Here is a 72,089-nt window from a genome sequence, read left to right as displayed (position 1 = left end):
CAACAAGAACCCTGCCCTTCAGTTCTGCAGGAAGAAAGGAAAAAACAGGAGAGGCAGAGTTGGAGGAGAGTGTAAGAGCAACAAAAAAGACAACAAGAGAAGGAAAAAAACAAACAAAATATGACAAACACAAGTCCAATAAAAAATGGCTAATATAAATAATTCTTTGAAAGTAATAACACTGAATGTCAATGGATTAAACTCACCTATCAAAAGATTGAGACTGGGAGATTGGATAAGGAAATATGATCCATCTATATCCTGTCTACAAGAAACACATCTTAGACCTAGGGATTCATGGATATTGAAAGTGAATGGTTGGAAAATAATCTTACAAGCAAACAATAACCAAAAAAGGCAGGAGTAGCTATATTAATATCAGACAAAATGGACTTTAAATGCGAAACAATTGTGAGAGACAAAGAAGGATACTACATATTAGTGAAAGGGACAATCTCTCAAGAAGAATGAACAATCATTAATATTTATGCTCCTAACAAGGGCGCCTCCAAATATGTGAGGCAAACACTGGAAAAACTAAGTGAAAGAATAGATGCCTCTACAATTATAGTGGGAGATTTTAATACACCACTATCAACTCTGGTCAGAACATCTCAAAAGAGAATCACTAAAGAAATGAAAACTTTGAAGAGTATATTAGAGGAGCTGGATCTAATAGACATATACAGATTATTACACCTGAATACAGCAGGATATACATTTTTGTCAAGTGCACATGGATCATACTCCAAGACAGACCATATATGAGGCCAAAAAGAAAGGCATAATGAATTCAGAAAGATCGAAATCATACAAAATAATATCTCTGACCACAGTGGAGTGAAGCTGAAAACCTGCAAGGGCCAGAGGGCCAGATTTCACACCAAGTTATGTAAATTAAACAGCACACTCTTGGAAAAAGAGTGGGTCAAAGAGGAAATCTCAAAAGAAATTAATAACTACCTTGAAACTAATGATAATGATAACACAACATACCAAAACTTATGGGATGCAGCAAAAGCAGTACTGAAAGTGAAATTTATAGCCATAAATTCATACATCCAAAAAGAAGAAAGAGCAAAAATTGAAGAACTAACTGCACATTTGGAGGAATTAGTTAAAAAAACAACAAAGTAACCCCACGGGAAGAAGAAAGAAAGAAAGAACAAAGATAAGAGCAGAACCAAATGAAATAGAAAATAAAAAACCACTTGAAAAGATAAACAAAACCAAGAGCTGGCTCTTTGAGAAGATCAATAAAATTGACAAACTCTTAGCTAGACTAACAAAGAAAAAAAGAGAGATGCAAATACAGAAAATAAGAAATGAGAAGGAGATCTCACCACTGACACCACAGAAATAAAGACTGTCATAAGAGGATACTTTGAAAAACTATATTCCAACAAAAATGGCAATTCACAGGAAATGGACAAATTCCTAGAAACACATAAGCAGCCTATATTGATGAAAGAAGAAATTGATGATCTCAACAAACCAATCACAAATAAAGAGATAGAATCAGTCATTAAAAACCTTCCAACTAAGAAGAACCCAGGGCCAGATGGTTTCACAGGTGAATTCTACAAAACATTCCAGAAAGAACTAATACCAATCCTGCTGACACTCTTCCAAAAAAATTGGAAGAGAAGGAACATTGCCTAACTCATTCTATGATTCCAACATTACCCTAGTACCAAAGCCAAACAAAGACACCACAAGAAAGGAAAATTACAGACCAATTTCTTTAATGAACCTAGATGCAAAAATCCTCAACAAAATACTTGCTAACCATATTCAACAACACATTAAATGAATTAGACACCATGACCAAGTGGGATTCATTCCGGGTATGCAAGGATGGTTCCACATAAGATAATCAATCAATGTAATATACCATATAAACAAATTGAAGGAAAAAAATCACATGATTATATCTATAGATGCAGAAAAAGCACTTGACAAAATAGAGCATCCTTTCTTGATAAAAACACTGCAAAAGATTGGAATACAAGGAAATTTTCTGAATATGAAAAAAGTATATATGAAAAACCCACAGCCAACATAATTTACAATGGTGAAATCCTAAAATCATTCCCTCCAAGATCAGGAATAAGACAAAGATGCCCAGTCTAAACCCTTCTATTTAACATTGTCTTAGAAGTACTTGCTTGAGGACTGAGGCAAGAACCAGACATAAAAGGCATTCAATTGGAAAGGAAGAAGTCAAAATTTCATTATTTGCAGATGACATGATCCTATACATAGAAAACCCTGAGAGGTCTACAACAAAGCTTCTAGAACTCATAAATGAGTTTAGTAAAGTCACAGGTTATAAGATCAATGTGCAAAAACGATTAGCATTTCTGTACACTAATAATGAGCAAGCTCAGGAGGAAATCAAGAAACAAATATAATGTACAATCATCAATAAAAAATCAAATACCTAGGAATAAATTTAACTAAAGATGTAAAAAAAACTAATACACAGAGAACTACACAACACTGTTCAAGGACATCAAAGAAGACCTAAATAAATGGAAGAATATTTCCTGTTCATGGATAGGAAGACTAAACATTATTAAGATGTTTATCCTGCCAAAATTGATCTACACATTCAATGCAATCCCAATAAAAATCAACACAGCATTCTTTAAGGAACTAGAAAACTAACTATGAAATTTATTTGGAAAGGAAAGAGGCCCCCAATAGCCAAAGACATATTCAAAAAGAAAAATGAAATTGGAGGAATCACACTATCTGACTTTAAAACATACTACAAAGCTACAGTAGTGAAAACAGCATGGTATTGGCACAAGGAGAGACACACAGACCAATTGAACCGAATTGAGATTTCTGATATAGATCCTCATATATATAGCCATATAATATTCGATAAAGCCACCAAACCCTCTGAACTGGGAGAGAATGGCCTATTCAACAAATGGTGCCTGGAGAACTGGATATCCATATGTAAAAGAATGAAAGAGGATTACCATCTCACACCTTAAACAAAAATCAACTCAAGATGGATCAAAGACCTAAATATAAGAGCCAAGACCATAAAGACTTTGGAAAGCAGTGTAGGGAAGCATATACAAGACATTGTAATAGAAAATGGCTTCATGAACTTCACACCAAAAGCACGAGGAGCAAAACAACAAATAGATAAATGGGATCTCCTCAAAATTAAAGTATTCTTCACCTCAAAGGAGCTTGTCAAGAAAGTGAAAAGAGAGCCTACACAATGGGAGAAAATATTTGGAAACCATATATTGGATAGGAGACTTATAACCTGCATATATAAAAAACTCCTATATCTTGAAAATAAAAAGATAAACAATCCATTTAAAAAATAGGAAAAGATTTAAACAGACACTTCTCTAAAGAAGAAATACAAATGGCTAAAAAGCACAAGAAAAAATGCTCCAAATCTCCAAATCTCTAGCTATCAGGGAAATGCAAATCAAAACTACAGTGAGATACCATCTTACTCCCATAAGATTGGCAGCTATGAAGAAAAACAGAAGACTACAAATGCTGGAGAGGATGTGGAGGAATGGGAACACTCATTCACTGCTGGTGGGAATGCAGAAGGAGCTAACCATTCTGAAGGACAGTTTGGCGGTTTCTCAAAAAACTAACCATAGATTTGCCATATGACCCAGCAATTTCACTGCTGGGTATATACCCAGTAGAATTGAAAACAAGGATACAAACCGATATATGCACACGAATGTTCATCTCAGCATTGTTCACTATTGCCAAAAGTTGGAATCAACCCAAATGCCCATCAACAGATGAATGGATAAAGAAAATGTGGTATATACATATAATGGAATACTATTTGGCTTTAAGAACAAATACACTACAAGCACACGTGATAACATGGATGAATCTTGAGAACCTTATGTTGAGTGAAGCAACCCAGGCATTGAAGGACAAATACTATATGACCTCAATGATATGAAATAAGTAAACCAAGCTGCCTCAGAGAGCTAGAGACTGGATGATAGACTTACAGGAAATTGGGGGATAGAGGAAGGATGTAAGCTGATACCTACGTGGGTGAAATCTATGATAAGCTGGAGGTAAGTATATGTACAAGGAAGGGATAAAATGGGGGCATACGGTTACCTTTGGGTGGGGCTTTGTGGGCTTAAGGGGCCTAGGGATAGGAGGATGGGTAATATTGCCCAAGAAATTGGGGGGAGTGTGGGGCAACATATGAACACAGGAGATTGTCAGGTATTTGATTGAGAGTATAATGCTGAGAAAACCTTTCCAAAAATATAATAAGGAAAATTACCTCTTTAAGATGCTTAAAGGGATAATCTGATGCAGGACAGGCTCCTAGGGAATATGTGAATGCTCCTTTTGCCATAGTGGGTTATATCATTGGATAGAGACCCATATAATGAGAGTGAAGGTATACCCACATCCTGGGGAGGACTGATGCCATCAAATAGAGGGAACTGTATCTCTCCAGACAAATGGTGGCTCCCAGGGCATTAGGGCAGTTGAGCATGTCAAGCCCTCAACACTGTTGCAAGTATCTCTGAACATGGCCCTTCAAGCAATGAAGATTGACTGTCACTGTGGGACCTAAGGGGAGGGGAGAAGAGGTATTGAATAGATGGAACCAATGTAACTGTGTGGGCAATAGATGTATTTCACAAGAGTACCGAAGGATGGATATAAGACATGTAAAATTTCACCAAAAATATATAGGGGCTGATAGGCTAAAGTGTAAATCATAATAGTAAAACATAACTAAAAATTTAGAAAATTGTATAGTCTAAAATATAAACCACAATGTAAACATATATGTTACCTTGTTTGAAAGCTATTGTCTCAATATCTGTACATCAGTTTCAGTAAATATAGTAAGAATATGTAAAAAGATTATTGCTGTGGAAGGGAAAAGGTTTTATGTTGGATATGTGGGAGTACTGTATATTGTATATATGAAGTACTGTGATCTAAAACTCTTGTGAAGATAAGCTTAATAATTAGAAAAAAGAAAAGAAAAAGATAGGATGTAGAATTTCTCCAAATTAATATGTATTCTATATCTAACCTTTAAACTCATTGTTATATTCCATTTTACTATTAAGGGAACCTGGCAATATATTGGGCTTCACTTATCAGGAAGTTCTGGATCACAGAGAGGTTCAACAATGGCAGCGGAGGAATACTGGCGTGGGATGCACATGGTTGGCAGGGAGTTCTACAAGGCATATATCCAGGGTACATAAAAATGTTTGGATATTTTCATAGTGGAAACAATTAAAAACAACAACTGAGGGAGTGCTGAGTTCCTAGCCAGGGGAGCTCTATCACAGTCCCTAAAGGAACAGCAACAATCCCCCAAGTGCAACGGCAAAGACCAAAAAAGAATGAAAGTCCAACAATAAGCCTTTGATACTAATGGCTATGCTTGTGAGATTGTGCACCTGAAATAAGAACAAGGCCTAGAGCTGCAGTGTGCCTAAGAGTTACCTCCTGAGAGCCTCTGTGTTGCTCAAATGTGGCCAGTCTCAAAGCCAAACTCAGCAGGTAAATGCGTTGTCTTCCACCCAGAATGGGACATGACTCCTGGGGATGAGCCTCCCTGGCACCAAGGGATTACTACCAAGTACCAGCTGATGATGTAACTAGGAAAGGACCTTGAATAAAAGCGTCAACTTGGACCAGCAGAATATCTCAGTCTACATATAATAACAGGAGTTAAAAATGCTTTTTGACCTCAATCAAGGGGAAATGGAAAGGACACATGAGTTTATATGGCTATGACTCTCCAAAAAAGAACTGGGAGGTTATCAGAGGGGTCATCCTTATGCACACCTCAGCAGAGTCCCAGAGACAGATAAAGTAGATACAACCCCGGGTATTGGTTCTTCTGAGGGCTACAGCGACCCACAGGTTTTATGGTCATGGCAGATGGAGTTCACTGCCATGTCAGTTGGCCCTTCTTTGGAGTTTGTGATTCTGTGTGATGGAGCTGGACTCAGACATGACCTTTTATCACAAGCCTTTCCTGTTACTTTATCAGAATTGTAGTTGGTGCTGGGGTTTAATATATACCCAGGGGATCTGAATCTCTGGACTGACCATATGATAGCCAGGCCCTGAGCCTCAACAGACTTCAGCACCTACACTATAGTTTATTGAACTTGCCTCACTCAGCTAGCATTGAGTTGAAGAAGGTCAACCACCACACCATGGAGCCAAGAGTGCCTACAACTGAAGCAGGATTGCATCCACCATCCATGTGGAATCTAAGCCCCCTCTTGATATAGATGTGGAGTGGACACAACCAATCCAAGGTCCACAGGATGGAGGAATAGAATATGGATTAGAGTGGACTTACTGATATTCTATTCGTGAACTGTTGGGATTAGTAATTGAAGAAAATGTGGCATTGGTGTGGAGAAAGTGGCCATCGTGGCTGCTGGGTGTTGGGAATGGGAGGAAGAGATGAGATGTGGAGGCATTTTTGGGACTTGGAGTTGTCCTCGGTGGTGTGCAGGGAAATTAACGGACATTGTATGTCCTCCCATGGCCCTCTGGATGGAATGTCGGAGAGTGTGGGCTATGATGTGGACCATTGACTATGAGGTGCAACAATGCTCAGAGATATATTCACCAAGTGCAATGAATGTCTCATTATGATGGAGGAAAATGTTGCTATGGGGGGAGGAGTGGGGTGAGGGCGGTGGGGGGTATATGGGTCCTCATATTTTTTGAGAGTAATATTTAAAAAATGAAGAAAGACAAAACAAAACAAACAAACAAAAATCTCCCAACAGGGAAGCAGATGTGACTCAAGCAGTTGGGTGCCCGCCTACCACATAGGAGGTCCCACGTTCAGTTCCTGGTGCTTCCTATAGAAGACAGGCAAGACAGCGAGTTGACATGATGGGCTGGCATGGCGAGCTCTCACAAGACAATTCAAGGAAGAGGCACAATGAGTAAACATTTGAGAGACACAATAAGTGGGAGCAGAGGTGTCCCAAGTGATTGGGTGCCTCCCTCCCACATTCATGATCCAGGGTTCTGTTTCTGGTGCCTCTTAAAAAGAGACAAATGCACAACGAACAGACACAGAGAGCAGACAATGTTTGCAAACAATGAGGCAGGTGTCATACCCTACTCTGCACACCCTTGCTCACCACCCTTCCGTGGCTCCCAGTTCTCTCTCCTGCTTTTCATTCAGCCTTTGCATATACTCCTCCTTCATCCCGCCCCAGCACTATCCCTTGCTAACTTCACAATCATCAGGTGTCAGCTCAGAGGTTATTTCTTCTACAACTCCTTGGCCCTTCCTTGGGGCACCTGCCGTCCCCAGGCCAGGCCCAGCACCGTTTCCACCCCCAGCCAGGTGGTGACACCAGGGGTCCAGGCTCTGGTCCCACCACCAGCCCATGCCTGAGGCTTGGGGCTGTTCCCTCCTGGGTCAGGGGTCTGGAAGGATGGGGGACCTCAGGGATGAAAGACTAGCACCTCACACCCCCAGGAAGACTCTCTTTCCCTCCCACTCCGAGTCTAATCTTGGCAGGTGCTCTCCCCGGGGAGACACAGAGTCATCTGTTTCCATACAGATACCTGCTGTGAAACCATGGAGACAGGGAGAGCCTGGGGCACCCGTTTCTCTGGTTGCTGGTGGCAGGCTGTTCTCCCAGCCTCTGTCACCCCTGTCTCCCACAGGCACCGCCCCCTGGCTGTTGTGGACGCCACCCTTTGAACTTTCTTTCCCTGGGATATGTGCAGCCAGAGCCCAGGCAAGGTAGCAAGAGGCCACCTGGGGCAGGTATCATCCAGCTTTGGGGCTCGTCTACAGAATGGAGGTGTGGGTAGCACCTGCTCAGCTTCAGAGCATCAGCCCCTTCCCTGGGGGCCACCCCAGGCTTGGAGGGCTAGGAGGGGACGAGATGGCAAAGGGGCTACATTGGTGGTCACTGCAGGGTTTTGGGGACCTTTTATGTGAGTCCTTGTCAACCCACAGTCAAGCTCCACCCTGCCCACTGGGCTTCCTGGGAGCCCTGAGGACAGGCACCCAGTGCATCTGGAATTCACTGCTGCCCCAGGCCTTGCCTAGGAACCTGTCTGAGCAGCTACCCACCCCAGCCTGGGGCACCTGTACTTGGGGGTCCCAGGCCCCCCAGGCAGAAGAAATATCTGGAAGGAATGCAACCAATAGATGTTAAAGAGGCAGACCTGGCCCCCAGCTGGCTGGCCAGATTCCAGTTCTGGACCCTTCAGTGGGGCCCAGTCCTGCCTGCTAGAGAATTTCCCCATTGCTCCCAGAACCAACAGTCAAGACAGGGCTGAAGGAACCAGGCTCCTCTTCATCCCAGGGTGGTGGGCAGGGGTGGTAAGGGGCTACTTTCTCATGGGCCCCGTGGCCAGGGTTGTGCTGGTAGGTAGCTCTTAGAGTGTCATGGACCTGGCAGGGGAGGGCCAGAGCTGGGGCTCCTGCTGGGCTGACTTCAGGATCAGTCAACTCCAGGAGCCTCTGCAAAGCCCTTGGGGACCCTGCTGCCCCTCAATCTCTGGAGGATGCCCAGGGGAGGTGGGCCAGCAGAGCCAGGGCGGGAAAGGAGGGCCCATCCAAGGCCTGGTTTTCAAAGCAGAACCCCAAGAAAGCTCATGTCACAGCTGGAGAAGGCCGAGGAGTTAAAACCTGACAAAACCTCCAGCTTCCTGACTTTTCTTTATGGGTCTGGAATGGGAAGGGGAAGCATCAGCGGTAGGCACTGCCCAGCCGTGGGGGAGGTGGAGGGCTGGGGCTTTTTTTCGAGACACCCCCCGCGCCAGGAATGGGGCCCCCTCATGTATGCATGCCACCCTGAGCCCTCACCTCAAATCCCCTGAGTGGGAGGGCAGAGGGAGAGGGCATGAGTGTGGGCTGTGGCAGCTGAGAGCTGCCACCTGGGAGAATCGAAATGCAGGCTGGAGCTTGGAAAGAGCTATGGCCTTAGTCTGCTGATGGCAGTGACAGCACCTGTGGGCTGCCAAGGTGGGCGTGGGCCACGCAGGCATGTGCCCGCAGTGGGGTGTGAGTGTGGGGGGTCTCAACATCCCCGAGCAGGCCTCAGACACACAACCTACTGTCTTGGAGTCCTGGGAAGTCAAAGGTTCTCTGGGAACCACAGCCTTAGACCCGAGCCTCTGTTCCCAGGGGACATGGGGAAGTCTGCAGATGGTTCCTGACCCCACTTCTGTCATGGGCCCTGTTGCCCCTTGAAGACATGGTCCATGCTCACCGTGCATGTCTCCTTTCTGAGCTGGGCAGAGGGCACTGGCCTGGCCCAGCCCTGATCTGCCATTTTCTAGAACTTTTGGCATCTCTGCTGGGCCCTGGGGCAATCAACTAGTTCCCAGGGGTAGGTGAGGACTCAGTGCCACAAAGAATGCCACAGTGGACACGGCAGCAGGCCACGCAGATGGCCGGGTAGGTATTATTGTAGATCTCCCAGAACCGTGGGCTTCTTTCTAGCCCACCCAGCTGCCTGGCCTTTGGCTAGAGTGTGTCACAATCTGCAGGAAGGCACTGGGCAGAGTCCATGCCATCAACGCTGGCCATGGCCCACTCCCCGAACACCTGGAACTTTGCGCTGGTGGCTGAGGACCTGAGGGCCGGAGGTTCCCTGACCCATGCCAGCCGAAGCTGCCCAGGACAGAAGGGGCACAGGCACTGGCAGGTCACGGGTGGCCTCACAGCCTGACAGGCTGTTCCGTGTGGTCAGGCTCCTGGGCAGGTGGCTGCACAGCCTGCACCGTCTCCTCCAGGCTGCTGCTGGGGAACACCACGTAGCGCGCAGGTTCTCCTTGCTGTGCTGGATTTCATAGCCAAAATACACGGGGAGTCCTGCGACAGTGAGAGGGTCTGAGAGGCAGGTCCAGCCCACCTGGCCCTCTTCCCACCACCTGCTCAGCATCCCGACCTCCCATGTCCCCCCTCACCCCAACTCACCAATCAGCAGCCAGACGAAAAACCACAGCCAGGTCAGGTAGCTTAGCTTCAGCATGAGGCAGATGTTGAGGAGGATACTCAAAGTTGGCGTCAGGGGCACCAGGGGCATCTGAGGGGATAACAGCTGAGCTGTGGGGAAGATCTGCTACCCGAGGGCCTCCTTTTTCCAGGAGATTTAGGAGGCATGTGCTCACCCGCCCCCATGCAGAAAGAAAGGGTGGCCACATGCAGTGGCGTCCCCAGCCCTCCAAGTCCTCCTCGTTCATTCTGCAGTGGCAGAAGCTGGCCATGGAGCCAGATGGGCTACGAGCAAGGGGTGGAGAGTGTGGGTTGGGGCGGTACCTGGAAGGTATACTGTAGGCTCTCCTGCTGGTGGGCCGCCAGGACAGCGAGACTGAGCAGAACGGTGACCCCACTGAGCAGGACCAGCAGGATGTAGCCCCAGCGTGGGAGGTGCAGGGCCAAGTCCCCAAAGATGAACACACAGCTCAGGGTGATGGCAGAGGCCACCAGGAGGCCGAGTGCCCAAGCCACAGTGGTTCCATGGCCAGACTCACCCAGGAAGCCCAGGTAGGGCCTCAGGGCCGGCCTCAACTGCCTGGGCTCGGGACCTGACGCATGCTCATCCCCCACCAAATGGAGGTTCTCTGAGAAGGAGTTGTGCTCCTTGCCCTCAGGGTCGGGGCTGGCCACACCTGGGGAGCTGGGCTGAGAGGTCTTCTGGAAGCGCAGCACGATGATGCTGGCTGCCAAGAAGGTGTAGGCGAGCAGCGTCCCGAGGGACAGGAACTGCACCAGTGCATTGAGGTCGAGTACCAGCGATAGGAGTGGCATGAAGACCCCAAACACCAGGATGCCCACCACAGGGACATGGGTCCCGGGGTTCACGCTGGCAAACACCTGGAAGAAGAGCCCATCAGCTGCCATGGCATAGACGATGCGTGGCAGGGAGAAGAGGTTACTGAGCAGGACCGTGTTCATGGCTGCGGCAGAGGAGCAGGAGTGACGGGCCTGTCAGCAAGGGTGGACCTGGATGGGTGTGGGGTGCTCAGTTACCTCCAACCCAGTGTCAGTCACAGGCCTGTTGAAGAATTTGGGGAAGGTGGTGAGTGGGAGTGGAGGATTCTCTAATCATCAGAGCCCTCCTGGGGCAGTTACACAGCAGGGGTTAACCCGGGAAGCCCAGGACATGGGGCTGCCTCTCCCCCCACCACCCCACCCAGTTCCCACCCTGCAAGGCGCTGCTTCCTCACCGCAGATGGAGCCCACAGCCACGATGAAGCCGGCCCAGCTGTAGCCCCGCTGGTAGAAGGTGTCAGTGAATGCAGAGTCTGGGTCGAGGCTGTGCCAGGGAACCATGAGGGTAAGCACAGTGGAGACCAGGATGTAGGCCGTGGCCGCCAGGCCGAGAGAGATGGCGATGGCCATGGGCACGGCCTTCCGCGGGTTCCGGGCCTCCTCGCTGGAGGCAGCAATGACGTCGAAGCCCACGAAGGCGTAGAAGCAGGTGGCAGTGCCAGCCATGATGCCCGAGAAGCCGAAGGGTGCAAACCCGCCCTCCTCTGCGCTCCAGTTTTCCAGGCAGGCCAGCGAGAAGCCCAGGATGATGATAAAGAGGATGACGCAGAGGCTGATGGCCGAGAAGGTGCGGTTGAGCCAGGAGGAGATGTGGGCTCCACAGGAGACGAAGACAGAGGCCAGAAGTAGGATGCCAGTGGCCAGGAAGTCTGGGTAACGGGCCAGAAAGGGCACCTGCCAGCTGCTTATTGGGTCTAAGTAAAGTTGTAGATGTGGTGGCCAAACATGGCATACAGGTAGCCACTCCAGGTCTGACCCACGGCGGCACCACCGATGAGGTACTCGAGCAGCACATTCTAGCCAATGAGTAGGGCCCACAGCTCACCCACGGATATGTAGGTGAAGAGGTAGGCAGAACCCATACGGGGCACGCTACACAGGGCCGCCAGCAGGGAGGCCATGGCGGCCACAGCGAAGGACACGAGTACAGCCAGGCCAGCCATCTCCTTGACCACAGTGCCCGTGAGCACATAGAGGCCTGAGCCCACCATGCCACCCACTCCCAGAAGGGTCAGGTCCAGCGTGGACAGGCAGTGATTCAGGGATGTCTCCATGGTGGACTCCTCCAGTGGCTTCAGCAGATTCAGCTTCCTGCAGAAGTGTGCCAGGTTGGCAGCGTTGGGCAGTCACCAGGACATGGTGGGCAGCAGAGGAGTGCGGGCCCAGCCACCTGCCAGGGTCAGAAGGTAATGAAGGGCTGCCTGGTGGGGTCAGGCATCTTCAGTCCCTTCTGGATTGCCCACCCACAGCCCAGTCCCCATCCCTGACCTGGTGATGTGAACACATGCACCTGCTGGAGGGCTGAGATGGGGGAGGGCTCAGGGCTCGCTGCAAGGGGTGCAGGGGGTCACGGGGGTCACGGGGAAGCACGGGGGTCCTGCCTGCCCGCCTCCTCTCCCCAGCTAATCTGGTGCAGTCGGACCTGGGAGGTGAGCCGAGTGTCACTGAGGGCAAGGTGGGAACATTCCCAGGGAGCATGAGGTAGGAAACCCTCCTCATCTGGGATCTAAGAGCAAGATGGAAACCCGGAAGAGGAGCGGCTCTATCATCCGGGGCGTGGCCCACGCAGGCCACCTCGCCTCAGACAAAGTCGGTCAGTCCCCAGCCCCTGCGCCACGCTGGGGAATCAACGCACCGAGCCCCGGACCCCAAAGCTGACGCCCCGCGCACCTCTCCTCGCCACCAACTCTGCTTCGTCCCTGCCCCCAAGCACCGGAGCCTTCGACCCCTCACTCCCCCGCCGGGTCTCAGCCCTACCCGCACTACCTCCCGCGACCCACCTGCTGCTGCCGCCGCCGCTCTGCGCCCGCCCCGCCCCGCCTGTGCGCAGGGCCCGCCCCCTCCCTGGGGCCCGGATCCCGTTCGCCGCCTCCCTGCCCCCAGTACGGGGATGGACGCCGCACAACGTCCCAACGTTGGGGTCCTGCGGTCCCCACTCCCAGGTGCGGACCCCGCACAACGACCTCCCCGGGTCTGCAGACTTTCCCGCCCCGCAGTCACCCACGCACCCCACCCCCACGCACGCTCTAAGATTGTCCACCCTACCCTTCTTTACAAGATCAAGACCAGCGCTCGCCAGGTTCCCGGGAAGCTCCATGTTCACAGATAAGGAAGCCCAGGCCACCAGGTAAGTGCCTGGCGCTGAGTCTTGGTGTGGCCTGGGGGGCGGGGTTAAGGCCCACTCTGTAGCCACCCACTTCCTACCTCAGCAGGCACCTGCCGTGAATGCGTCCCAACGCGTGCATTAGAGGTCTGGAGGCCTCTGATGAGTTGAGCCTGGGAGTTTGGCAGGGATGGGGAGGGGAGTCCCTGCAACCAAAGGCTGAACAAATGCTGGATGTTCTGAGCTTTTAGCTACAAACACAGCCTTTGCGAGGAGGGCAAGTAGTCTCCTGGGACAAGCCGCAGCCGTCCAGCATGGGGCACCCCCTCAGAGATCCATTTCGGCGTGGTTAGGCGTGGAGGATTCTGGGGAACCCCAACCCAGCTCCCCCTCTAGTCGCTATCCCGTGTCTCTAGGCGGCCATCATGAACTCCCCGGGCTGGTTTATTTCCTGAGTCCAAGTGTCTTTCCACTTAGCTCTTCCTGTATGTCCGAAAGTGAGAAAGTTGGTGTGAAAGAATGCTGAGTTGTTTAGAGCCAAACGACCACCAAACCCAGCCACACTGAACCAAACCAGAACAGGAATCCTCCTTGCCCAGAACCTTCTGTGTGTTTTCTATGTGGCTGGTGCAATTGGGCCTCAGGGAGCTGCGGCCCACCTGGCTCACTGCTCAATGGGAAGGCGCACGTCTAGAGAAGACGGTGGCACTTGGAACCTGTGCCTTAGCCGGCCTCTGTGGCCCCTTCTGATATTTGTCTGAGGACCTTCTCAGGTGGGTTTCCGTCTCCTGCTGGGCTGACATCTCCTCCACTCCTCACCCCTAAAGTTGCCTAAACATAACTGGCATCCCTTGTCCCGAAATGCCTCCACAAAAAAATACAATGCAGTATCCTTTCTTTAAAAAAAAATTAGATCCTTTCTTTATTACACAAAAGGTAGCATAGATGCCTTTTAAAATGTCTCTTAATAATATGTCCTGGAAATCATTCCATCTGTTCACAGAAATCCTCCTCATTCTTTTCCCCTTTGGGTGATTATTCAGCTTATTTACCGTGCATGAGCCTTTGGGATTCTTCTAGTAATTTGCAATTATAGACAGCACTTGAATGGATAGACTTTTGCACCTGCGTTTTTGTACTGTTAGAGCTGTATCTTCAGGGTCAATTTCTGAAAGAAAGGAATGGCTCTCTGTAACAATTTCTATAAGAAGATAGGAAGGGGAGGGCTTTTCTGTAATGATAATATATTTTATTGTAATAAAATATTATCATATAACAAATATCATTTTAAGTGGAAAATCTTTGACATTAAGTACACTGACAATATTGTGTATTTTTACAATTTCCAGATTGTTTTCATCATCCAAAACTAAAATTCATACTCTTTATTTTTTTTTTAAGATTTATTTATTTATTTACCCCACTCTCACCCCAGTATCTGCTCTCTGTGTGTTCTTCTGTGACCGCTTCTGTCCTTATCAACAGCACCAGTAATCTTTTTGTTGTGTCATCTTGCTGCGTCAGCTCTCCGTGTGTGGGGCACCATTCCTGGGCAGGCTGCACTTTCTTTCGCGCTGGGTGGCTCTCCTTACGGGGCACACTCCTTGTGCGTGGGGCTCCCCTACGCGGGGGACACCCCTGTGTGGCACAGCACTCTTTGCGCACATCAGCACTGCACATGGGCCAGCTCCACACGGGTCAAGAGGCCCAGGGTTTGAATCATGGACCTCCCATGTGGTAGGCAGAAGCCCTAACCACTGGGCCAAGTCTGCTTCTCCAGACTCATTTTTAATAACTCCTTAATCCCCTCTTCCCCTAACCATGGTAACCACTATTCTGTCTTCTGCCTTGGTAATTTGCTTATTCTAAGTATTTCATAGAGGAGAACTCATGTAGTATTTTATCCATTTTTGCCTGGCTGATTTCAGTCAACATGATGTCTTTAAGGGGGTCTGAGGAGGAGGGCTGGGGCAAGGTCAATCTTTGGTAAGGCAGAAGATGCTATATGTATATATGTACACATGTAACTATGTGTATCACACACTTAATTCACTTAGCATAATGTTTTCAAAATTCTTCTATGAATGAGAACTTCCCTTCTTTTTATGGCTCAATAATATTCCATTGTTTGATTCTACTATGTTTTGTTTATCCATTCATCTGTGGATGTATGCTTCGGTTGCTTCCAGCTTTTGACTATTGTGAATAATGCTACAATGAACATTGGTGTACAAATATCTGTCTGGGTCAGTGCTTTTGATTCTTTTGTGTATATACCTAGGTGTGGGATTGCCAGGTCATGTGATTCTATGTTTAACTTTCTGAGAAACTGCCAAACTGTATTCCACAGTAGTAGCACTATTTTACATCCCCACCAAGTATGTACAAGGGTTCCTCTTTCTCCACATCATAACCAACACTTGTTATATTCAGTTTTTTATCAATAGTCGTAATAGCAGGTGTGAAGTTGTATTTCATTGTAGGTTTTTTTTAAAGGAGGGTCCAGAGATTGAACCCAGGACCTTGTACATGTGAAGCAGGTGCTCAACCACTGAGCAGCACCTGCTCCCCTCATTGTAATTTTTTAAAATCAATTTTATTGAAACATGTTTGTAAACTATAAAATCCATCTAAAGTTTACAATCATTGGCATTGGGTATAATTACAGAGTTGTGCATTCATTACTTCAATCATTAACAGAGAATTTTCATTAGTCCAAAAAAAAGAAAAGAACAACAACAAAAATCCCACCCCTTAGTAGTCACCTCTCAATCTCTCTATCCTTCCCCTGCCATACTTAACTTCTAATCTATTTCCATCTCTGTAATTTATTTGTATTTACATTTTTCATAGATGGAGTCAAATAACATGTAGTATTTTTTGTGTAGTTTCTTTCACATAGCATGCTTTGCTTTGTTTTTTACCATTGATGGAAGATTATTACTATATTACTATACACTACTGCCCATAGTTTGCTTTGGTTTTATTTTTGTCCAGATATTACTCTGGTATTAGCCCCTTGTAATATTAATGTACATTTGTTCTATTTCAGAGAAAAACATTCATATATATGAATTTTTAAAAATTAATTTTTTAAAAGAAACTTTATTTTACATAAATGTTACATAAAAAACATAGGGGATTCCCATATGTCCCACACCCTCCCCCTCCCACACTTTCCCACATTAACAACATCCTTCATGAGTGTGGCACATTTGTTGCAATTGATGAACATGTATTGAAGCATTGCCACTAACCATGGATTCTATTTTATATTACATTTTATACTCTGTCCTGCACAGTTTTATAAGTTATGATAAAATATATAATGGCCTGTATCCATCACTGCAACGTCATGCAGGACAATTCCAGGTGTCCCTATATGCATTATTAACAATACTCATTTTTCACAAGAAGGTTCGCTATGCTGTATAGTCTCATGTTTCCTTTTTTTGGCTTTCCTTCTAGTGATATACACTTCCTTAGACTTTTCCTTTCAGCCACTGTCATACCTGTATTAGTCAGTCAAAGGGGTGCTGATGCAAAGTACCAGAAATCTGTTGACTTTTATAAAGGGTATTAATTTGGGGTAGAAGCTTACAGTTACCAGGCTCTCAAGAATCCAGCTGAAGGTTACTTCCTCACCAAAGTCTATTGCCACATGTTGAAGGAAGATGGCAGGTGACCTCTGCCTGGCCTCTCCTTTCTTCTTCCTCTTAAGACTCCATGGGCCTTGCTTCTTCTGATCTCAGCTATAGGCTGGCATAGAGATCGTCTTTCTTTCTGGTGCTACAGCTATAGCCTATCACATGGCAGGACTGAAATGACCAAGTTCTCTCCTCTTCCATATCTTCTTCAATGTATGTCTGTTTTTCTCAGGCCCCAAGTGGGCAGAGACTCAACCCTGAGTCATGCCCTACTGCTGAGGTCAAATCAAAGCCCTAATCTTGAGTTCATTAAGTGAATGTAAAACCTTTGCATTTAATACTATCAATGGGTATCATGCCCAGATGAACAGACCAGTTCATAAAAATATTATCTATTTTGGAATTCATAACATCAAACTGCTAATAATACCCATATATTAGCACTACTAATTATAAATTGCATGATGTTCTTTCACCATTTTTATTCACTTGCAAACATTTACAAACAACACTTTTATCAATTCTGCACAGATTTAACCTCCACTTTCTATTCTCTAACCACATTCTTTCCTCTGATAACTTATATTTTAGCTATAACTCCATGAGTTTGCTCATTATATTTAGTTTGTAATAGCAAAATCATACAATCATTCAATATTTGTTCTGTTATATCTGGCTTTCTTCACTCAACATAATGTCCTTCAGATTCATTCATGTTGTCATAGGCTTCACGACTTCATTCTTCTTACAGCTGAATAGTATTCCATCGTGGGTATATCCGTTCATCAGTTGATGGACACCTGAGTTGTTTCCATCTATTGGCAATTGTGAATAATGCCAAAGTGACATCATTGTACAGATGTCTGTTTGCGAATCTGTTTTCAGATCTTCTGGGTATATACCTAGTAGTTGTATTGCCAGGTCACATGGTAGATTTATATCTAAATTCCTTAGGAATTGCCAAACAGACATCCCCAACGACTATACCACTCTACATTTCCACTGCCAGCAAATAAGCATTCCTATCTCTCCACATTTCTCCAACACTTGTTGTTTTCTGTTTTGCTAATATTGGCCATTCTAGTAGGTGTGAAATGATGTCTCATAGCCTTGATTTGCATTTCTCTAATAGGCAGTGATGAATGCTGAATGCTTTTCCATGTGTTTTCCATGTGTTCCATGTGTTTTTTCACCTTTTGTAATTCTTCTTTCGAAAATGCTTATTCAGGTCTTTTGTCTGTTTTTAAATTGTGTTACTCATCTTTTTATAGTTGAGTTGTAGGATCTCTTTATGTATTAGACCCTTGACAGATGTATGATTTCCAAATATTTTCTCCGATTGATTAGGCTACCTTTTCACAAAGCCCTTTGAGGTGCACAAGTGTTTAATTTTGAAGAGTCCCCTTTGCCTTTCTTTTGTGCTCATGCTTTGGAGGTAAGGCTTAAGAGACTGTCATCTACCACAAGATCTTGAAGATGTTTCCCTATATTCTTTCCTAGGAATTTTAAGGTCCTGGCTTTTCTGTTTAGATCTTAGATCCATTTCTTTCTTTTTTTTAAAGGTTTATTTATTTATTTCTCTCCCCTTCTCCCCCCCACCCTGGTTGTCTGTTCTCTGTGTCTATTTGCTGCGTCTTCTTTGTCTGCTTCTGTTGTTGTCAGCGGCACGGGAATTTGTGTTTCATTTTCTTGCGTCATCTTTGTTGCGTCATCTTGTGTAGCAGCTCTCCATGTGTGTGGCACCATTCTTGGGCAGGATGCACTTTCTTTTGCACTGGGCGGCTCTCCTTACGGAGCGCACTCCTTGCACATGGGGCTCCCCTATGCAGGAGACACCCCTGTGTGGCACAGCATGGCACTCCTTGCGCGCATCAGCACTGCACATGGGTCAGCTCCACAGGGGTCAAGGAGGCCCAGGGTTTGAACTGCAGACCTCCCACGTGGCAGACGGATGCCCTAACCATTGGGCCAAGTCCACCCATCTTTGATCCATTTCGAGTTGATTCTTGTATAGAGAGTGAGATAGGGATACTCTTTCATTCTTTTGGTTATAGATGTCCAGCTTTCCCAGTACCATTTGTTGAAGTGACTCTCCCAGAAAAGTGGACTTGGTAGCTCATCAAAAATCAGTTGGCCATGGAGATGCGGGTCTCACTTCAATTCAATTGATTAATGTTTCTATCTTTATGCTAATGTCATGCTGTTTGACCACTGTAAATTTGTAATACATTGCAAGGTCAGGAAGCATGAGTCCTCTGACCTTGCTCTTCTTTTTAGAAAGTTTTTGGCTATTCGGGTGCCCTTTCCCTTTCAAATAAATTTGGTAATTGACTTTTCTATTTCTGTGAAGTTGAGTGTTGGAATGTTGATTGAGATTATATTGAATCTATAAACCAGTTTGTGTAGAATTGACATCTTCATGATGTTTAGTCTTCCAATCTGTGAATACAGAATGTTCTTCCATTTGTTTAGGTCTTCTTTGATTTATTTTAGCAGCATTTTGTCATATTCAGAGGCTAGATCCTGTCCATTTCTGGCTAAATTAATTCCTAGATATTTGATCTTTTTGTTGCTGTTGTAAATGGATTTATTTTCTCGGTTTCCTGCTCAGCTTGTTCATATAGTAGTACAGTGTATAAACAGCACTTATTTTGGTGTGTTGATCTTTTATCCTGCCACTTTGATGAACTCACTTATTAGCTCTAATGGCTTTGTCCTAGGTATTTTGAAATTTTCTAAATATAGGATCATGTCATTTGTAAATAGAGTTTTACTTTCTCTTTTCCAACTTGTATGCCTTTTATTTCTTTTTGTTGCTTAATTGCTCTAGCTAGAACGTCTAGCACAAAGTTGAATAACTGGTGACAGTGGACTACCTTGTCTTGTCCTATCTTGGAGGGAAAGCTTTCAACTTTTCCCCATTGAGTACAAAGTTGGCTGTGAGATTTTCATATATGACCTTCATCATGTTGAGGAACTTTCCTTCTATTCCTATCTTAAATGTTTTTTATCAAGAGAGGATGCTGGATTTTATTGAATACCTTTTTTGCATCAATTGATATGTTCATGTGTTTTTTTTTCCCCTTTCATTTGTTAATGTGGTGTATTACATTGACTGATTTTCTTATCTTAAACCATCCTTGCATACCAGGAATAAAACCCACTTGATCATGGTGTATAATTTTTTTTTTTTCAGGTACTGGGGCCAGGGGTTGAATCCGAGTCCTTGTAGATGGGAAGCCAGCACTTAACCACTGAGCCACCTTGGCTCTCCTGAGTTATTTTGTTTGTCGTTTCTTTGCTTGTTGCTGGTTTTTTTTGTGTGTTTGTGTGTGTGTATATGTGTGTGTTTAGGAGGCACCTGGAACTGAACCTGGGGCCTCCCATGTGGGAAGCAGATGCTCAACCCCTTGAGCCATATCTGCTCCCCTATAATTCTTTTTTTTTTAAGATTTATTTATTTATTTATTTCCCCTTCCCCCTCAACCCCAGTTGTCTGTTCTCTGTGTCTGTTTGCTCCGTCTTCTTTGTCCGCTTTTGTTGTTGTCAGTGGCACCAGAATCTGAGTTTCTTTCTTTGCGTCATCTTGTTGTGTCAGCTATCCATGTGTGCGGCACCATTCCTGCACAGGCTGCACTTTCTTTCATGCTGGGCGGCTCTCCTTACGGGGTGCACTCCTTGCACATGGGGCTCCCCTACACGGGGACATCCCTGCGTGGCAGGGCACTCCTTGCGCATATCAGCACTGCACATGGGCCAGTTGCACATGGGTCAGGGAGGCCGGGGGTTTGAACCATGGACCTCCCATGTGGTAGATGGATGCCCTAACCACTGGGCTAAGTCCGCCACCTATAATTCTTTTAATATGTTGTTGAATTTGATTTGCAAGTATTTTGTTGAGAATTTTTGTGTCTATGTTCATTAGAGAGATTGAGCTGCAATTTTCTTTTCTTGTAGTATCTTTATATGGCTTTGGTAATAGGTGATAGTAGTTTCCTAAAATGCGGTAGGTAAATTTTCCTCCTTTTGAATTTTTTGGAAGCATTTAAACAGGATTGGTATTTTTTTTTAGATTTATTTATTTATTTTAGTTGTCTTCCCCTCCCCCAGATGATTCTCTCATCTATCTGCTCATTGTTTGCTTGCCTTCTCCAGGGGGCATCAGGATCTGAACCTGGAACCTCCTGCCTAAGAGGCAAGTGCCCAATGGCCTGAAGCATAACTGCTTCCCATGGGCTGCACTGTCTGCTGGCTTGTAGCATCTGACAGTTGCTGTGGGGGCAGTGTCTGCTCGTCTTCTTTTAGGAGGCACCAGGACTGAACCTGGGAACTCCCATGTAGTAGGTGGGCACCCAACTGGTTGAGCCTATATCTTTTGACTGGAGCGTTCAATCCATTCACATTCAATGATATTACTGTAATGCACTATTTACTTCCTCCATTTTATTCTTTAGTTTTCGTATGTCATATCTTTTTTTTTTTTTTTTTTGTCTTTTTATTCTTTTGGTTATCCTTTCTGCTATTCTTACTTCTGTACTCTCCTCCAAGCCTTTCTCTCCTGTGTTTTTTCTATCAGGTTCTAAGGCTTCATTTAATATTTTCTGCAAAGGTGGATTCTTTTTTACAAATTGTTTCTGTTTGCTTGTGAATATTTTATACTCACTTTCATATTTGAAGGACAGTTTTGCTGGGTGAAGAATTCTCAGCTGGCAGTTTTTCTCTTTTGATGTTCTAATTCTATCATACTTCTGTCTTCTCGACTCCATGGTATCTGAAAGGAAATCTGCACTAAGTCTTTCTGGATGTCCCTTGTATGTGATGGTTTGCTTCTCCCTTGCTGCTCTGAGAATTTTCTCTTTATCTTTGACATTTGACATTCTGAGTAGTATGTGTCGTGGAGTTGGTCTCTTCAGATTTATTCTGATTGGGGTATGGTATGCTTCATGAACAACATGTATGTTCATTTCTTTTCTGAGAATTGGGAGATTTTCAGCTATGATTTCTTCAAATACTCTTTCTGCCCCTTTTCCCTTCTCTTCTCCTTCTGGAACTCCCATGACGCATATGTTGTTGTGTTTCATGTTGTCATTCAACTCTCTGAGCCCCTGCTTAATTTTTTCCATTGTTTTCTCTCTCTGTTCTTTTCTCCAATTTTATCTGTTCTGTCTTTGTTATCATTTATTCTTCCTTTTATCATTTTGAATTTGCTCTTGTATGGCTAAAATGCATTTTTTTAAAAAATATTTATTTTTTATTTATTTCTCTCCCCTTCCCCCCACCCCCAGATGTCTGCTATCTGTGTCCTTTCACTGTGTGTTCTTCTGCATCTGCTTGTATTCTTGTCAGCAGCACCGGCAATCTGTGTGTCTTTTTGTTGCATCATTTGCTGCATCAGCCCTCCGTGTATGTAGTGCCACCCTGGGCAGGCTGCACTTTTTTCATGCTGGCAGCTCTCCTCACATGGCCTACTCTCTGTGCATGGGGCTCCCCAGTGCGGGGGACACCCCTTGTATGGCACCGCACTCCTTGGGCGCATCACCACTGCGCTGGGCCAACTCATCACATGGGTCAGGAGGCCCTGGGTTTGAAGCAGGACGCTCTATCCATTGAGCGAAACCTGCTTCCCTGAAATGCATTTTTGATCTGACCTACTGTGTCTTTCATTCTCATGAGCTATGTTACTTTTCTGTTCAGATTTCATTCTTCTTTGCACTCTCTCAATGTCTTCTTGATGTCATTTATCTTTTTAACCATATTGTCTTTCAGCTCATTAATTTGATTTTGAAAATTTGTATGCATCTTGCTCATTAGTTCTCAAATTCTGCATCTCTTCTGGGGCTTTAATATATTCCTTTCCTTGGGCCATGTCTTCTATTTTCTTAATATGGCTCGTAATTTTTTGCTTATATCTAGGCATCTAATTAGGATGTAGTTTACTTAGATGCTCAATTTCTTTCTCTTTTGTAGGGGTTTAGTGGCAGGAGGCTGTTACCACTGCCCTTTGATTCTTGACTTGACCTGGATTGTTAGGGTTGTCCTGCTGGTTGCTCAAAACTGGGCATTGGACCCCGGAATTGGTTATAGAGTCACGTCCTAAGGTCTTGGGGAGGGAGATTATAGAGCCTGAAAAAGCCTCTCCTACTTATTTTTTAAAAATTAATTTATTGAAATATATAACCCACACACAAACATACATAAACAATAAGTGCACAGTAATAGTTGTGAACCTACAAAACAAACATATATAATATCATACAGGACTCTCATAACTCAACCCACCACCAACACCTTACATTGTTGTTAAACCTTTTTAACTAATAATTAAAGAGCATTGGCAAAATATTATCCCTAACCAAAGTATTTTCTCCTAACCCTCCCTATTATTATCTTTATATCATTTATATATAAACATACATAAACAATTAAGTGTGTAGTAAAAGTTGTGAACTAACAAAGCATAAATGCATAACATCCTACTGAGGTCCCATACATCAACCCTCCACCAACACCTTGCATTGTCATGAGATGTTTGTAACAAATTATGAAAGAATATTGTCAAAATCTTACTACTAATCATAGTCCTTATCTTACATTTGGTGTGTTTTCCCCCCAACCCACCCTATTATTATTTTTTAAATATAATTTTTTATGACAGAAGTTGTAAACTTATAAAACAATCATGCACATGTGCAGAATTCACAAACAACACCTCTTAATCAACACACCACAATGTGGTGTGTCATTTTCTACAGATAAAATAATATCATATGATTATTGCCATGTCCTATAGTGTCCATTTGGCCAACATTTTCCATACTGCCTCAGTATCAACACAATACATCTTTTGCATAAATGCAATAATATATTAGTACTACTAACCACAGTCCATAGGTCACTCTAGCTGTATTTTTCCCATGCTTCTCCACATTCCCAACACCGTGCAGTAGTGATATACATTTGTTCTAGCTAACAAAGGACACTCTTTCATCTGTACAACCACAATTCTCACCCACCTCTTGGTTTACTGTGCTATCCAGTTCCTAGATTATTCTCAAGCATTCTGTCAATTGGCATTTACGTAACTAGACTACCATTTTCAGTCACATCCCCATTTATAAACTAGCTGTTACTCACTGTGTTACCATCCGCTCTATACATTTCCACAATTTTACAGTAAAGCTAATTAAAATTTCTACATACATTAAACATCAGTAGTCCACTCAGTCCTCTTATCTCCTTTAAGAATCCACCACCTACCACCAGGTCTTGAAGATATTTTCCAATAATTTCTTCTAGAAGTTTCATGGCTCTTGCTTTTATTTTCAGTTTTTTGATCCATTTTGAGTTAATTTTTGGATAAGGTATGAGACAGGGGTCCTCTTTCCTTTCAGCTATGGATGGCCAGTTTGTTTCAGCACCGTTTGTTGAATGGATTGTTCTGCCCGCAATGTGTGAGTTTGACAGGCTAGTCAAAAATCACTTGACCATACCTGTGAGGGTCTGTTTCTGAACCATAAATTTGGTTCCATTGGTCTATGTGTATGTCTTTATGTCAGTACCATGCTGTTTTAACCACTATAGCTCAGTAGTATGATGAAAAGTCCAGAGATGATCATTCGCTTTTCCTTTTATGATGTTTCTGGCTATTCAGGACCACTTCCTCTTCCAAATAAATTTGATAATAGTGTTTTCAATTTTTAAAAAAATGCTGGTGGAATTTTTATGAGGATTCCATTGAATCTGCATATCAATTTGAGTAGAACTGGTATCTTAATGATATTTAGTCTTCCAATTCTTGAACATGAGATATTTTTTAGTTATTTAGGACTTTTTTGATTTCTTTTAACATTGGGTTGCAGTTTTCTGAATATGAGTGCTTTACATCATTGGTTAAGTTTATTCCTATTTGAGTTTTATCTGTCATATTTTATTTTCACCACTCTTTTGACACTTTTACTTTTATCAATATAATCTTCATTTCTAGACTCTCTACCAGCCCTCTGTCTCCTGTCTTTTCTTTTCAGGCTCTAGCATACCCTTTAGTTTTTCCTGAAAATCTGTTCTCTTGCTTACAAATTCTCTCAGTTTTTGTTTATCTGTGAATATTCTAATCTTGCCCTCATGTTTGAAAGACAGTTTGGCTGGATATAAAATTCTTGGCTTGAAGTTTTTCTCCTGTAGTATCTTAAATATATCAGACCACTGTTTTCTTGCCTCCATGTTTCTGGGGAGAAATCAGCACTTAATCTTATTGGGTATCCCTTATATGTTATGCATTGCTTTTCCCTTGCTGTTCTCAAAATTCTCTCCTTGTCTTTGGCATTTGACATTCTAATTAGTATGTGTCTCAGAGTTGGTCTATTCAGATTTTTTTCAGATGGAAGTACATTGTTCTTCTTGGACAGGGATATCTATGTCCTTCAATAGGGCTAGGAAATTTTGTAATATTATCTCTTTAAATATTATTTCTGCCCCTTTTCCTTTCTCTTCTCCTTCTGGGACACCCATGACACATACATATATTTGCACATCTCTTGCTGTCGTTTAGTTCCCTAAGACCTTGTTCAATTTTTTCCATTCTTTTCTTCATCTGTTCTTTTGTATGTTCCCTTTCAGAGGTCATTTCTTCAACCTCACCAATCCTTTCTACTGCCTCCTCAAATCTGCTATTATATGATTCCAATGTTTTTCAAACTTCAATTATTGTGCCTTTCATTCCCTTAAGGTCTGCTATTTTTCTATGCATGCTTTCAGATTCTTCTTTGTACTCATCTAGTGTCTTAACATCCTTAATCTCTTTAGCCATCATTGAATTTATTAAGGAGATTTGTTTGAACATCTATGATTAGTTGTCTCCACTCCTTTATGTCATCTGGAGGCTCATCTTGTTCCTTTAACTGGACTGTATCTTCCTGTTTCTTGGTGAGGGTTTGTTGTCTTGGCATCTGGCTTACTAGAGTATTTATTCTGGGTGCAGTTTTTCTCCTTAGTTTAGGGCTTCCTGCCCTTTCTCTCCTGATGGTTGTGCAGTAGGAGCCAAGGATGTAATTGGTGCTATAAACTGTGGAGGCTCAAGCTGCCCTCATTGCCCCAGGGACCGATGAAGCTTCTCCCAACTTTCTCCTTTTCCAGAGGTAGGGACAGAATCACAGTTGCGTGGAATAATCTAAGTCATACAGGCCTAGACTGTGGTTGCCCAGACAGATGATGAAGCTTCACGCCCCTTTCTCCCCTGCCTGGGGCAGGGATGGAGCTGTAGGTGTGGGCAGAAATCTATGCAGTGCAGGTCTAAGATGACTGCAGTTGCCCTGGTAGACTTCAGATTATTCAGTTTATGGCAGCCAAAGGTACCGAACATTACCTGGATAGGCTGGTGCAGAGCTAGCCAGCTTCCTCCCTGCCAGAGATGGGGCTGAAGCCTAGGCTAGGGCTGCAGGCTGATCTGGGTGAAAGAAACTGGTTCCTACCATCACTGTGATATTTGGTCAGTCAGGCTTCCCCTCAGGCTGGAGGCAGAGTCAAAATGGCGACCACTGGCCTCTTTCCTTTCCAACTTGGACAGATTCACACCCCAGCTGTTACTTGGGTTATTCTTTAGCCATCCGAGACTACCAATCAGTAGGTGAAATCAGAAGCCAATGGTCTCCTCCTCCCCTGTTTTTGGGAAATGGAGCTTCCAGTTCCAATCACAGAACAGCTCCTGGGGCGGCTTGTGTCTCCAGAGTAGGACAATCACCGGCGTCCGTGGCTTGGCTAGCAATTTTCTGGAGAGGCTGGTGCAGGTCCCTGCAGCTTCCTCCCTGTCAGAGGTGGCACTGGGACTTAGGCTAGACCTGCAGTCTGACCTGGATGGAAGGAAGCCAGTCTCTACCAGCACTGGGATTCTCAGTCCGCCCTGCTTCCCCTCGTGCCAGGTGCAGAGTTAAGATGGCGTGTCCTAGCCTCTTTCTACTTGGAAAGTCTCAAACTTTAGCTGTTCTCAGGATTATACTTTAGCCCACTGAATTTACTCATCAGTAGCTGAAGTTGGTGCCCAACCATCTCTTCCTCCCCCAATTTTGGGAAATGGAGCTTTCATTTCCAGCTGTGGAACAATCCCAAGCAGGCTTGTGTCTCCAGTGGCAGATGGGCACCAACCCCCAGGGTGTGGAGCACTCTTCTTAGGAGTCTTCTCTTCAAATGGGCAGTCTCCTCCTTCCACTCCTTCAAGGATATTGCAGTATGCTCTTCTGGCCTCCTGAAGCCCCAAACAGGTGCTTCAGCTAGTTCAGATAGCTCTGGGTGCTTGCTAACTGCCCTGTAGCAGGAGCTGACTCTAGGAGCTCCTTACTCCACTGCCATCTTGCTGGTTCTCTCCTACTTATTTTTAATTTTCTTGCTTGTACTTCCTTGGTCTTGGGCAGCTCTAAGTTCAATGCCTGATTGAAGTATATTAGTTGCAACACAGATGGGATTCAGTGTTATAGAGCTTCCTGTGTGGGGGCTATGAGCCTTGTATTTCAAAGTTTCTCTGAGATAGTTCTCCAGCCTTCTCTGGTATCCCCCTCCCTGTTCCCAGGTTGGAAATATTTCCACTCCCCTCTGGGTCCTCAACAATCAGTCCCTGTTAGTAGAGGAGGAGATTGGGAGGGTTGTATGTCTTTAGCCCCTTGCAGGCTTCAAGGCAAACAATGGCTTGGCTCACCCAGCCTGGAAGGGCTGGAAGAGTCAAAAGCTGAGTCAGCCTTAGGTTGTGTCCTTCTCTCTCCCCTTTCCTTGGGTGTCCTCAATAATTAGTCCCAGCTAGAAGAGAGGGAGGTTGCAATGGTCCGATTTCTTCAGTCCTTTGCTGGTTCCCAGGGCAAACCATCATGTGGTCCCACCTGGCCTGGAAGGGCTTGTGGGACATAGTAGACCACATTTGTGGTTCAGAGGCTGAGTCAGTCTTAGGCTGTGTCCCTTGCTCTCCCCTTTCCTGGGGTGGTAGATCCCTGGAGTGCCATTTGTCTGTAGTCGCAGGCCCACAGGCCTGAGAATTCTGAAGTGTCTTTAGTGTAGGGGATGGTGCTGGCAGCAGCAGATGCTGGTTTCCACTCACAGTTCTGTCATAGCGATTTCCCTCCTTTGTCCCTCTCTCCTCTAGGTGGTGTCCAGCCTTTGCCTGGTTTCCTAACCCCTAGAAGATCCTTTTCTAGGCTGTTTCAGCCCCTCCTCTAACTATTTTTCTGGAGGAGAAGAGAGTCCTGTGCCTTTTTAATCCACCATCTTCCTGGAGGTCTCCTTCATTTTTGAAAGACAGTCTTGCCAGACATAAGATTTTTGGCTGGAAGTTTTTCTCTTCCAGTATCTTAAACATATTATACCACTGTCTTCTTGCTTCCATGGTTTCTGGTGAGAATTCGGCACTTAATCTTTGTGGGTATCCCTTATATGTTACGCATTGCTTTTTCTCTTGCTGCTCTCAGAATTCTCTCTTTGTCTTTGGCATTTCACATTCTGATTAGTATGTGTCTCAGAGTTGGTTTATTCAGATTTATTTGGATGGAAGTAAGTTTTGCTTCTTTGACATGGTATCCATGTGCTTTAATAGGGTTGGGAAATTTTCTATCATTATTTCTTCGAATATTCCTTCTGTCCCTTTTCCCTTCTCTTCTCCTTCTGGGACACTCATGACATATTTCTGACTGTTGTTTAATTTCCTGAGACCCATTCTTTTCTCCATCTGTTCTTTTGTATGTTTGCTTTCAGAGGCCATTTCTTCGAGCTCACCAATCCTTTTTCTGCTTCTCAAATCTGCTATTATATAATTCCAGTGTATTTTTAATTTCATTTATTGTGCCTTTCACTCCCAATAGATCTATTTTTCTTTGTATGTTTTAAATTCATTTTGTGCTCTTCCAATGTCTCCTTAATATCCTTAATCTCTTTAGCTATCACATTGAATTTATTAAGGAGATTTGTTTGAACATCTACGATTAGTTCTCACAATTCCTTTATGTCATCTAGGGCCTTATTTTTTTTTAAATTTTATTTATTCATTACATTAAAAAAATATGAGGTTCCCCTTCGCCCCCACTGCCCCCACCCCACCACTCCCCCCACAGTAACACTCTCCCCCATCATCATGACACATCCATTGCATTTGGTGAGTACATCTCTGGGAATCGCTGCACCCCATGGCCAGTGGTCCACACCATAGCCCACATTCTCCCATGTTCCATCCAGTGGGCCATGGGAGGACATACAGTGTCCAGCAATTGCCCCTGCAGCACCACCCAGGACAACTCCAAGTCCCAAAAATGTGGAGGTTTATCTTGTTCAATTGGGCCATATCTTCCTGTTTCTTGGTGTGTGTTGTAATTTTTTGTTGGTGTCTTGGCATCTGGATTACTAGATACATTTATTCTGGGTGCAGTTTCTCTCTTTAGTTCTCCCTTGCTGGTTGGGTTGTAGGAGTCAATGAGCCTCGATTGTAGTTGCCCAGAGAGACTGATGAGGATTCAAGCTCATTTCCCCCTGCCTAGGGTGGGGATAGAGCTGCACATGTGGGCATTTATGTTGTGTGGGTCCAAAATGACCGTGGTTGTGTCAAATGTACCTGCAGTTATTCAGAGAGGCTGGTGCATGGCCTGCCAGTTTCCTCCCTGCAAGGAGTATGGCTAAAAACTTGGATAGGGCTGCAGGCTGATCTGGGTGAAAGAAGCCAGTCCCTATCAGAACTGTGGTTTTCAGTCAGCCCTGCTTTCCCTCATGCTATGGACGGAGTTAAAATGTTGGCTATCAGCCTCCTTTCTGACTTGGACAGATTCGAACTTTAGCTGTTCTTAAGATTATACTTTAGCCCACTGAATCAGTAGCTGATGTTGTGCCCAATTGTCTCTTCTTCCCCCATTTTTGGTAAGTAGAAATTCTAATTCCAGCCATGGAATAGCTCCCAAGGTGTCTTGTGCTGCCAGTGGAAGATGGTCACTGGCCTTTGGGCATGGAGCACTCTACTTACAAATCTTCTCTGCAGATGGGCAGTCTCCTCCTACCATTCTTTCAAGGATGTTGCAGGATGCTCATTGGTCTCCTGAAGCCCCCAGACAGGTGCTTTAGATAGCTCTGTGTTTACTAACTGCCCTGTGGAAGGAGCTGACTTGAGGAGTGCCTTACTCTGCCACCATCGTGTTGGTTGTCCCTCTGTTTTATTTTTAACCTCCCCTACTGTCTTTCATTCCCACAAGCTCTATTATTTTTCTATTCAGATTTTCAAATCCTTCTTTGTGCTCACCCAGTGTCATCTCCTTCCTGTCTCTCTCCCTCCCTCCCTTCCTTCCTTCTTTCTTTTGTTTTAGTGTCTTCTTAGTTAATGCTTTAGCTATGTTGTCCTTCAACTCTCTGATTTGATTTAGGACATATGTATTAACATTATTGCTTAGTTGTTTCAAGTCCTGTATCTCATGTGGGGCTTTGATTTGTTCCTTTGCCTGAGCCATATCTTCCTTTTTCTTAGTATGGCTTGTATATTTTTGATGATGTCTAGGCATCTGATTATGAAGGTCTAGGCATCTGGTGGTCGGTGTTTTTCTCTTGCCTAGCTGCATACTACTATTGTTCTTTTTCTTTTTTTTAGAAAAAGGTTTATTTATTTCTCCCTCCTCCTTCCATTGTCTGCTCTCTGTGTCCATTTGCTGTGTGTTCTTCTGTGTCTGCTTGTATTCTCATTAGGCAGCTCTGGGAACTGATCCTGGGACCTTCCGGGGTGGGAGAGAGGTGATCATTTTCTTGCACCACCTCAGTTACCTAATCTGTTGCGTCTTTTACTGTCTCTCCTCTGTGTCTCTTTTTTTGTGTGTCATCTTGCTGTGTCATCTCTTCACTTGGGCCAGCACTTCCACATGGGGCAGCATTCCTTGCAGGGGCAGCACCCCATGTGGGCCAGCTCACTACACGGGCCAGCTTGCCTTCACCAGGAGGCCCTGGGTATCGAACCCTGGATCTCCTATTTGGTAGACGGGAGCCCAGTTGCTTCCCTGTTGATTCTGGATCCACCTTGTTCTAGGTCTTTAGGATTGCCTGTGTTTAACTGCTTAAACCAGGGCTATGGACTTATTGATGGGGCGCAGGCTAGTTTCTAAGGGCCTTGAAGAGGGGGGCGGTAAAGATACCAGATTCCTCTTTAATTAATTTTTTTTTCCCTTCTGTGTGTGAACTTTCCTGGTCTGCCAGCAGATGGTGCACTTCCTCAAACCTCTCTGCTCAGACCCCATATGCGAGGGGTGACTGCATTTACCTGTGCAGAGACAGTGACCCTCAGGGTGGGCTTTCAGAGCCAAGCCTAGCAAATCAAACTTTCTCAGAAGTTGTTCTACTCCTCTGGCCATCCATACCCTCCCTCGCCCTATGTCCTCAGCAACCAGTCCAGGGAAGTAGGGAAGGTGCTTAGTTTGGAAGGCAGGTTGTTTTTAGCTCCCTGCTGGCTCTCAGGGCAAACAGTGTCACCACACCAACTGGCCTGGAAGTATGTGAACTCTGGGATGCAGCAGTCTTATGTTTGCTGGCCAAAAGCTGAATTTGCTAGAGGCTGCATCCCTCCCTTTCCCCTTTCTTGGGGAAGAGGATCCCTGCAACACCCTCAGTCTTTAGCCACTGGCCAGGAGCCAGAGGACCCACTGCTGTTTGCTCCAATGGTGGGAGGATGGATGCCAGAAACTGCTTCTGCAACTTTACTCATGGGATCTTTCTGGGCAGTTGAGACTCCTTTCTTTGTCCCTCTCTCTCCCTCTCTCTTCTGGGTGATGTCTAGCCTTCCCCTGGTATCCTAAGCCCTAGAACAGTTTTAAAGACAGTTTCAGCCTGTCCTCTAGCTATTTTTCTGGGAGACAAGTGAGCCCTCTGCCTCTCTAACCCACCACCTTCTTAAAAGTCTCATTGTAGTTTCAATTTGCAATTCTCGAGCTGAGCATCTTTTTATATACTTACTGGCCATTTGTGGTAGTTGGGAGCTATGTACCCCAGAAAAAAAAAATATATATATATATTTTTTTAAGATTTATTTTTATTTATCCCCCCCACCCCCAGTTGTCTGCTCTCTGTGTCCATTTGCTGTGTGTTCTTCTGTCTTTGCTTGCATTCTTGTCAGGCAGCACTGGGAATCTGTATGTCTTTTTGTTGCGTCATCTTGCTGCACCAGTTCTCTGTGTATGTAGTGCCCCCCTGGGCGGGCTACATTTTTCATGTGGGGTGGCTCTCCTTGCGGAGTGCACTCCTTGCGCATGGGGCTACCCTCTGCATGGGACACCCCTGCATGACACAGCACTCCTTGTGTTCGGCAGCACTCCATGTAGGCCAGCTCCACACGGGTCAAGGAGGCCCTGGATACTGAGTCCTGGGCTTCCTATATGGTAGGCAGATGCTCTATCAGTTGAGCCACATCCACTTCGCAGAAAATATACTTTTTTAAATTCATTTTTTTAAAAATTACATTCAAAAAATATAAGGTCCCCATTCACCCCCACCACCCCACCCCACCACTCCCCCCACAGCAACACTCTCCTCCATCATCATGACACATCCATTGCATTTGGTGAGTACATCTCTGGGCATCGCTGCACCTCATGGCCTATGGTCCACATCATAGCCCATACTCTCGCACGTTCCATCCAGTGGACCATGGGAGGATCTAAAATGTCTGGTAATTGTCCCTGCAGCACTACCTAGGACAACACTAAGTCCTGAAAATGCCTCCATATCTCATCTCTTCCTCCCATTCCCCACACCCAGCAGCCACCATGGCCATTTTTTCCACACCAATGCCACATTTTCTCGATTACTAACCACAATAGTTCATGAATAGAATATCATTAAGTCCACTCTAATCCTTACTGTATTCCTCCTTCCTGTGGATCTTGGCTTGGTTGTGTCCATGCCACATCTATGTCAAGAGGAGGCTTAGATTCCACATGGATACTGGATGCAATTCTCCTGCTTTCAGTTGTAGGCACTCTAGGCTCCATGGTGTGGTGGTTGACATTCTTCAACTCCACGTTAGCTGAGTGGAGTAAGTCCAATAAACCAGAGTGTAGCAGCTGAAGTCTGTTGAGGCTCAGGGCCTGGCTATCATATTGTCAGCCCAGAGATTCAGATCCCCTAGATACATCTTAAACCCCACCACCAACTACAATTCCAGTAAAGTAACAGGAAAGGCTTGTGAAAAGAGATCACATCTGAGTCCAGCTCCATCACGCAGAAACACCAACTCCAGAGAAGGGCCAACTGACATGGCAGTGAACTCCAGCTGCCATGACCATAAAACCTGTGGGTCTCTTTAGCCCTCAAAAGAACCAATACCTAGGGTTGTATCTACTTTATCTGTCTCTGAGACTCTGCTCAGGTGTGCATAAGGGCAATCCTTCTGACAACCTCCAGACTATTTTTTAGAGACTCATAGCCATATAAACTCATTTGTCCTTTCCACTGTCCCCTTAATTTAGGTCAGCAGCATTTTTAACTCCTGTTATTATATGTAGACAGGGATATTCTGCTGGTCCGCATTGAACATTTTATTCAAGGTCATTTTCTAGTTACGTCATCAGCTGGTACTTGGTAGTGATCCCTTGGTGCCAGGGAGGCTCATCCCCGGGAGTCATGTCCCACGCTGGGGGGAAGGCAGTGCTTTTACATGCTGAGTTTGGCTTCAAGACTGGCCATATTTGAGTAACACGGAAGCTGTCAGGAGGGAACTCTTAGGCACAGTGCTGCTCTAGGCCTTGTTCTTATTTCAGGTGTATAGGCTCACAAGCATAGCCATTAGTATCAGGGGCTCACTGTTGGACCCTCATTCCTTCCTGGTCCTTGCCGTTGCACCTGGGGGACTGCTGCTGCTCCCCTAGAGACCATGACAGAGCCCCCCCAGCCAGGAACCCAGCACCCTCCCAGGTGTTGATTTGTTGATTTTGTTTCCACTATGAGTATACCCAAACATTTCTATGCACCCCGGACACATGCCTTGTATAACTCCCTGTCAACCATCTATCCCCTGTCAATAACATGCCATACCAATATTCCTCTGCTGCCATTGTTGAAGCACTCTGTGATCAAAAACTTCCTGAAAAGTGAAGCACAATATAATGCCAGGTTCCCTTAATAGTAAAATGGAATATAGCGATGAGTTTAAAGGTTAGATATAGAATACATATTGATTTGGAAAAATTCTACATCCTATCTTTTTCATTTCTTTTTTCCTAATTATTGAGCTTCTCTTCACAAGAGCCATAGATCACAGTAATTCATATATACAATATACAGTACTCCCACATATCCAATGTAAAACCTTTTCCCTTCCACAGAGATAATCTTTTAACTTATTCATATCATATTTACTGAAACTGATGCACAAATATTGAGACAATAGCTTTCAAACAAGGTAACATTTGTGTTTACATTGTGGTTTATACTTTAGGCTATACAGTTTTCTAAATTTTTAGTTATCCTATGTTTTACATTATGGTTTACATTATTAGTCTGTCATCCCCTATATGTTTTTGGTGTAATATTACATGTTTTATATCCATCCTTGTGTACTCTTGTGAAACACTTCTATTGCCCTCACAGTTACATTGGTTCCATCTATTCAATATCTATTTCCCCCTCCCCTTGGGGCCTACAGTGACAGTCAGTCTTCATTTCTTGAGGAGTCATGTTCAGAGATACTTGCAACAGTGTGGAGGGCTTGACTTGCTCAACTGCCCTAATGCCCTGGGAGCCACCATTTCTCTTGAGAGATACAGTTCCCTCTATTTGATGGCATTAGTCCTCCCCAGGATGTGGGTCTACCTTCACTCTCATTATATGGGTCTCAACCCAATGGTATAACCCACTCTGGCAAAATGAGCATTCAGATATTCCCTAGGAGTCTGTCCTACATCAGATTATCCCCTTTAAGTATCTTAAACAGGTAACTTTCCTAATTATATTTTGAAAAGGTTTTCTCAGCATTATACTCTCAATCAACACCTGATATTCTCCTATGTTCGTATGTTGCCCCACCCTCCCCCCAATTTCTTGGGCAATATTACCCATCTGCCCAACCCTAGCCCCCCTCAAGCCCGCAAAGCCCCACCCAAAGGTAACCATATGCCCCTATTTTATCCCTTCCTTGTACACATACTTACGTCCAGCTTATCATAGATTTCACCCATGTAGATGTCAGCTTACATCCTTCCTCTACCCCGCGATTTCCTGTAAGCCTATCTTCCAGTCTCTAGCTCTCTGAGGCAGCTGGTTTACTTATTTCATGAGGTCATGTAGTATTTGTCCTTCAATCCCTGGTTTGCTTCACTCAACATAAGGTTCTCAAGATTCATCCATGTTATCACGTGTGTTTGTAGTGTTTGTAGTGTATTTGTTCTTAAAGCCGATTAGTATTCCATTGTATGTATATACCATGTTTTATTGATCCACTCATCTGTTGATGGGCATTTGGGTTGATTCCAACATTTGGTGGTAGTGAACAATGCTGCTATGAACATTGGTGTGCATATATTGGTTTGTGTCCTTGTTTCCAGTTCTGCTGGGTATATACCCAGCAGTGCAATTGCTGGGTCATATGGCAAATCTATGGTTATTTTTTTGAGAAACTGCCAAACTGTCCTCCAGAATGGTTGGATCCTTCTGCATTCCCACCAGCAGTGGATGAGTGTTCCCATTTCTTCACATCCTCACCAGCATTTGTGTTCTTCTGTTTTTTTCATACCTGCCAATCTTATGGGATTAAGATGGTATCTCATTGTAGTTTTGATTTGCATTTCCCTGATAGCTAAAGATTTGGAGCATTTTTTCATGTGCTTTTTAGCCATTTGTATTTCTTCTTTGGAGAAGTGCCTGTTTAAATCTTATTCCCATTTTTTAAATGGGTTGTTTATCTTTTTATTTTCAAGATATAGGAGTTCTTTATATATGCAAGTTATAAGTCTCTTATCAGATATATGGTTGCCAAATATTTTCTCCCATTGTGTAGGCTCCCTTTTTACTTTCTTGACAAACTCCTTTGAGGTGCAGAAAGCTTTAATTTTGAGGAAGTCACATTTATCTATTTGTTCTTTTGCTGCTCGTGCTTTTGGTGTGATGTTCATGAAGTTATTTCCTATGACAAGGTCTTGTAGATGTTTCCCTACACTGCTTTCCAAAGTCTTTATGGTCTTGGCACTTATATTTAGGTCTTTGATCCATCTTGAGTTGATCTTTTTATAAGGTGTGAGATGGTAAACCTCTTTCATTCTTCTACATATGGATATCCAGTTCTTCAGGAACCATTTGTTGAATAGGCCATTCTCTCCCACTTGAGAGGGTTTGGTGGCTTTATCGAATATTATGGCTATATATATGAGGTTCCATATCAGAACTTTCAATTCAATTCCATTGGTCTGTGTGTCTCTCCTTATGCCAATACCATGCTGTTTTCACTACTGTAGCTTTGTAGTATGTTTTGAAGTCAGGTAATGTGATTCCTCCAATTTCATTTTTCTTTTTCAATATGTCTTTGGCTATTCAGGGCCTCTTTCCTTTCCAAATAAATTTCATAGTTTTTCTAGTTCCTTAAAGAAGGCTGTGTTGATTTTTATTGGGATTGCATTGAATGTGTAGATCAGTTTTGGTAGGATAGATATCTTAATAATATTAATCTTCCTATCCATGAACAGGGAATATTCCTCCATTTATTTAGGTCTTCTTTGATTTCCTTGAACAGTCTTGTGTAGTTCTCGGTGTGTATGTTTTTACATCTTTAGTTAAATTTATTCCTAGGTATTTGATTTTTTTTATTTACTATTGTAAATGGTATTTGTGTCTTGATTTCCTCCTGATCTTGCTCATGATTGGTGTACAGAAATGCTACTGATTTTTGCACATTGATCTTATAACCTGTGACTTTACTAAACTCATTTATGAGTTCTAGAAGCTTTGTTGTAGACCTCTCAGGGTTTTCTATGTACAGGATCATGTCATCTGCAAATAATGAAATTTTGAGTTCTTCCTTTCCAATTTGAATGCCTTTTATATCTGGTTCTTGCCTCAGTGCTCCAGCAAGTACTTCTAAGAGAATGCTAAATAGAAGGGGAGAGAGTGAGCATCCTTGTCTTGTTCCTGACTTTAGAGGGAAGGATTTTAGGATTTCTCCATTGTAAACGATGTTGGCTGTGGGTTTTTCATACATACTCTTTATCGTGCTCAAAAAATTTCCTGTATTCTGATCTTTTAGTGTGTTTTTATCAATAAAGGGTGCTGTCTTTTGTCAAATGCTTTTTCTGCATCTATAGATACAATCATGTCATTTTTTTCCTTCAATCTGTTTATATGGTGTATTACAGTGATTGATTTTCTTTTGTGAACCATCCTTGCATACCCAGAAAGAATCCCACTTAGTCATGGTGTATATTTCATTTAATGTGTTGTTGAATATGATTAGCATGTATTTTGTTAAGTATTTTTGCGTCTAGATTCAGCAGAGAAATTGGCCTGTAATTTTCCTTTCTTGTGGTGTCTTTGTTTGGCTTTGGTATTAGGGTAATGTTGGCATCATACAATGAGTTAGGCAATGTTCCTTCTGTTTCAATTTTTTGGAAGAGTTTCAGTGGATTGGTGTTAGTTCTTTCCGGAATGTTTTGTAGAATTCACCTGTGAAGCCATCTGGCCCATGGCTCTTCTTAGTTGGGAGGTTTTCAATGACTGATTCTATCTCTTTACTTGTGATTGGTTGGTTGAGATCATCAATTTCTTCTTTCATCAATATAGGCTGCTTATGTGTTTCTAGGAATTTGTCCATTTCCTCTGAGTTTTCATTTTTGTTGGAATATAGTTTTTCAAAGTATCCTCTTATGATAGCCTTTAATTCTGTGGTGTCAGTGGTGATATCTCCTTTCTCATTTCTTATTTTGTGTATTTGCTTTCTTCTCTCTTTTTTTCTTTGTTAGTCTCGCTAAGGGTTTGTCAATTTTATTGATCTTCTCAAAGAACCAGCTCTTGGTCTTGTTTATCTTTCAAGTGCTTTCTTATTTTCTATTTCATTTAGTTGTGCTCTTATCCTTGTTATTTCTTTCTTTCTTCTCCCTGTGGGATTACTGTGGTTTTTTTTACTAATTCCTCCAAATGTGCAGTTAGTTCTTCAATTTTTGCTCTTTCTTCTTTTTTGATGTATGAATTTATGGCTATAAATTTACCTCTCAGTACTGCTTTCACTGCATCCCATAAGTTTTTGGTATGTTGTGTTATCATTATCATTTGTTTCAATGTAGTTATTGATTTCTTTAGAGATTTTCTCTTTCACCCACTGTTTTATAAGAGTGTGCTGTTTAATTTCCATATCTTGGCATGAAAACTGGGCCTCTGGCCCTTGCAGATTTCCAGCTGCACTCCACTGTGGTCGGAGATACTATTTTTTATGATTTTTATCTTTCTGAATTCATTGAGCCTTTCTTTGTGGCCTAGTATATGGTCTATCTTGGAGAATGATCCATGTGCACTTGAGACAAATGTATATCCTGCTGTATTCGCATGTAGTGATCTGTATATGTCTATTAGATTCAGCTTCTCTAATACACTGTTCAAATATTTTGTTTCTTTAGTGATTCTCTTTTGAGATGTTCTGTCCAGAGTTGGTAGTGGTGTATTAAAATCTCCCACTATAATTGTGGATGCATCTATTCTTTCACTTTGTTTTTCCAGTGTTTGCCTCATGTATTTAGAGGTGCCCTTGTTAGGAGCATAAATATTTATGATTGTTCGTTCTTCTTGAGAAATTGTCCATTTCACTAATATGTAGTAACTTTCTTTGTCTCTCACAATTGTTTCACATTTAAAGTCTATTTTGTCTGATATTAATATAGCTACTCCTGCCTTTTTTTGGTTATTGTTTGCTTGTAAGATTGTTTTCCAACCATTCACTTTCACCCTCCATGAATCTCTGGTTCTAAGATGTGTCTCTTGTAGACAGCATATAGATGGGTCATTATTTCCTTATCCAGTCTCCCAGTCTGAATCTTTTGATAGGTGAGTCTAATTTCAAGGAATTATTTATGTTAGCCATATTTTGATTGGACTTGTGTTTGTCATATTTTGTTTGCTTGTTTGTTTTTCTTTTTTTTTATTGCTCTTACACTCTCCTCCAACTCTGCCTGTCCTGTTTTTTCCTTTTTTCCTGCAGAACTCCCTTTAATATTTTTGAAGGGGAGGTTTCTTGTTGGCATACTCTTTCAATTTCTGTTTATCTGTGAATATTTTGAACTCTCCATCATTTTTGAATTCTAATTTAGCTGGGTAGAGTATTCTTGGTTGGAAATTTTTTTCTTTATTACCTTGACTATATCATACCACTGCCTTCTTGCCTTCATAATCTTATGGAGCTTCCCTTGTATGTGATGGTTTTCTTTTCTCTTGCCGCTTTTAGAATTTTCTCTTTGTTTGTACATTGGATAATTTGAAAAGTATATATCTTGGGGTGGGCCTGTTCAGTTTTATGATGTTTAGGGTGCATTTTGTTTCTTGAATATGTACATCTGTCTCTCTCAGTAGATTTGGGAAGTTTTCAGCCATTATTTCCTGCAACACCCCTTCTGACCCCTTTCCCTTCTCTGCTCCTTCTGGGATGCCTATAATACGTACGTTTGTGCGTTTTGCGTTGTCATTCAGGTGCCTAAGTTTTAGCTGGATTTTTTTCTTTTTGTTGATTAATTCTACTAGCTGTTTGATTTCCGATATACTGTCTTTCACATTGCTAATTCTCTGCTCTGCCTATTCTAATCTGCTGCTATTTGCTGCGAGTGTATTTTTGATTTCTTGAACTGTGGTGTTCATTCCAATCATATCTGTTATCTTTTTGCATATGTCTGCAATTTCCTCTCCAAGTGTTGTCTCCATATTATTAAACTCTTCCTTTACTTCATTAAGTTTGTCTCTGATATATGTTCTGAGATCTTTAATTACTTGTCTGAAGTTCTGCTCCTCTTCCTGGTTTTTAGTTTGTTCATTGGATTCAGCCATGTTTTCCTCATTACTGGTTTGGTTTGTAGTTTTTTATTGCTGTCTGGTCATCATTGTATCTTCACAGTTTCAATCAGTTCCTTAGTTTCTTTGTCTAGTCTTGCGGATTAATTAGCTGTTGTTCTTGCATAAGTGTTATATCTTCTCTTTGTCACTTTGTTCTTCTTATTCTAATTTCTCATTGCTGGCTGAGTTCACTTAGCAGGAAAATATTATGGCCAGGTATAGGCAATTGTGTGAAAAAGGAAAATGTGTAAAGTAGTATTGGTAATAAATGTTACCAGAGCAACAATATGAGATCTGGGAGGATGGGTATTAGACTCATGTAGTTGTATAGAGTTATAGCAGTAAGTAGAGTACCTTTAATGAGGTAGTCGACTGAATATGGGAGGAATATAATATGAGTTAAAAAGCCAGTGTTTTCATGAGGGAGGGAAAGAGAAAAGAAAGACAATAGTATTGAGAGTGGATAAAAGACAGAAAACAAAACAAAGGTATTAGCAATTAAAAGTTAGACAATTTGGTGACCAAAGAAAGGGAGGTGGTATATAGGAGAGACAGCAGATGATGGAGGATATCAAGATGTGGGGGAAAAGGGATAGTGTAGGTGGCCAAAATCAATTCATGCAGAAATGAGGCAATGGAGGATGAGGAAACCCAGGAAATGTGAGGTATTCCCTGAAGAACTTATTGTATAATTAAGATAAAATAAAATAAGAAGAAAAAGAGGGAAAAGGAAAAAAAAAAAGAGAAGAAAAGACTAGGAGATAATGCAATATTAGCAACCAGGACAATAAAAGAGAAAAGAACAAAAAAAAAAAAAAAAAAAAGAGAGAGAGAGAGAAGAGAAAAAGGAAAGAGAAAACAAAAAACCAGCAAACAAACAAACAAAAAAACAACACAAACTGCAAACATCTAGGGCTAGGACAATCAAGGACTTCAGATGGACCTCAGGGTGTGGCGGATTCAGGGATGGAAAGTCTGTGATATTGAAGACTCAAGAGGTGTAAGTCTCTGGGGTGTGGGCCACCAGGGTTTAGGGGACACAGACCTGGCAACCTCAAATCCGGTTAACAGGGAGCCTGAGAGCACCGCAGTGCAACACAGCCTTCAGGGATCCCCACAGCTGGGTGTCAGCCCTATGAGGGTGTCACATCCACAAACTCTGACCTCTGTGTCAGACACCCAAAATTCCCCCTCACGAGAGTCTCTTCTGTTACTGTGTCAACAATTCAACTTCAGGACACCTCCCTCCCTGCAAGCCCCCAAAACAGCCTGCTGGGGGTGCCGATTTATCGCGACTGATTTAAGGACTGTTGCAGATTGGCAGCCAGGCCTAGAGAGCAGGGCTCTAGCCAGGAGTGCTGAAATCCGTGTCAGAAACCCAAAATTCCATGCTTCACAAAGGACTCCTCCATCTGTTTCACCTAATCAGCTTCCAGCCACCTCCCAGCCTGCAAGCCCCTGAAACAGCCTGCTGGTGGCTCCTCTTTATTGTGTCTAATTTAAGGACCGCTGCAGATCAGCAGCAAGGCCTAGGAGGCGGGGCTCTAGCTGGAAGCCCTGAACTCCGTGTCAGAAATCCAAAATTCCCTGCCTCGCAAAAGACTCCTCTGTGTTTCTCCTAATCGGCTTCCAGCCACCTCCCTCCCTGCAAGCCCCTGAAATAGCCTACTGGTGATGCTTCTTTATTGTGATTGATTTAAGGACCGCTCCAGATTGGTGGCCAGGTCTAGGGGGTCGGGCTCTAGCCGGAAGCACTGATATCCATGTCAGAAACCCAAAATTCCACGCCTTGCATAAACTCCGTCTCTGGCTCACCAAATCGGTTTCCAAAGACCTCCTGCCCTGCAAGCCACTGAATAGCCCGCTCAGGGCTTATGAATTCCCCAGCACGGCAGAGTCTCCAGGAATCACCACTGCCATGCCACCCACCCCAGGGGGAAGCGTCCTGCGTGCAGCCCCTAACTTTGTGTAAGAGAGCCTCAATTCTACCTTTTACACAAATCTTCTCTGTCACTGTCCCAACAAATCAATGTCCAGACATCTCCTGCCCTGCAAAATCCTGAAACAGCCTGGTCCTGAAGAATTTCCAATGCTGCTCAGCCACTTCTTTGCAGGATAGACTATAAGGTGCACTCACTCAGACACCATCTTGCCCCGCCCCCCAGAAAATATATTCTTAAACTTCATCTGTTACTGTGTGCGTGAACCTTTGTAAATAGGATTTTTGGATGAGGTTACTTCAGTTAAGGTATGGCTCAGCTGAATCAGGGTGGATCTTGATCCTATTACTGAAGACCTTATAGGGACGTTCACACAGAGAGAAAAAACCAGAGGATGCAGCCAGAAGCTGAACATTAATGAAACCCAGAAGAAAAAGAGAAGCCAGGAGAGGCTGACATGGGAATCGCTGTGACAGAAAAGCCATAGACCAAGGACCACAGGCACCAACATCAGTCTACTGCAGAACACCGGTGTCTTCTGAGAGGAAGCATCACCTTTGTGATGCCTTATATTGGACTTCTCCTAGCCTCAAAACTGTGGGCCAATAAATTCCCATAGTTTAAGCTAACCCATTGTAAGGTGTTTGCTTTAGCAATAAGGAAACTTAAACACCATTTGAATTTCTTTTTTGGAGAAATATCTATTCACATTCTTGGCCTCCTTTTAAATTGGGGTGTTTGTCTTTTTCTTGTTGAGGTGTCAGAATTCTTCATATACTTTGGATATTAAACCCTTATCAGAGACATAGCTGACAAATATTCTCTACCATTCTGTAAGGTATGATTTCACTTTTTTTGAAAATAATATGTACTACAATGCAGAAAATATTTTAATTTTGATGAAGCCCATTTAATCTAGTTTTTCTTTTGTTTCTTATGATTTGGGTGTAAAATGTAAAACTCCAGTACCTATTTCCAGGCCGTGAAAATATTTCCCTATGTTTTCTTGTACAAGTTTTATAGTATTTGCTCTGCTATTTAGGTCATTGATCCATTTTGAATTAATTTGTGTGTATGGTGAGAGATAGGGGTACACATTCATTTCTTTTGCATGTGGATTTCCAGTTGTTGAAGTACCATTCGTTGAAGAAACTATACTTTCCCTGTTGAATGGACTCGGCACAATTGTTAAAAATCAACTGCCTGTAGAATGTGTGGATTTATCTCTGCATTCAGCATTCTATTCCATTGGTCTGTATGTATGTCTTTATGGCACCACCACAAAGTTACTCTAGGTTTATAGTATGTTTTGTGTGAAGTTTAAGTTCTCCAACTTTGTTCTTCTTGTCAAAGACTGATTTGACCAGTCAAGGTCCCTTGCAATTGCATATAAATTTTCATATAAGCTTTTCCATTTCTGCAAACAAGGCTGCTGGAATTTTGATAGGGAGTACACTGAATTTGTAAATTGTTTTAGGCAGTATTGACATCTTAACAATATTAATTTTACTAACCCATGAACATGGGATGTCTTTCCATTTACTTAGATCTTCTTTAATTTCTGTGAGCAATGTTTTTTAGTTTTCAGTGTACAAATCTTTCACCTCCTTGGTTAAATTTATTCCTAGTGTCTTAGGTTGCAAAGGCTGCTGGGAGAAATATACCAAAAATGGGTTGGCTTTTATAATGGGAATTTATTAGGTTAAAAGCATATAGTTCTTAGGCTATGAAAATATCCAAATCAAAGCATCATCAGAGATGCTCTCTCACTGAAGGTTGGTTGCTGGCAATCCTGGATTCCTTCCACGTGGGAAGACATATGGAGGCACCTGCTCATCTGGGTCTCTGCCTGCTTCTCCAGGCTTAATTTCTCCCTGACCTCAGATGTGGGCAATCAGGCATATTGCTTGTCTCTTCCCTCTCTTCTAGACCTCTTCACTTTGATTCTCTCCTGGGCCTCTTTCTGAGACTATGCTCCACTGATTCTAGCCTCCTCTCTCTTGGGCCTCTCAGCCATGCAGGGTTTTTCTGTCTCTGGCACCTTTTTCTGTGTGTCTGCTGCTTTCAGTCCTCCGCTTATAGAGGAATTCAGCAAGAGGACCAAGACCAACCCTAGGTCACACCTCACTTAAGTAATCCAAACGCCCCCCAACTGAATCCAATCCAGTCCAATCAAAGAGGCTCACACCCACAGGAAGGGATTAACCCTAAGGATATAATTATCTGGGTTATACCCAGTTTCAAACTGTCACATCTTGTTTTTTTTTTAATTGCTGTTGTAAATGGAGTTATTTAATGATTTCCTTAACAGATTGTCCACTACTGGTTTTTAAAAACCCAACTGACTTCTGTATGTTTATCTTGTATCCTTCAACTTTGCTAATTTTGTCTATTCTAGCAGCTTTCTTGTGAATTCTTTAGGATTTCTTATTTATAGGATCATATCGTCTGTGAATAAGGATAGTTTGATTTCTTCCTTTCCAATTTGCCTGATTACTCTGGTTAGAATTTCCAGTAGAATGTTGAATAACAGTGGTGATAGCAGGTATACTCGTCTCATTTCTGATCTTAGGGGGAAAGCTTTCAGTTTTTCACCATTGAGTAGGATATTTACTGTGGCGTTTTATAAATGCTCTTTATCATGTTGAGAGATGTCCCTTCTTTTATTAAAAATTGTTTTCGTTTTTTTATCTTTTTGAGAGATTCCTTCTACTCCTAGTTTTCTGAGTGTTTTTATCATGAAAAGATGAATGTTGTCAAATGCCATTTCCATACAAATCGAGATGATCATGTATTTTTTTCTCATTCTATAAATGTGGTATTACCTTGATTTATTTTCTTATGTTGAACCACTACATTCCATTTGGCTATAGTGTGTAATCCTTTTAATATACTGTTGTATTCAGTTTGCCAGTGTTCTGTTGAGGATTTTTTCATCTATTTTCATAAGGATATTGGTCTGTAATTTTCTTTTCTGTGTTGTCTTTATCTTTCTTTGGTATCAGACTAATGCCAGCCTCATAGAATCAGTTAGGAAGTAATCCCTCCTGTTCTACTTTTTGGAAGAGTTGGAGAATGATTGGTGTTAAATATTTTTTAAATGCTCAGTGGAACTCAGCAGTGAAACCATTTGGTAATTGTCTTTTCTTTGTTGGGAGGTTTTTAAAATTATTGATTCAATCTCTTTTCTTGTTATACGTCTGTTGAGATTTTCTGTTCTCACAGCGGATTAGGTAATTTGTATATTTCAAGGAATTGGTCCATTTATCCAGATTTCTACTTTGTTGGGCTGTAATTGTTCCTAGTGCCCTTTTATAAACCTTTTTGTTTCCAGTAATGTCTAAACTTTCATTCTTGATTTTAGTTTTTTTTGTGTTCTCTCTCTCTTTTTGTCAATCTGGCTAAAGGTTTATCAATTTTGTTGATATTTTCAAAAACCCAAACTTTGATTTATTGATTCTCTGTATTGTTTTTAGTCTTTCTTTCATTTATCTCCACTCTACTCTTTACTGTGTCCTTCTTTCTACTAACTTTGGGTTTACTTTGGTCTTCTTTTTCTGTTTCTTTAGGTGTGAAGTAAGGTATTCGTTATTTGCTTATTTATTTATTTATTTATTTATTTATTTATTTATTATCCCCCCGCACATTGTTTGCACTCAGTGTCTGATTTCTGTGTCTCTGTTGTGTACTCTTGGTGTCTGCTCGTCTTCTGAAGGGGCATCCCCCATAGGCATAACAGAGATGGGTTTAATTAATGATTTTCTGCCAGCAGTTATATTAAGCAAAGCCCTTTGCTCTCTGAACGTTCTTAACATTCAGACTAATATTCATACATCAGCAGCTGGATGGTTCTGGGAAGAAAAATCAGGACCCTGTAAAAATCTTCAACAACTGATATATTATAAAAGGCTTTTAGATAATACATGGTACCTTGCTATGGTAAAAGTGTGGGGTCAAGGGTATGCTCGTGTTATTACAAAGGATGGAGAAGAGTGTTGGATACCTTCTAGTCACATTAAACCTCATTTCTTTGGAGATAATGGTCCCCTGAGCCCCATTGTGTTGTGTCTTTTGTGTTTTTCTTTTCACTTCTGCATTCATACAGGTTCCTGCACAGTCTTCTTTTTAGGTGGCACTGGGAACTGAACCCAGGACCTCCTATGTGGGAGGGAGGCATCCAATCATTTGAGCAACCTCTACTCCATGCTTCTTGGGTCTCTCATTGTGTCTCCTCATTGTGTCAGCTAACTGCACAAGGCCCTTGTGTCAGCTTGCTGTCTTGCTTATCTTCTTTAGGAGGCACTGGGAATTGAACCTGGGACCTCCCATGTGGTAGGCGGGTGCCTAACTGCTTGAGTCACATCTGCTTCCTGAAGTTAGATTATTGTTTTGCAACCTTTGTTTTTCAATGTAGACATTTAGAGCTATAAATTTGCCTCTGAGTATTGCGTTCCCTTCATCTCATATGTTTTGGTATGTTGTGTTTTTATTTTCATTCAGTTCAAGGTATTTCCTAATTTCCTTTGTGACTTATTCTTTGACTCATTGATTGGTTAATAGTGTGACATTTAATTTCCATGTATTTAAAAATTTTCCAGTTTTCCATCTATTATTGATTTCTAGCTTTATTCCTTTGTGGTCTGAGAAGATAGTTTGTATGATTTCAATGTTTTAAAACTTATGAAGATTTTATTTGTGGCCTAATGTGTGGTGTATCCTGGAAAATGTTCCATGGGTCTTTGAGAAGAATGTGCATTCTGCTCTTGGGTGGAGTGTACTAAATATGTCCATTATGTCTAACTGGTTAATAATGTTGATTAATGTTGATCAAGTCCTCTATTTCCTTATCGGTTTTCTGTTTAGATGCTGTGTTAATTATTGAAAGTGGAGTGTTGAAGTTTCCAACTTTTATTGCAGCAGAATTTCTTCTTCTAATTTTTTCCATTTTAGCATAATATTTTTGGGACTCTGTTGTGAGCTGCATATATATAATAATAGTTATACCTTGTTGGACTGAATTTTTTATCAATATATAATACCCTTCTTAGTCTTGTGTAATTTTTCTTTTTTTTTTTTTTGAGATACCGGGGGCCGGGGATTGAACCCAAGATCTCGTATGTGAGAAGCCAGGGCTCAACCACTGAGCCACATTGACTTCCCTGAGTTGCTTGTTTGTTTGTTTTGCTATTTGTTTGTTTTTATTTTTTCAGGAGGCATCAGGAACATGTAGGAGGTGGGAGTTCAACTATTTGAGCCACAGCCGCTCCCCGTTCTTTTTATTTAAAGTGTATTTTAGGGAAATGGATGTGGCTCAACCAATTAGGTTCCCGTCTACCATATAGGAGGTCTAGAGTTCAATGCCCAGGGACTCCTGGTGAGGGCAAGCTGGCCCATGCAGTGAGCTGGCCCACACAGGGTGTTGCCCTGCACAGGAGTGCCCCCCTGTGTAGGAATGCCACCCAGCACAGGAAAGCCATGCCATGCAGAAGTGCTGGCCAACACAGAGCTGGTGCAGCAAGATGATGCAACAGGAGACACAAAGGAGAGAAAATAAGAAGACATAGCAGAACAGGGAGTTGAGGTGGCACAAGAGAGTAATTGCCTCTCCCACTCAGGAAGGTCCCAGGATCAGTTCCTGGAGTGCCTAATGAGAATACAAGCAGACACAGAAGAATACACAGCGAATGGACACAGAGAGCAGACAACGAGGGAATGGGAGGTTGAGAAATAAATAATAAATAAATCTTTTTTAAAAAGTGTATTTTGTCTGAGAATAATATAATGACTCCTGCTCTCTTTTGATTACTCTTTTCATGGAGTGTTTTTTTTTTATTTTTTTAATATTACATTCGAAAAATATGAGGTCCCCATATACCCCCCACCCCTTCACCCCACACCCTCCCCATAGAAACAATCTCCTCCATCATCATGAGACATTCATTGCATTTGGTGAACACATCTCTAAGCACCGCTGCACCTCATGGTCAGTGGTCCACATCATAGCCCATACTCCCACAGTACACCCAGTGGGCCTTGGGAGGACATACAATGTCCGGTAACTGTCCCTGCAGCATCACCCAGGACAGCTTCAAGTCCCAAAAATGCCTCCACATCTCATCTCTTCCTCCCATTCCCCACCTACAGCAGCCACGATGGCCACTTTCTCCACAACAATGCCACATTTTCTTCGATTACTAATCACAATAGTTCATGAATAAAGTATCAGTAAGTCCACTCTAATCAATATTCTATTCCTCCATCCTGTGGACCTTGGAATAATTGTATCCACTCCACATCTATATCAAGAGGGGGCTTAGCATTGGCTGGACCGTACTGATTGAGGACCTCCTCGATGGTGCCATGGCAGCGCAGGCCTTCAGTGGCTACCTGGACGCCATGTTTGGTCACCAAATTCGCTACCTCACTGGGACCCACATAAGCACCGGGCAGGTGCCCTATCTGGCCCAGTACCCAGATTTCCTGGCCTCTGACATCATTCTTCTTGCCTCTGCCTTTCTCTCCTGTGGAGCCCACGTCTTCTCCTGGCTCAACTACACCTTCACAGTCGTCAGCCTCTGTGTCATCCTCTTTATTGTCATCCTGGGCTTCTCCCTGGCCAGTCTGGAAAGCTGGAGCGCTGAGGAGGGCGGCTTTGCACCCTTCGGCTTCTCGGGCATCATGGCTGGCATCGCCATCTGCTTCTACACCTTTGTGGGCTTCGAAAACATCACCGCTTTCAGTGAGAAGGCCCAGAACCCACAGAAGGCCGTGCCCATGGCCATCACCATCTCTCTCAGCCTGGTGACCACGGCCTACACCCTGGTCTCCACCGTGCTTACCCTCATGGTTCCCTGGCACAGCCTCGACCCAGACTCGGTGCTCATCGACGCCTTCTGCCAGCGGGGCAACAGCTGGGCCGGCTCCATCGTGGCAGCGGGCTCCTTCTGCAGTGAAGAAGCAGCACCTTGCAGGGTGGGAACTGGGTGGGGTGGTGGGGAGAAAGGCAGCCTCACGTCCTGGGCTTCCTGGCTTGACCTGTGTAACTGTCTCAGGAGGGCTCTGATTATGAGAGAATCCCCCACTCCCACTCACCACCTTCCCCAAATTCTCCAACGGACCTGTGACTGAAACTGGGTGGGAGGTAACTGAGCACCCACACCAGCCAGGCTCACACACCCTTGCTGACGGGCCCCTCACTCCTGCCCCTCTACTGCAGCCATCATCACAGTCCTGCTCGGCGACCTCTTCTTCCTGCCTCGCTTGGTCTATGCCTTGGCAGCCGATGGGCTGTTCTTCCAAGTATTTGCCCACGTGCAACCCAGGACTCAGGTCCCCATGGTGGGCACCCTAGTGTTTGGGGTCCTCACGGCCCTCCTGGCGCTGGTGCTGGACTTCGAAGCACTGGTGCAGTTCATCTCCTTTGGGGTGCTGCTCACCTACCCATTCGTGGCCACCAGCACCATAAGGCTGTGCTTCCAGAAAACCTCTCCACCCAGGTCCCTGGGCCCAGCCAGCCCCGAGCCTGAGACCAACTCCTCAGTGCCCCTCCAGTCAGTGAGCGATGAGCATGCCTCAGGTCCCGAGCCTGGGCAGTTGTTGCCGGCCCCGAGGACCTACCTGGGCTTCCTGGGTGAGTGAGGCCACAGAACCGCTGTGGCTTGGGTGCTCGGCCTCCTGGTGGCCTCTGCCATCACTCTGAGCGGTGTGCTCATCTTTGGGGACTCGGCCCTGCACCTCCCACACTGGGGTTTCATCCTTCTGGCCCTGCTCAGCGGGGTCACCTTTCTGCTCAGTCTCACTGTCCTGGCGGCCCACCAGCAGGAGCACCTACAGGATACCTTCCAGGTACTGCCACAACCCACACCCTCCACCCCTTGGTCGTAGTCCAGCTGGCTCCATGGCCAGCTTCTGCTGCTGCAGAATGAAGGAGGAGGACTTGGAGGGCTGGGGATGCCATTGCATCTGACCCCCGTTTCTTTCTGCATGGCGGGTGGGCACATGCCTCCCAAATCTCCCAAGGAAGAAAACGAGGCCCTCGGCAAGCCGATCTTCCCCACAGCTCACCCATTGTCCCCTCAGGTACCCTTGGTGCCCCTGATGCCAGCTTTGATTATCCTCCTCAACATCACCTCATGCTGAATCTAGGCTACCTGCCATGGCTGTGTTTTTTCGTCTGGCTGCTGATTGGTGAGTTGAGGTGAGGTGGGGCATGGGAGGTCGGGATGCTGAGCAGGTGGTGGGAAGAGAGCCAGGTAGGCTGGGACCTGCCTCTCAGATCCCTCCCACTGCCATAGGACTCACTGTGTATTTTGGCTACGGCATCCGGCACAGCAAGGAGAACCAACGGGAGCCACAGAAGCAGGCTAACATGCACACACCTTATGGTTTTGTCCAGTGCAGCCTGGAGGAGATGGTGCAGGTCGTGCAGCCACCTGCCTAGGAGCCTGACCACGGAGGTGCCTGTCGGGACGTTAGGCCGGCCCATGGCCTGCCAGTGCCCATGCCGCTTCTGTCCTGGGCAGCTTGGGCTGCTGTGGGTGGGGAGCCTCCGGACCTCAGACTCTCAGCTGATGGCACCGAGTTCTGGGTCCTTGGGGATCCGGCCATGGCCAGCGCTGGTGGTGTGGACTCTTTACCAAGCACCTCCCAGCAGATTGTGACAAGCTCTAGCCACAGGCCAAGAAGCCGAACGGGCAGGAAAGAAGCCCACAGTGCTGTGAGATCTAAAATAAAACCTACTCAGCCATCTGAGTGACCTGCTGCCTTGTCTACTGTGGCGTTCTTTGTGACACTGAGTCCTCACCTATCCCTGGGAACCAACTGATTGCCACAAGGCACAGCAGAGATGCCAAAAGCTCTGCAAAAGTGGAGGTCAGGACTGGGCCAGGCCAGTGCCCTCTGCCCAGCTCAGAAGGGAGACATGCACCATGGGCATGGCCTGTGTCTCCAAGGGCCAAGGGGCCCATGACAGAAGTGGGGTCAGCACCCATGCCAAGACTCCCTCCATGTCCCCCAGGAGCAGATCCAGGGAGCAAAGGCACTGGCCTAAGGCTGTGACTCCCAGAGAACCTTTGGATTCCCAGGACTCCAAGAAGTAGGGTGTGTGCCTGTTGGCCCTGGGGCAATAAGGATCTTTCTTCTCTGGCAGGCAGGACTGGATCCCAGGAAATGGCTCCAGACCTGGAATCTGGCCAGCCAGCTGGGGGCAGGTCTGTCCCTCTGATGCCCTATGGTAGCATTCCATCCACATAGTTCTTCCATCTGGGGGGCCTGGGCCTCCCAACTATAGGCACCCCAGGTTATGGGGGACAGCTGCCCAGACAGGTTCCTAGGCATGGCCTGGGGCAGCAGTGAATTCCAGATGCACTGGTTGCCTGTCCTCACTGTTCCCAGGAAGCCCAGTGGGCAGGATGGGGCTGGGGGTTACCAAAGACTCACATAAAAGGTCCCTGAAGTGCTTCAGTGACCACCAACACAGCCCCTCTGCCCTCTCCTCCCCTCCCAGCCCTCCTGTCCCTAGCGTGGCCCCCAGGGAAGGGGCTGATTCTCCTAAGCTTAGCAAGTGCTATCCCCACCTCCATTCTGCAGACGAGCCCCAAAGCTGGATGAGACCTGCCCCAGGTCGCCTCTTGCTACCTTGTCTGGGCTCAGGCTGCACAGACCCCAGGGAAGGAGAGTTCAAAGGGTGGAGTCCACAACAGCCAGTGGGTGGTGCCTCTGGGAGACAGGGGTGACAAGTTGGGAGAACGCCCTGCCAGCAACATCCAGAGAATCAGGTGCCCCAGGCTCTCCCTGCCTCCAAGGTTTCACAGCAGGTCTCTGTATTGAAACAGATGACTCTGTGGCTCCCCTGAGAGAGCACCTGCCAAGACTGCAGTCAGGGTGGGAGGGAAAGAGAGTCTTCCTGGGGGTGTGAGGGTGCTGGTCTTTTGTCCCTGAGGTCCCCCACCCTTCCAGACCCGACCCAAGAGGGAACAGCTCCAGGCCTCAGGCATGGGCTGGTGGTGGGAACAGCCCGGACCCCTGGTGTCACCATTTGGCTGGGGGTGGAGATGGTGCTGGGCCCGTCTAAGGCTCTGGGCAGCCTACTGTGGGGTTGTGAAAAACATCTGGGTGCACACAGGGTGAGCTGTCACACTCGGGGCCTTTGCCTGCAGGTAAGGACAGCGGATCAGGGCTCTGGCCTCCATCCTCCCAGGGAGCACAGCACCCTGGCACAGCAGACTCACCACCCAGCTGGCCCACAGCTCACCTTGTACTTGGTCCTCCAGGAAAAATGGGCTTCTCCGTGCACATACAGCAGCGGCAGATCACAGAGGAAGCTGACCTTGGGAGAGGCAGGGCAGACCCAAGTCTAGCTCCACAACCCAACCTGCACCCCAAGACACCACCCACAAGCACAGGGTGCTTGGGCACACAGGCGCCACAGCCACGGGGAGCAGCTGGCGGCCACTCACCACGCCCGGCCCAGAGTGAGGGTCATGGGAATGAGCCCAAACCTCCCTGCCTAAGAGAGAAACCCTGGCTGAGCCAGTCTCAGGTCATACCTGTGGCCCCACGCCTCCAGCCCTGTCTCCCCCACTGGGCCCCTCTGGCCCCTACCTGCCCAGTGACCAGGATGTCAAAGCAGCCTGAGGACAGCAGGAACCCCAAAGAGGGGCCAAGGAAAGCTTTAGAAGAAATGACCTCTGAGCTGACACCTGAAGTATGTGAAGTTCAGCAAGTAATAGAGCCGGGGGGGGGGGGGGGGGAATGGAGGGAGGAGTATATGCAAAGGCTGAATGAAAAGCAGGAGAGAGAACTGGGAGCCACGGAAGGATGGTGAGCAAGGGTGTGCAGAAAGGGCTATGACCCCTGCCTCATTGTTTGTGCTCATTGTCTGCTCTCTGTGTCTGCTCGCTGTGCACTCATCTTTTTTAGGAGGCACCAGAAACCAAACCCTGGATCATGCATGCGGGAAGGAGGCACCCAATCACTTGGGACACCTCTGATCCCACTTATTGTGTCTCTCAATGTGTTTCCTCATTGTGCCTCTGTTGTATAGTCTTTTGAGAGCTCGCCATGCCAGCCCATCACGTCAACTTGCTGTCTTGCCCGTCTTCTTTAGGAAGCACCAGGAACTGAACCTGAGACCTCCTATGTGATAGGCAGGCATGTAACTGCCTGAGTCATATCTGCTTCCCTGTTGGGAGATTTTTGAAGACTGAGTCAATCTCTTTACATGTGATTGGTTTGTTAACTTCTTGTATTTCTTGTAGTGTCAATGTAGGTAGTTTGTGCATTTCTAGGAATTTTTCCATTTCATCTAGGTTTTCTAGTTCATTAGCGTACAGTTTCTTATAATATCCTCTTATAATCTTTTTATTTCTGTGGGGTCAGTTGTAACTTCCCCTCTTTCATTTCTGATTTTATTTACTAACATCTATCTTTTTTCCTCCATTACTCTACCTAGTGGTTTGTCAATTTTATTGATCTTTTCAAAAAACAGCTTTTGCTTTTGTTGATTTTCTCCATTTATTGTTCTCAGAACCAATCGTTTCTGCTCTAATCTTTATTATTTCTTTCCTTCTGCTTGTGTTGGGAATGGTTTGCTCTTCTTTTCGTTTCTCATTGTTTGGTTAGATCTTCGATTTCAGCTTTTTCTTCTTTTTTTAAAATATAGGTCTATAGTGTTATAAATTTCCATCTCAGAATTGCCTATGCTGTATCCCATAAGTTTTTGTAAGTTCTGTTCTTGTTTTCATTCACCTAATATATTTTTCATGATTTCACTTGTAACTTCTTTGGCCCAGTAATTATTTAGGTGTGTCTTTTGTTCAGTGCCAAACATTTGCAAATTTACCTCTTTCCTGTCATTAATTTTGAGTTTCATTCCATTCTAATCTGCAAAAATGCTTTATATCATTTCAGTCTTTGTATTTACTGAGAAATGCCTTGTGCTAATGTGGTCTATCCTGGAGAAAGACCCATGAGCACTTGAAAGAAATGTATAATCCTCTGAGTTTGGGTGCAATTTTGTGCATATGTCTTTTGGGTCTAACTTGTTTATCATATTGTTCAATTTTTCTGTTTCCTTGTTAATCTTCTGTCTAGGTGTTCTAATGATGTGAGTGGGGTGTTGAAGTCAACAATGATTATTATATGGATGTCTATTTCTCCCTTCAGTTTGGCCAGAGTTTGCCTGATGTATTTTGGGACATCCCTGATACATACATATATATTTATGGCTGTTGTTTTTTCATGGTGGATTGTCCCTTTTATGAATATATAATGGACACCTGTATCCCTGATACATTGAGGGAGCAATAAATATTCCTTTGGGGAATGGGTGGCCAATAAAAACATCTGCATCTTAAAAAAGAAATCCTGTATCTTATCTGGGACTTTGGTATATTCCTAGGCTTGGGACATTTCTTCAAATTTCATAGTATGGCTTATAATGTTTTGCTGATAAACATCTGGTTAGGATGGTGAATTCACTCAAATGCTCAATTTCTCTCTTTCATGGCGATTAAGTGGCAGGAGGCTGTGTGTTACTGCTGTTCTTTGCTTCTTGATTCAAACTGTTCTGGGTCTTTAGCATTGTCCGCTAGTTCCTCAAATCTGGGCACTGGAGCCAGTATTGGGTTGCAGACCTGCTTCCAAGGGCCTTCGGGAGGGAGACTGCAAAAGCCAGAGAAGCCTCACTTATTTACTTTCAATTTCCTTATGTGCACTTCCTTGTTCCACCAGAATATGGCGCTCTTTGACAGCCCTCTCAGTTCAGAGACTGGTTGCGGTGTGTTGGCTGCAACATGAAATGGATCAATGTGATAGAGGATCCACCTGGAGAATAGGAGCCTCATAATTCAAACTTTCTCAGAGGTAGTTCTCCAACCTTTGCTAGCAGCCTTCTCTCTTCCCAGGTAGGAAATAATTCCTCTCCCCTCTGCATCCTCAACAACCAGACTCCCAAGGCAAACAATGGTGTGGTCCCGCCCAGCCTGGAAGGACTCCTGGGATAAAGCAGACCAAATCTGTGGAAACTGTAGCATTGATCTGGAGAAAGTGGCCACGGTAGTTGCTGAGGGCAGGGAGGGGGAAGAAGAGATGAGATGTGGGAGCATTTTTGGGACTTTGAGTTATCCTAAATGATATTGCAGGGGCAGATACAGGACATTATATATCCTGCCATAAACCACTGAATGTACTGGAGGAGAGTGTAAACTACAATGTGAACTATAATCCATGCAGTGCAGCAGTACTCCAAGATGTACTCACCAAATGCAATGAATGTGCCACAATGATGAAAGAGGTTCTTGACATGGAGAATTGGGGGGGTGGGGTTATGGGGTGGGGTATGTGGGAACCTCATATGTATTTTTAAAGATTTTTAAAAATTTCTCTCCCCATCCCCCCCCAGTTGTCTGCTCTGTGTCCATTTGCTGTGTGTTTCTTGTCCGCTTGTGTCAGTGGCACCCAGAACGTATGTCTCATTTTTTGTTGTTGTTGTTGTTGTGTCATCTTGCGGCATCAGCTCTCCATGTGTGTGGCACCACTCCTGGGCAGGCTGCACTTTTTCCACGCTGGGTGGCTCTCCTTACAGGGCACACTCTTTGCACGTGGGGCTCCCCTACGCAGGGGATACCCCTGCATGGCATGGCACTCCTTGTGCGCAGGCAGCACTGCATGTGGGCCAGCCCATCACATGGGTCAGGAGGCCCTGAGTTTGAACCCTGGACCTCCCATGTGGTAGGTGGATGCCTTATCTGTTCGGCAAAATCCACTTCCCTTATATTTTTTAATGTACATTTTTTGTGATCTATGTATCTTTAATAAAAGGAGACAATTTAATAAAAAAAAGAGAGAGAGAGAGAGAGGAAGAAAAAATAACTAGGTCAAGAAAGCCAACATGGCTTAGTGGTTGAGCACGCAGCTTCCACACGTGAGGTTCCAGGTTCAATCTCCAGACCTGGTACCTTAATGACAACAACAAAATGGTGAGCCAGTCTTATACTGTATCCCTCTCCCTCTCCTTTCCTAGGGAAGTAGATCACTGGGTCCCACTTTGCTGTAGCCACTGGCCCTGAGGCCTGAGAATTCAAAAGTGTCTATAGGGTGTCAGAGGATGCCTCCAGTTGCAGATGCAGCTTTTTACTCAGATTTGCTGTCATGATTCTTTTCCATTGCCCCTTTTTCTTCAGGGTTGTATCCAGCCTTCCCGTGGTGTCCTAAACCCTACAACATTTTCTTTTCCCAGGCTTTTTCTGACTGTCCCCTAGCTATTTTTCTGGGATAGAAGAGAGGCTGGTATCTTTCTGGTCTGCCATTTTCCTGGAAGTTGGTTCCTCACTGGTTTCTGAAGTGACCAGCTGAGTGGAATCTTCAGCTGGCACTTCTATTTCTGTTCATTCATTGCCTTCTGAAGAACGATGTTATTTGAGAGTGATCAGGATCTTCTGATTCTTCCTTTACTGTCACAGCTTCCATTTCTAGGGAAATTCCAGAATCTTCTTTGGATTCACCTTTCACTTTGATGGGGCCACAACTTCCACACAGAGACAGGACTGACCTTTCAGCATCTGCTACCATCACCAGACCACCTAGGTGCTTCTTTGGCTCCAGGAAATGTTTCTTAATGATAAATGAAATCTCTGCTTTGTTCTCCAAAATCCATTGTCTGTTTCTATGCTAGTACCATGCCATTCTGACCACTGTAGCTTTCTTTCAAGGTCAGGCAGTGAAATTCCTCCACATCACTCTTTTTTTTTAGAATGCTTTTGGCTATTAGGGTGCACTATTCCTTTTCCCAATGAGTTTGGCAATTGTCTTTTCTATTTCTGTAGAGTAGGCTGTTGGACTTTAATTGGTATTGCATTGAACCTATAAAATCAGTTTGGATAAGATTGATATCTGCACAATATTTAGCCTTCCAATCCATGAGCATGGAAGGTCTTTCCATTTCTTTAGGTCTTCTTTGATTGCTTTCAGCATTGTTTTGTAGTTTTCTAAATAAAGATCTGTACATCTTTGGTGAAATTGAATTCCTAGGTATTTGAGTCCTTTTGTTGCTATTGATAATGGAATTTTTTTTACTGAACTGCTCCTCTGATTATTCAATACTACTGTATAAAAACATTATTGATTTTTGTGTGGTGATATCATATCCTGCCACTTGACTGAACTCATCTGTTAGAGGAAAGGTTTTAACATTTCCCCATTGAGTACAATGTTGGCTGTGGATTTTTCAAATATGCCTTTTATCATATTGAATTTTCTCTATTCCTACCTTTCAAAGTGTTTTCATTAAGAAAGGATGCTGGATTTTGTAGAATGCCTTTTCTGCATCAATTGCAATCATGTGGTTTTTCCCTCAGTTTGTTAATGTTATTACATTGATTTTTTAAAATGATGAACCAGTCTTGCATACTAGGAATAAATCACACTTGGTTGTGATGTGTAAGTCTTTTGGTGTGCTGTTGGATTCGATTTGCAAGTACGTTTTTGAGAATTTTTTCATCCATGTTCATTAGAGTGATTGGTGTGTAATTTTCTGATAGGGTCTTTATCTGGCTTTGGGATCAGGGTGAACACGGTTTCATGAAATGATTTGGGTAATTTTCCCTCAGTTTCAATTTTTTGGAAATGTCTAAATACGATGGGTGTTAATTCTCAAAACGCTTGGTAGACTCCACCTATGAAATCATCTGGTCTTAAACTTACCTTTGTTGAGAGATTTTTGATGACAGATTAAATCTCTTTAAATGGGATTGGTTTGTTTAGTTCTTGTATTTCTTGTAACATCAGTGTTGTTACATGTTGTGCATTTCTAGGAATTTGTCCATTTCACCTAGGTTGTCTAGTTTGTTGGCATCCAGGTTCTCATAATATCCTCAGGAGTTCAGCCAAATTAGGACTAAACTAAAGGCTGTTTCTGACCCACCTAAAAAAGCTTTAAAAAGAGCTTTGAAATGATCAAGCTGTTTCCAGATAACTTGATTGCATCAAAAAAAGTATTTAAGGGAATACCAGAAAAAGCATCTAGCACCCAATATATAAAATTCATAAAGTCTGAAATCTGATCAAAACTTACCAAGTATTCAAAAGAAGAAGGAAAGTATGAAGAGAAAAACCAATCAATAAAAACAGACTCAGAAGTGACAAAGATGATAGAGTTAGGAAACAGAGTCACTAAAATAACTATGTTTATATATATCCATAGTTCAAGAAGGTAGAGGAAAGAATGAGCATGGTAATGAGACATGGATAATATAAAAAGACCTAAATCAAACTTCTAAGGTAAACAAATACAATGTCTGAAATGAAAAATACACTAAGTGGGGTTAATGTCACATAAGAGCAGAAAAAAACATTTGAGGTCTTAGAGACATAACAATAAGAACTCTACAAAACGAAACACAAAAGGAAAAGACAAGGAGAAAAACCTAAACAGAGTGTGAGTGATCTGTGGGCAACTTCCAGTTGCCTATTGCATGTGTAATTCAGAGTCTTCAAAGGCTCAAAAGAGAGGAGGGCAGAAAAAATGACTTAAGAATTAATAGATGAAAAATTCTCAAATTTCATGAACATTATAAACTCACCAATCCAAGATGTTCAATAAATATCAAGCAAAGAAAACAACACCACGGCATATGACAATGAAATTGTGTAAAACCACTAAGAATAAGCAGGGAAATGAAAAGACATATTACTTAGCAAAGAATAAGATGAGGATGAAGAGGTTTCATCAAAAACAGTGAACCCCAGAAGAGACTGAACCAACAAGTTTAACACTTCAAAACCTAGAATTCTACACCCAATGAAAAGATCTTTCAAAAAGAAAAGTGATTCTTACCAATAAAAAGGAATTTTACTGACATATACAACATGGAAGAATCTCAAAATAATTATGATGAGTGAAAGAATACAAACAAATAAACAAAAAGAGTATATAAGCAGAGTGGGTGTAGCTCGGTGGTTGAGAACCCATCTTTGCACATATGAGGTCCCAGATTCAATCCCAAGTACCTCCTAAAAAAAACCACATAGGCTATGATTCCATTTATATAAAGTTCTAGAAAAGCTGATTAGTGATTGCCTGGGGGATAGGTACAAGGCAGGAAGGTGGGACAACACAGGTACAAGGAAATTTCTGGGACTGATATGTTCATTATCTTGATTGTGGGGATGATTTCAAGGATTATGAATATGCTAATATATGTTACAGCATACTATATACTTTAAATGAGTATTTTTATGTTAATTATATCTCAGTAAAGCCCCCCTTTTTTTTTCTAAAAGAAGGAAAAAGACTTTTTCAGACATTTAAAAGGTGGGAGAATTAATCATTAGCAGATCAGCCGTACAAGAAATGCCTAAGGAATTACTTTATGCAGAAGAAAAATAATATTAGATGGAAATGTGAAACTAAACAACAAAAAAACACAAAAATGCCAGAGATGTGGGTAAATATTAAAAACTTTTAATCAAAATCTCTAAATCTCTTTTAAAATATAATTGAATGATTAAAGCAAAAATAATTCCATACTGTGGATTATGTAACACATACAGAAGTAAAATATAACAAACAATAGCACAAAGGCCCAGAAGGGGGAAATGCGAATTTTTTTGTGTGAATATCACTTGAAGGTGGACTGGGGTAAATTGGAATAGCATACTATAATCCCTAAAACAATCACTAAAAAAATAAAATGAAGAGGTATATAAAAGGATAAAGGATACAATGGAGCCATAAAAATAATCAATTAATACAAAGAAAGGTGAAAGAGAAGGACAAGGGTACAAACAACAGATGTGATAAGCAGAAAACAAATAGCAAGCTGGCAGATTTAAACCTAAATATATCTGTTAAGTCTCATTATAAAGAGATGTAAATACGAAATAAAAGGCAGACTGTCAGATTTATTTTCTTAAAAAAGCAAGAAGACACTATATGCGAACTGCAAGAAACACACAGATGAATTAAAAAGTAAAGTGGGTGGTACTGCAGGGACAGATGCTGGATATTGTATGTCCTGCCATGGCCCACTGGGTAGACTGGGGGAGAGTGTAAACTACAATGTAAACCATTATCCATGTGGTGCAGCAGTGCTCCAAAATGTATTCACCAAATGCAATCAATGTCCCACAATGATGAAAGAGGTTGTTGATGTGGGAGGAGTGGGGTAAGGGGGTGGGGAGTATATGGAGACCTCATATTTTTTAAATGTAACATTTAAAAAAATAAAGAGAGAAATATTTTTTAAAAAAGTAAAGTGGGGGGAAGTTGGCAGAAATGGGTGCTACGGGGAGACGGGTACCAATCTGACAGGATCATACTACAGGAAAATGGTTAGTGAGGACAGAGAGATGGAGGGATTTTGGAGTTGATTAACGATGCTTAGTGAGAAGACAAACTGCCCTGGGAAGATGTTACAATACCACTGAATAAGCTTCCTGAACCTGAGTAAGACAGTGTTCAGATTCTGATAAAGAACAAGAAATGAAGTGGACAGACTTAGCTTTACAATACCTCCATGAGAATGGTTGCCCAATTGGAAACTGACAGCTGGCTCCTCTTCATGAATAGTTTGTTTTATTTTGTTAATACATCAATATATACTGTTTTCTTTCACTTATGTAACTCAAACCTTTTAATGTAAATCAACACTCACTAACTTGGTGGCAGCAAAGTACAATGTGAAAATATTTGCCAGATAAGAAACAGATTTCTCAGGAATAGAGAATATCTGACTCATTAAAGTGAAAACGCATTCACTACTTGTGTATGAATGTGATTGGTTACATATTTGCCTTTATCCCTAATTTTCTTTACACTCAGAGTTTAACACTTCCCAACTACTTTTCTGTGTGATGTAATACAGGTGATTAAAGATATGAGAGAGGAAGTCAGATATGTAAATTATTAACTTCTTATATATTCCCACTTGAAGAACAATTTTGAATGGATGCATTATTAACCTGTGAATGTTATGACTGTATAGTTACCCCATTCAATGATTCCTGAGATGACTGAGATTCCCAGTGGAATTCCAAGGTTTGTATACATTTGCAGAATAATAATCTTGACAGTTACCCCTATTCTCACTATAACTTCCTTTGGTGCTACTAGAAAAGATCTTTAGTAAGATGGACTAGTTTTGTCCAATAACAGCATTTCATATATCTCAGAGCCCTTTTAAATAAAACCAAAACACCATAGAAACTGTATATAGTTATACATTTGTGTAAGTACCTGCATTTTTTATGGGCTGCAGCAAAGGCAGTGCTGAAAGGGAAATTTATATCCCTAAACACCTACATTAAAAAGGAAGAAAGAGCAAAAGTCAAAGTCCTAACTACACACCTGGAGGAACTAGAAAAAGAATCGTAAAGTAATCCCAAAGTAAGCAGGAGGAAAGAAATAACAAATATTTGAGCAGAAATAAATGAAATTAAGAACAACAACAACAAAAAGAGTCAACAAAACCAAAAGTTGGTTCTTTAAGAAGATGAACAAAATTGACAAACTCTTAGCTAAATTAAAATAGAAAAATAAAAGAGAAGATGTAATAAAATCATAAATGAGAGGGGGGACATTACTACTGACCCCACAGAAATTTTTTAAAAAATAAGAAGACACTAAGAACTGTATATGAACAAACTAGACAACTTAAATGAAATGGTCACAAATTCCCAGAAACACATGAGCAACCTATACTGACTCTTCAAGACTTCAATAAACCAATCGCGAGCAAAGAGATTGACTCAGTCATCAAAACCCTTCCAACAAAGGAATTTCCAGGAAGATGGGGGATTAGAGAGGCAAAAAGCTCACTTCTCTCCCAGAAAAATAGTCAGAGGACAGGCAGAAACTGTCCAGAAAAAATGTAGCGGGGAGTGGATAAAGCTCAAGCGGTTTAGTACCTGTTTCGATATACAAGGTCCCAGGTTAGATCCCTGGTACCTCCTAAAAATAAAAAAAGAAACAAATGAAAAAGCCAACACTCAGTGGGGAGCAGATGTAGCTCAGTGGCTGAGTACCTGCTTCCCATGTATAAGATCATGGGTTCAATCCACGATACCTCTAAAAAAAAATTCTATGGCTTAGGACATGAAGAAAAGACTAGACACCACACAGAAGAGAGAAGCGTGAAGGAAAGAGGTCTCAACTGACTGGAAAGATCCTGTGAGTAAAGCTGTAGGAGCAGCTGCTTGTGCATATTCCCCCACTCTTGGAGCAGAGAGCAGGAGATCCTCTGGCTCTGCAGCCACAGGGAAGGGGTTGCAGCGGTCCTCTTCCCCAAGAAAAGGGAGAGGGAGGGACATAGCCGACAATAAACTCAGATTTTGGTCATCAAGCTTAGTCTGCTGCATCGCAGGGTTCACAGAATTCAAGGTCAGGTGGGGCCACAAAGTTGCTTGCCCTGAGCTGGCAGGGAGTTAAAGAGAACCTGCCTTCTCAAGCACTGTCCCTACTGAATTGGCCAAGCTGCTAATGATGCAGAGGGAGGGAAGGTGTGGCCAGTCAGGGGAGAAGAGCAGCTTCTAAGAAAGTTTGATTTGGGAAGGACATTACTTCACCACCCACCCAGGCAAGGATACAAGCAAAGAAGGGAGAGAAATAATTAATTAATTAATTAATTAAAAGAGGCAATGTGGCATCTTTACTGCACTCCTTGGAAACTGACCTGCACCCCATTACCAGCTCCATATTCCTGATTTGAGCAGTTAAACATGGGCAATCCTAAAGATCTAGAACAAGTTCAACCAAGATTCCAACAACAGTAGTAGTACAGCTACTTACCAGTAAATCCCCATGCAAAAGAGAAAAACTAACCATTAGAGTAAACTCACCATCATAATTAGATGCCTAGAATCTGCAAAAAATTACAAGCCATACTAAAAAAGAGGAAGATGTGGCTCAGGCAAAGGAAAAAATCAAGCTTCAGATAACACAGGACTTGAAACTAAGGGATGATATTCATGCAAATCTCCTAAATCAAATCAAAGAGTTGAAGAAAACATGACTAAAGAAATATAAGACATTAAGAGGTCATTGGGGCGGTGGACTTGGCCCAGTGGTTAGGGCGTCCGTCTTCCACATGGGAGGTCTGTGGTTCAAACCCCGGGCCTCTCTGACCCATGTGGAGCTGGCCCATGCACAGTGTTGATGCTCGCAAGGAGTGCCGTGCCACACAGGGGTGTCCCCCGCATAGGGGAGCCTCACATGCAAAGAGTGCACCCTGGAAGGAGAGCCACCCAGTGCAAAAGAAAGTGCAGCCTGCCCAGGAATGGCACACAGAGAGCTGACACAACAAGATGACGCAACAAAAAGAAACACACATTCCCATGCCGCTGAAGACAACAGAAGCGGACAAAGAAGACGCAGCAAATAGACACAGAGAACAGACAACAGGGGTGGGGGGGAGGGGAGAGAAATAAATAAATAAATAAAATCTTTAAAAAAAAAAAGAGGACATTGGTTAAGCACAAAGAAGAATTTGAACACTTGAATGGAAAAATAAAAGAATTTATGGGACTGAAACGCACAATAGGTGAAATTAAAAATACAATGAAGCATACAAAAGAAGATATAAAATAATAGAAGAAGCAATCAATGACACAGAGCACAGGACAGTTGAAACTGAACAGAGAGAAGGAAGCAGATGTAGATCAGGTGACTGAGCTCCCACCTACCATATGGGAGGTCTGGGTTCAGTTCCGGTGCCTCCTGGAGAAGACGAGCAAGATGGTGAACTGGCATGAAAGGCTTGGTTCTGTGAGCTGAAGCAACAAGATGAGGGTGAGATGACAGAACCAAGAGACAGCAAGGAAACACAATGAGACATGCAACAAAGCAGGGAGTGGAGGTGGCTCAGGTGATTAGGCTGAGGTGCCTTGTGGGAAAGGGTTAAGTTTAATTTTCATAAAGGGGAAGCCAGAGCCAGCTCTGCCGTTTGAGGAGGGAGGGAAAAGGATTCTAGCAGCTTTGGAGTGCCAGGAATTTGAAAAGTGGCACCAAAATGAGAGGGGGCCAGTGGTGAGTGCTGGGGGTGGGGTTAAAGCAAGAAGGGTGAATGGTGAGAATTGTGCTGGGGCCAGTAGTGAAAAGAGTTCCAAATTTGAAAAGCATACCAGGAATAAAAGCAGTGCCAAGCCTGCCCAGTCTGCCGGAGTACAGGGAACATGGGAGCAGTGACTGAGAGCAGGAACTGCAGAACTTAGTTAGACACCTTGGATAGGCTGTAACCCCTGAGGTACCCAATCAATGGGGAAGAGGGAAGGGACCTGCAGGTTAGGTTTAGGTTATAAACATCATAGTTTCTTGTTGTTTGGTGTGCCGGCCATTTTATCCAGGTAGTGTGCCTGTTCTTGCAAGATCATTAATAAAATTCTTTTCTCCTCCACAATCAGGTGAGCTTTTGTTTTCTTACAGGTAGAGCTTTCTTTCTAACACCCTGGGTTCAGTTCGCAGTGCCTCCTAGAAAGACAAGACCAGCCCACAACAAATGGACACAGCAAATGCAAACAACAAGGGAGTAGGAAGAAATGAATAAATAGATATCTTTAAAAAAAGAGAGAGAGAAGAGAGACATAAAAGAATGGGAAAAAATTGAGCAGGGGCTCAGAGAACTGAATGACAGCATGAAGCACACCAACATACATGTCGTTGGAGTTCCAGAAGGAAAAGAGAAGGCCAAGGGGGCAGAAAGAGTATTTGAGAAAATATCTAAAAATTCCCAGCTCTCATGAAAGACATGAATATACTTTCCAAGAAGCACTGCATACACCAATAAAAGTGAATCCAAACAGACCAACTCCAAGACACATTCTATTCAGAACATCAAATGCCAAAATAAGAGAAAATTCTGAAAGCAGTGAGAAGGAAGTGAAACATCACACACAAGGGATACCAAGGAAGACTTAGTGTGGATTTCACTTGGAAAAAAAAAAAAAAGGCAAGATGGAAGTAGTATGATATAATAGAGATACTGAAAAAGAAAAACTGCAATCCAAGAATTCTTTATCATACAAGACTGTCCTTCAAACATGAAGGTGAGTTTGAAATGTTCACAAACAGAAACTACGGGAGCTCATAAACAAGAATTGGGCTCTGCAGGAAACACTAACGGGAATTCTGCAACCAGAAAAGAAAACACAGGAGAGAGAGAGGCTGGGAGGAGAGTTTAGAAGTGAAGACTATAAGAAAGGGTAATCAAAAGAGTAAAAAGTCAAAAAAAGATATGACATATGAAAGCCAAAGAATAAAATGGAGCAAGTTATTCCTTTATAGCAATAACAACGAATGTTAATGTATTAAACTCCCTAAACAAAAGATATAGGCTGACAGAACATATAAAAACAACATGAGCCATCTGTATGCTATCTGCAGGAGACACACCTTAGAACCAAGAATGTAAACAAGCTGAAAGTGAAAGGTTGGAAAAAGATGTTTCATGCAAATAGTAACCAAAAGAGAGCAGGGGTAGCTATACTGGTGTACAAAACAGACTTTAAATACCAAAAAAAAAGTGATGAGATGCAGAAGGCCATTGTATAATAATAAAATGTTTAATCCACCAGGAAGGAGTAACAGTTGTAGACGTCTATGACTGTAACCAGGGTGCCCCAAAATACATGAGGCAAACTCTGGCAAAACTGAAAGGAGATACAGATGTCTCTACAATAATAGTTGAAGACGTCACATCAATAGGTAGAACAACTAGATGGAAGATCAAGAAGGAAACAGACCATGAACAATATGATAAGTGAGCTGGACCTGACAAACCTATACAGAACATGGTACCCCAAATCAGCAGGTGATACATTCTTCTCAAGTGTTCATGGCTCTTTCTCCAGGATAGACTAGAGTTGGGTCACAAAGCAGGTCGCAATGAATATAAAAAGACTGAAATTATACAATGCATCTTCTCTAATCATCATGGAATGAGGCTGGAAATCAATAATAGGCAAAAAAAGGGAAAATTGAGAAATACATGGAGACTAAACAACACACTGCTAAATAAGCAGTGGATCAAAGAATAAATTGTAAAAGAAGTAAGTATAATGAAAAAAACTTATCAAGTTATCAAAACTTAAGGCAGGGGAGTGAATGTGGCTCAAGTGATTGGGCTCCCACCTACCACATGGGAGGTCCCTGGTTCGGTTCCCAGTGCCTCCTAAAGAAGAGAGCTAGCACAACAGGCTGGTGTGGCAAGGTAATGCAAAAGAGACACAAGAAGAAAAATAAACATAATGAGAGACACAACAAAAGCAGGGAATAGAGGTTCCAGTGACTCCTAAAAAAAAAAAAAAAGATGAGCAAAACAGCAAACTGACACAACAGGCACACATGGCAAGCTGATGCAACAAGAGACACAAGAAAAAAATATGAGACACATCAAAGAAGAGAACAGAGGTAACACAAGCAATTAGGCACCTCCCTCCCACATGGGAGGTCCCAGGTTTGGTTTCCAGTGCCTCCTAAAGAAACAAGGAAGACGAACAGACACAGTAAGTGCAAACAATGAGGGGTGGGGAAAAATAATTAAATAAAAATAAACCTTAAAGGGAAGCACTGTGGTTCAAGCAGTTGGGCTCCCATCTACCATGTGGGAGGCCCTGGGTTCACATCCTGGGACTCCTTGTGAAGGCAGCCTCACCTGCAAGCGCCACAGAATGCCACCCAGCCTGCAAGAGCCATGGAGAGCTGACTCAGCAAGGTGACGCAACAAAAAGGGAGACAAAGGAAGAAAAAAAAAACACAGAAGAGTGCACAGTGAATGGACACAGAGAGCAGACAACAAGCAAGCCACAAAAGAGGGAGGGAAATAAATAAAAAGTACACACAGCAAATGAACACAGAGAGCAGAGAGCAAGCAAAACGCCGCAAGGGAGGAGGGAACCTTAAAAAAAAAACTGATGGGATACAGGGGAGCAGATGTGGTTCAAGCAGTTGAGCCCCTCCTTCCCATATAGGAGGTCCCAGGTTCAGTCGCCAGTGCCTCCTAAAAACAATAAGCAAACAAATGAAAAAAACCCGTGAGCTGATGTGGCTCAGTGATTGTGTGTGAGCTTCCCACATAAGAGGTCCCGGGTTCAATTCCCAGCCCTGGTACCTCAAAAACAAAACTAATGGAATACAATGAAAGCAGTGCTGAGAGAGAAATTTATAGCCCAAAATGCCTATCTTTAAAAAGAAGGAGGAACCTAACTGATCACCTGGAGGAACTAGAGAAATGACAGCAAACCAATCCTGAATCAAGCAGAAAGAAAGAAAGAAATATTAGAATACAAAGAAATTAAATTGAGAAAATAAAACAACAGAGAAAACAGCACAACCAAAACCTGGTTCTTTGAGAAGATCAATAAAATTGACAAATCTTAGCTAGACTAACAAAGAAATTAGGACAGAATATGCAAATAAATAAAATCAGGAATGGAAGCAGGGACATTACAACTGCCCCCACAGAAATATAAAGGACTATAAGAGGATATTATGAGAAACTGTATGCCAACAAATTAGACAATCTAGATGAAATGTACAAATACCAAGAAATGCACAACCTACATAGACACTACAAGAGATACAGGAACTCAAAAAACACTCACAAGTAGAGACTGAGTCATTCATCAAAAATCTCCCAAAGCAGATGTGGCTCAAGTGATAAGGCCTCTGCCATATGAAAGGACCCAGATTCAGCAGCAGGGGCTTCCTGGTGAAAAAGAGGAAGAGAAAATGTGCCTGCATGACGTGGCAAGCCAAGTGCCCACACAGTGAGCCAAGTGCCCACACGGTGAGCTGAGTGCCCATGTGGGTACCTGCATGGCAAGCCGAGTGCCCACGTGGCAAGCTGAGTGCCCACATGGTGAGCTGAGCGCCCACGTGGTAAGCCAAGTGCCTGTGTGAGCGACTGCATGGTGAGCCAAGTGCCCACATGAGTGCCCGCATGGTGAGCCAGTACATGTGCAGCGAGCCAGTGCCCACGTGTTGAGCCAAGTGCCCACATGGTGAGCAACTGCCCATGTGGTGAGCCAGGGCCCACACAGCAAACTGAGTGCCCATGCAGCAAACCAGTGCCCATGCAACTAAGTCACAAGGCAAGATGATGATGCAACGAAAGAGAGACAAATGGGAGAATCAAGGTGAAGCACAGCAGAAACCAGGAACTGGGTGGTGCAACTGACAGGGAACCTATCTCCACATCAGAGGTCCCCAGGATCAAATCCCAGTAAATCCTAGAGGAGAAAGATGAGAAGACAAAAAGAGAAACAGATACAGAAGATCACACAGGAAACGACACAGACAGCAAAAACAGCAGGGTAGGCGAGAAGGGGGATGGGGGAACGGGAGAAGAAGAAAAAAAAAATCTCTGAAAAAAGAAAAGTCCAGGCTTCACAGGTGAATTCTACAAAACATTTCATGAATTAATACAACCCTGTTTAAATTCTTCCAAAAAATTGAAAAGGAGGGAAAACTGCCCAACATATTTTATGAAGTCAACATCAACCTAATACCAAAGCCAGATAAAGAAAACTACAAACCAATATCTCTAATGAATGCATGTTCAAAAATTATCATCAAAATACTTGCAAATCAAATCCAACAGCATATTGAAAGAAGTATACACCATGACCAAATAGTTTTTATTACTGGTATGAAAGAGTGGGTTCAACATGAGAAAATCAATTAACATAATATGCCACGTTAACAAATCAAAGGGAAAAAAAAACACACGATAATCTCAATTGATGCAGAATAGGCACTGGACAAAATCCAGCATCCTTCCTTGATTAAAAAAAAAAACACTTCAAAAGATAAGAATAAAAGGAAAGTTCCTCAACATGATAAAAATGTATATATGAAAATACTACATCCAACATCATATTCAATGGGGACAGATTGAAAGTTTTCCCTCTAAGATCAGGAACAAGACAAGGATGCCACTGTCACCAGTGTTATTCAACACTGTCTAGAAGTTCTAGCTAGAGCAATTAGGCAACAAAAATAAATAAATGGCATCCAAATTAGAGAAGAGGAAGTGAAATTCTCACTATTCGCAGATGACATGATTCTGTATGTAGAAAATCCAGAAACACCTACAACAAAGATATTAGAGCAAATCAATGAGTTCAGCAAAGAGGCAGAATAATATACAAAAATCAGTAGTGTTTCTATACACTAGTAATGAGCAAACTGAGAAAGAAATCAAGAAAAATTTCCATTTATAATAGCAGTAAAAAGACTCAAATATCGAGGAATTAATTTGACCAGGAATGTAGAGAATCTGTATTCAGAAAACTACAAGACATTGATAAAAGAAATCAAAGAGGACCTGGACAAACAGAAGGACCTTCTGTGCTCATGGACTGGAAGACTAAACGTCATGAAGATGTCAATTCTATCTGAACTGATTTACACATCCGATGCAATCCCAATCAAAATTCCAAGAGGCTACTTTACGGAAATAGAAAAGCAAATTACAAAATTCATTTGGAAGGGAAAGTAGTCCCAAATAGCCAAAAGCATCCTAAAAAAGAAGAGTCAAGTGTAGGACTCTTGCTTCCTGTCCCTGAAGTGTATTATAAAGTTACAGTGCTCAAAACACCATGGTACTGGCATAAAGACATGCACATTGATCAATGGAATCAAACTGAGAGTTCAGAACCACACCCAAACCTCTATTATCAACTAATTTTTTTAGGAGGTACTGGGGATCAAACCTGGAACCTCATACATGGAAAGCAGGAACTCAGCCACTGAGCTACACCCACGCCCCATATTGCTGACTAATTTTTTATAAGCCTGCCAAGTCCATTTTATTGGAACAGAACAGTCTCTTCAACAAATGGTGCTGGGAGAACTGGAGAGCCATAACCAAAAGAATGAAAGAGGACCTCTACCTTACTCTCTATACAAAAATCAACTGAAAATTGATCAAAGAGCTAAACATAAAAGCTAGGATTATAAAACACCTAGAAGAACGTAAGGTGTGGTAGTTTGAATTTGGCAATTCACAAAAAGAAAAACATTATGTTCTTGAACTAATCAAATCCTGTGGGTGTGAATCTCTGATTGGACTATGTCAGTGAGGTATAACTCAGTTTGCTGGGTGTGATATAAATGAAGACACCAAGAGAAAGAGGACACAGGAAAAAGGAGTTCTGACATTTTTCATCCTGCCATATGAGTAGGATTCAAGGATCACTAGAAGCCAAATATTAAGCACGAATTCCCCAAGAGGTTGGGGCCTCAAAGCAGCTCAAGACTGAGGAGATGAGCCCTGCCATATGCCTTATAGCCCACAGCTGAATTCAAGAAGAAAACAGAGTAACCAAGACTAAGAGAGAAGGCCCAGAAAGAGACAAGCCACATGCCTGATTGCCACATGGCAGACCACCAGGATCAACAGTAGCTAATTTTGTGAAAAAGCATCTCTGATGGTGCCTTGTTTTGTACAATTCATAGCCTTGGAACTAAAAGCCTTTACCACAAAAAAATCCCCTTTATAAAAGCCAACACAAGGGGAAAAGAATGTGGCTCAAGCAGTTGGGCTCCCATCTACCATATGGAGGGCCCAGGGTTCAATGCCCAGGGCCTCCTGGTGAAGGCAAGCTGGTCCATGCGGCAAGCTGGCCCAGGAAGAGTGCCGGCGCATGCGGGAGTGCTGCCCTGTGCAGGAATGCCACCCAACATGGAGAGCTGATACAGCAAGATGATGCAACAAGAGACACAGAGGAGAGACAATAAGAAGACGTAGCAGAACAGGTTGCAGAGGTAGCGGAAGAGAAGGGTCACCTCTCCCACTCCAGAAGTTCCCAGGATTGGTTCCCGGAGTCGCCTAATGAGAATACAAACAGACTCAAAAAGAACACACAGCAAATGAACACAGAGAGCAGACAATGAGGGGGTAGGGGGGAAACATTTTTTTAAGAAAAGAATCATCTAATGCATTTTTAAAAAGCCAACACATTTCTGGTACTTTGCATCCAGAGCCCTGGCAAACTAAGGCATAGGGGAACATCTTCAAGATCTTGTGGTACATGAGGTCACTTAAACCTTACATCCAAAACACAAGCAATAAAGGAAAAAATAGATAAATAGGACCTCCTCAAAGGACTTTGTGAAGAGGGTAAAAAGGCAGCCTACTCAATGGGAGAAAATGTTTGGAAATCACACATCTGACAAGGGTCTAATATCCATGATATATAAAGAGATCCTACAACTCAACAATAAAAAGACAAATGACCCGATTAAAAAATGGGCAAAAGACCTGAATAGACATTTTTTCTAAGAAGAAATACAAATGGTAAAGAAAAGACATGAAAAAATCCTCAACATCACTGGCTATTAGGGAAATGAAAATCAAAGCTACAATGAGCTATCATTTCACACCTACTAGAATTGCCACTGTTGAAAAAACAGAAAACTACGAATGTTGGAGATGATGTGAAGAGAAAGGACCACTTATTCACAATTGGTGGGAATGGAGAAGGGTACAGCCACTGTGGAAGTCTTTGGTGATTCCTAAGAAAGTTAAATATAGGCCTACCATGTGACCCAGCAATACCATTTCTAGGGATACACATCGAAGCTCTGTGAGCAGGTACACGAACAGACATCTGCACACAGATGTTCACAGTCCTATTATTCTCAATTGCCAAAAGATGTATACAACCCAGGTATCTATCAATTGACAAATGGATAAACTGTGGTATATACACACGATGGAAGATTAGTCAGTTGTAGGAAATGAACTTGTGAAGTGTATGAAAACATGGCTGAACCTGGAGGACACTGAGTAAAGAAAGCCAGGCATGAAAGGACAGTATTATATGATTTCATTATTCTGAACAAACTCATGGAGTTAATAGACAGAATTTAAGTCAGCAGAAAATAGACCGTGGTTAAAGAATGGAAAGCTGAGGTTTTCATCTGTGCAGAATTGATAGCTTGTTTTTAGATGTCTGGAAATGAACAGAAATAGTGAGAGCACATCAGGGTTTGTAATTAATACCAGTAATATATGGGTATGATAGTAGCTGAAAGGGAAAGTCTAAGGTCATGTATATTACTAGAAGGAAAGCTAAAAAATGAAGCATGGGTCTATGTAAGCATAGTGAGCCCTCTTGTGAAAAATAAATATGGTTAATAATGCATATATGGCGGTGGACTTGGCCCAGTGGTTAGGGTGTCCGTCTAGCACATGGGAGGTCCGCGGTTCAGACCCCTGGCCTCTTGACCATGTGGAGCTGGCCCATGCACAGTGCTGATGCGTGCAAGGAGTGCTGTGCTACACAGGGGTGTCCCCGCATAGGGGAGCCCCACGCACAAGGAGTGCGCCCCATAAGGAGAGCTTCCC

At 43.3% G+C, this 72,089-nt stretch overlaps 1 long non-coding RNA gene and 1 pseudogene across 1 annotated transcript; one reads left to right on the top strand and one right to left on the bottom strand.

Annotated features, from left to right (window-relative positions):
- Positions 1–9,432: 9,432 nt before the first annotated feature.
- LOC111759825 (cationic amino acid transporter 4-like) lies at positions 9,433–12,192 on the bottom strand (annotated as a pseudogene).
- Positions 12,193–12,946: 754 nt separating this feature from the next.
- On the top strand, positions 12,947–50,499 carry LOC139437041 (uncharacterized). Its single transcript, XR_011646607.1, has 3 exons — positions 12,947–13,181; positions 49,825–49,932; positions 50,040–50,499. It is a non-coding gene; the product is annotated as an uncharacterized lncRNA (long non-coding RNA).
- Positions 50,500–72,089: the final 21,590 nt, after the last annotated feature.

The sequence above is a fragment of the Dasypus novemcinctus genome, chromosome 19 (assembly GCF_030445035.2).
Source record: "Dasypus novemcinctus isolate mDasNov1 chromosome 19, mDasNov1.1.hap2, whole genome shotgun sequence".
In the NCBI taxonomy this organism is placed as follows: Eukaryota; Metazoa; Chordata; class Mammalia; order Cingulata; family Dasypodidae; genus Dasypus; species Dasypus novemcinctus.
Note: the sequence above shows the minus strand (reverse complement) of the source record. Positions and strands in the feature narration are given on the sequence as shown.